Raw genomic sequence first — 72,089 nt, 5'->3', positions numbered from 1 at the left:
CTCTCCCGTTGCGGAGCACAGGCTCCCGACGTGCAGGCTCAGTGGCCATGGCTCACGGGCCCAGCCGCTCCGCGGCATGTGGGATCTTCCCGGACCGGGGTACGAACCCGGCATCGGCAGGCGTACTCTCAACCACTGCGCCGCCAGGGAAGCCCACAGGTGTGGTTTTTATTGAACATTTGCGTCACTGACCCCACGCCTACCTTCTATTAATCAGGTGAAAACTCTTGTCTACTATACCACAAATATCAATATTTGTTTACATAATCTCTTCTGAACTCAGCCTGTGAATTACTACTTTGAACTTTATATAATATTTTAAAGGGTATATAAAAATTGGCTGCACCTCTGGGTATTGTATAGGGGTATTTCTTTGAAAGAAAGTGTTTTTATCTTCCAAAACCTGAATTATATCTTGGGCAACTATAATTTACTTTTATGAGATTCCAATAACTAGACTCATGAAGTCCTATATCTGCTGAAGATTATTAATAGTATTAAAATAAAAATAGAGCATATTCATAGTTTATTAATAATTATTAAGATCTTCTGAAACAGTATATATTGTGTGAGAGACAGATATTTTTAAATCTGACATGTCAGCACCGTATTCCTAAATCCTCATGTTGTACCAGTTATATCATAGACAAAAGCGTTTATTAAGTGAATGAATAAAGCAATGGTTCCTCTCTCAAGAAGGTTCTATACCAGGTGGGAATATGAAAGAATGGAAGCACAAGATAGGTGTCATGTTAATAACACTAATGTGTTAGAGAAAGACAATTTTGAGGGAGGTGGTATTGCAGACAAAGACGAGTTTTAAGTCACATACACCTGATTTGAAAGCCCACCTCTGTTACTGACAGGTTTGGTGACTTTGGGCATGTCATTTTTCTTTTTGAGCCTTAGATTTCACATCTGAGAGATGGGTATAATCAAAGCCCATAGCTTGCCATCACATGGCTACTTTAAAAACTAAAATAAAACTTGAAGGCTAGTGGAAATCAGGGAAGAGTTGAAGAAGATGTGGACTATAAGCTGAGATTTTAAGAATGGATAAAATTTTAGATAAACGAAGAAAAAAATGAAGTTTGATTCCGGTTGCAGTTGCAAAAAAAGAGTAGAGAAGAAAAGTGCTTATGTGGTAAAAACAGTTAGGAAGCTATGGGGTAGTTTGGGGAAACACAATGGTACCTTTGAATAAATCACAGTGATGATTGGATTGCATTGCATGTGGGTGAGTCATGGTCTGTGAAATGAGATGGAGAGGGATACAATTCATTGAGACAAAGAACACCAGCAAAGGATCAGACTGGGAGGGTGGTAAATGAAGAGCTCTGTGTATAAGTTGAATTGCTAGAGCTTTTTGACTTTAACATGGAGCTATTAAGGAATCAGTTGAATACAATAAATGTATTGAGCTGGGGCCTAGAGGTTTTAGTTAGAGAGGTGATTGGTATTTAGGAGCATAATATGGAAGCAAATACACCAAGGAAGAGATATTCCCCAAGCCCTACATGATCAGAAAGGTCTGGATGCCAGAAATATTACATAGGATACATATGTGAAGTTTATGGATGGGGAGCTGAAATTAGAACTAGAACCATAAGAGAGGTCTGTTGCTAAAGAAATGCATTAAAAATTTTCAACTTAGTAAAATTTGAAGCCATAGGAGTATATAAAAAGTATGAGGGAGAAAGCATAGAAAGAGAATGGAAACCTGGCAGAAGTCCCCATTTACATAGCAGAAGGGGAAGCAGGAGCTGAAACAGGAAATGAAGAAGACATGAGTCAGTGGGAGAAAACTAAGTACAACTTCACAGGGATTGAAGGAAAAGAGTTTTTAGAAAAGTCTGTGAACAGTTAGTTACAAGAGAAACCAAAGAGAAGAGACATAGCCCACGAAATTGACAATTTTTCACGATTGAAGGCAGTGATGGAGGTTAGAGTCAACTTGGCAGGAATTTTTAAAGTCTTTAGATACTTTTCAAAATATTTACTCTTTTCTGAAGGATCCAAAATCTTTCTAATAATCAATATTTCTTTATCTTTGGGTTCAACATGAGAATATTAGAAAAACAAAATATTTTCTTTTTACTTTTACCATTATAATGTACACATGAAAATATGTTACACACATAAATGATATTAGTCATATATGTTAACAATTCTCTGATTTACATCAAAATTAGCATCTCCATTTCCAGCTATTCTACCACCAAGGAGATATCAAGTGACTTGACATATTTCTTCCAGTAAATAAGAGACAAAATGGGTCTATCACTTTATATGAATAACATTTGGAATGCCTTCCAATTTGCCTAAAATAGGATTTTCATTTTTATTGCATTATTTCATGATTTATTTTTAAATAAATTACAGCAAAGAACAACTGTGGCGTAAGTATAACCACATGCAAAAAATTGCTTCCAAACTTATTTAAAGCATTCTTTTCTCCTTTATTTTTATTTTTGGCCATGCTGTGTGGCTTGCAGGATCTTAGTTCCCCGACCAGGGATTGAACCTGCACCCTCGGCAGTGAAAGTGCAGAGTCCTAACCACTGGACTGCCAGGGAATTCCCCTCTTTTCTTCTTTAAATCAATGCTGACATATGATTCAGTAAAGGAGACAAAGTTCTTTCTTGTATTCTGGTACCATGTGACTCAGAATAAACACTTTGTCATTCAGCATCTCCTGTGTGAATCTTAGTTTATAGATGTATAAACATGTATATATATATGCATGGTTTGTTTATATATACATATATAAAACCTATATATACATATATAAACATATATACATCTTTATGAATATACGTATACATGGTTTTATATATGTGTGTATATATATATACACACAATATAAATATAATTATAAACAAGCAGGTTTTTATAATTTAAGCCATAGGGTAGAATTATGATAGGGAAAAACCTGTATTTCATTACCTAGGTCATTACATCTGAAGAAAAACGTAACCTAAATATGAATGTGAAAAGAAAATATGTCACATGAGTTGACCTAATTTCCTCATCCCCATGCTTATCTCTGAATGGATTGTTGTCTGATGAAAAAATAGTGGACTTCTACCTTGGGAATTTTTGCAGTATTTAAGAAGAGCAATGTTCAATTTAAAAAGAATTCTCTTTGAATTTAGAGAATGTTTTAAACAGTAAGCACGCCCATTCTTACATGCATCTGTAAGTAAATATCAAATTTTCAGGCGTCAGCATCCTTTGGCCTCTACCTTAGCCCAAGATGTCACTCTGCAAGCCTCAGGGACCTTGCAGAAGTGAGCCTACTGGGCAAGTAACTTGAAGTGAGGGCCTGTTCACCATGACAAGCCAAGTGTTTCACTCCTGGTTCTAGCAATAATATTTCCTTTGTTACCAACCACTTTGCAAATTTTAAGATTAGTCAATAAAATATAATACTGTTTGTTGCAAAAATGCAGTATTTTTTTTTTTTTTTTTTTTGCTGTACGTGGGCCTCTCACTGTTGTGGCCTCTCCCTTTGTGGAGCACAGGCTCTGGAAGCGCAGGCTCGGTGACCATGGCTCACGGGACCAGCCACTCCGCGGCATGTGGGATCTTCCCGGGCACGAACCCGTGTCCCCTGCATCGGCAGGCGGACTCTTAACCACTGCGCCACCAGGCAAGCCCTGCAGTAATTTTTATACTGGATTTTCTTGGATCACCTTCACCTTACTGCCATCTTATGTCTCCTATTTAGTTCATTTCTCTGAACTCAGCAATTCTTTGTTGTGCTATCCTTCTTGGGTACCCTTTTCTTCATCTTCCTTTCCTGTACAAATAAGTGCCATCCTGACTTCTCACCTCACCATCATACACATCCCCTAAAATTCGATTAGCTGTGCTTTACACATCATTCTCAGAAACTTCCCTCATCACGCCTCATCTAAGAGACAAAGTAGCAGGCCATAACACTAAAAAAAACCAAATCTTTTCAGATGTTCCACTTTTTTTGTAGTAAAATGTTCTAATACTGATTTCTAACATCTTCTTGAAGACACAAAAGAAATTCCTTTATCTCCATATCTCCATGGTACAAACTGCTTCCTTTCTACAGTACAATTTCCAGGCAATAAACAGGAACTAGAGGGCTCTTTGACTCCATCTCCTCACCCCCACCCTGACCTCAGAAGGCTAAGCTGATACTGCATGACCTGTTATGAGAACAGAAGTGAATTATTCAATATATTTCATCAAAGCCACTTAAAGAAAAATTTCTACCTTGGTGTCAGTGTAATGGGGTTGATATTTGTATGCTACTTTCCAATTTTCTCTCCATGGACTTTGTACTCTTTAAACTGCATGAGATGTAAAGTATAAGAAAAATAAGAAATTATACTTCATACAAATAGAAATAAGTGTAAAAATATCATCACCCATAAGGTGGTCCTAGCATAAATGAATCCTAAAAAGGTGTGGATGCCTCTGTAAATGATGGAACCATAACTGGTAGTGAAGAGAAGGTGTGAGTGTTGTACCATATCTTTAAGTGTGACCCACGCGAACAGGCATATTCTCTGTGGTAAGACCCTCAGAGACGCTCTTGGCAGCAGGACATGGAACAAGATGGCAGATGAAAATGGCCCTTCACTGGCTACCCACTTTCACTGCACTGCCTTGGTGAAAACAGACTTGCCAAATCACTTCGGGACAATCGTTTACTTCCATCCTGATCAAATTTTACAGGTCTGTGATTCAAATTATTCCACCTTGTCAGCTGCAAGACTTCATCGGGAATGAATTTGTTCTGCTTGGAATCCTTAGTTAGCATTCGAGGCAGACCTCTGTGGTTAGCCAAATCGAAACCTTTCAGCCGCAGCTACATTCAGACTAAATCTCTGCAGCTAACTTCTCTAACAAAACAGCATCCTCTCTCTAATCAAGGGCTAAAACACATACTTTTGTTTCTAACTTTCAGTAAATAATTGAACTGTGAGCTAACTGCAAAATCCGGAGGAGCTAAGAGTCACACCCCACCCTCCCCAGGTGAGCGAGGTGCCCCCGTTTAAAGCCACTCCTATAAAGCCTCTGGGTCCTCTCATCCTAGTTGAACACTCAGAACAACATCAGTGAGACCTTTCAGAATCCTTTTGCCAAGGGGAGCAGTTGAGGCCAAGCAACTGAAATTTGCATGAAAAATCCCAACAGGAGCACAAGAGGGAAGTCTTTGCCTGACCAAACAAATGCGCGTCTACCCCACTTAGCAGCTGAATCTGCTTTAGGTTAATTGCCCTGCTTATTTCAGGAAGCTCATTTCCCAGAGCCTCCAAGAGCCATAGCTTCCCTCCGTTATGTAAAGCACTGGGCACGTTTCCCTAGGTCTTGATGAAGATTGTAAATGCCATCTTGCAGTTGCCTCAGCCTTTTTTTTTTTTTAAAGCTCATTGACTGGCATCTCTCCTAGCTTAAGCATGCATACAAGTAGAAAATTCTGATTTCTTGTTTCATGCATGGTTAGCTGTTTATTGTTATCATTTGCTGGTCGGCTAAGCTCTTTGATAACTTTAAAAGGCAAGTAAGTACCTCTAGTTTACAGCTGAGTACCTTGGTTGGCATGGAGCTGTGCTGGATGCAGGCTTATTTGAGACTGGTGTTTGTTCACGGTTTTGTGACACTATTACTTCTGCTTCGAAACAGCAATTAATCAAGACATCGGACCAGTCCTCCAGGATTGCTATAGAACATCTTATGGCCCAGAATCACCTGTCCCCAGTCCCAAGGAGAGTACTATTCACTAATATTGAAGGAGATGAATTTTGAGGATGACCCTCATGGCAACTCTACTCGTAACTGATATTTTGTTCACTAAACCTTCATATTCTCTGCCTGATTCTTCTTGTAACAAACAGCCATCAGGTAACTAGATGTCAAAGGTGAAGTCTTTGACCATCAGAAAGTATAATAATGATACTAGTTAAGTGCTGTTTATTCATTCTTATTTAATCTTTATACTAACCATGACAGATAGGTACAACTATCCTTATTTTATTAATGAGAAACTAAAACACAAAGAGGCTAAATACAGCTGAGAAGAGTGCAACATTATTAGATTTTTTTTTCTTCCTGTTATTTCCACCTTGGTCTTTCAAACCAAGCAGTGTGCTCATCATCATAGGATGGGATCTGAGAAAAAGAAAGAAATAGCCAGGCTCTGGCCTTTGTATATCCTTAAACCCAAGTTTAGTGATGTATTGTTTGAGGAAAATATCGCATTAGAAATTGTACCTTTGAAGAGAAATAGCAAAATTAGGGAGTAGTAGGATGCCCTACCCTCCAGATTAGAGAAAAAAATTCTGCCAGTTTGGCTACCTGTGTTTGTGTGGTAGAGTGAGAAATGAAGAAAAAATAAAAGTGATCGTGAACTGAAGATCTTGCTTCCTGTAGAAAACCTAAGGAAACCTTAATTGGTAACAATCCTGTGTTGCACATGGGACCATGCACAGCCCAGCTGAGTGTATGGTCAGGCCACTCATGATGGCTGTTCTCTTGCTTTCTGTGCATCCCCTGCCCGACCAGTGCCTGCTTTATCTACACTCTACTCACATGACTGACCTTTCTACAGACTTGCCCCAGGCCCAGCTAGTGATTGTTCTTATCAAAGGGGCCGTAAGGGGCGTGCCCCTCTGCTGGTTTCCCTGGTAACCCGCGGGGAGCCCACCTGAAGTCAATTCCCCCTATAACTGGTAACCTCCCCCTGCTCCCAGGAGAAAAGCCTGCCGCCATGTCTTGTTCATCGGTCTGCAGCACACAGTGGGGTGTGACTCCAGGACCTTGCTTCAGACAGGTAAGCTCCCCGTTCATTAAACCATTGCTGGCTCTGTCGCTTTCAAGACTCTTTCTTCAGTCTTGAAGCTGGGCAAGCCCAGGCCTTGCAGACCTGCTGGGTACAGCCTAACAATGAGGTTCCCGCATCAGAGGGGACAGGCAAAAATGCCTCCGGAAGTTATATATTTGAAAGAGTAGATGGATGATTTTGCATGAACAAGATGTATGTTAGATGCTCGTTGCATGTTTGTTTGTAAAATTAGTGATGTAGAGTTGGAGGGAAAGTGAATTTTAATTTAGAAATATTGAGTTTGTGGTGGCAGCAGGGCATCCAGGATGAGACATGAAGAAAGCAAATTGGAAATGTGGTGTAACCAAGTCCAAGCTTGTGGTGCTCGCTGCATGACAAGCCAGTAAAGCGGGAGACAAGTTGTTAGGGCAGGGAATAATGACTTTATTTGGAAAACTGGGAGTCCAAGAAGGAGTCAGACTAATGTCCTAGAGAACCCAGCTTACCGGGGTCTGGGGTCTGCATGCTGGTTTCTTTTATAGAACAAAGAGCAGGGGAGGCGAGGAGGCAAAGTAAAAAGGCTCTAAGTTGTTGCAAAAATCTCCCGGTTTTGACTTGACTCCCGGAGGGAATGTGTGAATTTCTTTTTTCCTGTAGCCATTCATAGGTGGACCCCATCAGGATGTTTCTTATGAGCTGAAGAAAGGCATTTTAGTTTTACATTCAGGCACAGGGGACAGGGTCCTCAAAAATGGGCCATTATGTTTACTTTAAGCTGTAGGCAACATCTCTTTAGTGATTAACTTCTAGCCAAAGCAATAGAATACAAAGGTTAAAGTCAAAGAAAGAGATGGAGTCAGATTTGTTCTTCCCTGTTACAGGAGTACTGAGAATTAGGAGAGATCTGGTCTAGGGATGTAAGTCAGGAGTTAAGCATAAAGATGTGTGGTTGTAGGCATGAAATGTGATCATTGAACAGGCATTTCATACAAGCAGCAGTCATGTTCCAGTCATTTTTGAATTCCCAATTTCTTAACACCTGGCACGTTACTGATTGGACTGAGGCACGAAAAGAGTAGATGGAGAGACAGGGAAGGTAGTCAGATACCTGGGGAGAAGAACCACATGTGCCATCTGCCAAGAAATTGAAACCTTTCAAAAGGATTGAAATCTCATTGAATATCAAGATAATCTTTAAATGAAAGGATCCAGATTATTTTAGAGGTTTTAAACCTGGCTGTGTATTCATATCACCTGGGGAACTTTAAAAAATAATAAGAGTGTCTGGCCAGACCACTTAAATTCAAATCCCTTGCCATGGATGACAAATATCAAGATTTTTAAAATACTACTCTCATCTAATTCTAAGATTCAACCAGAGTCAAGAACTGCTGGATTAGATGATTCTTATGATCTCTTAAACTATGAACATTCCAACTTTTAGCAAAACTACATTTTTTATCTTGACTTTCCCAAACCTTCTCAGTCTACATCTTGTTTAAATGTATCATTATCCTTCCAGTCTCCAAAGTCATTTTGACACTTGTTTATCCCTCATCCTCTACATCCCACCAGATCAGATCCCACTGTTGCTTTCCCACAATTTATCCCTTGCATTACATTTTATTTGCCAGCTGTGGTTCACCTCGACACTTCCTCTTGCCTTAGTGTCAATTTGTGACATGATCTCTTACTAGAATTTCTTGACTCTGCATTCTATCACTTTCTTTGCCACCAAACACCTTCCCAAGCACAGGTCAGGTGGTGCCACTACCTGGCTTAGAATGCTTTTGTGAATTTCTATTACTTACAGGATAGAGTCCAGACTCCTTAAGCTTGCATCCAAAGTCCTCCATGGACTAACATCAGCTTCACATTGCAGCCTCATCTCCTGCTGCGTCCTCACTCTCTCCCAGTGTTCGAACCTCCAGAATACTCTGTGCTCAAGTCTCTCTGTACACCTTTATGTCTTCAAGTTTACTTCTTTCCCTTACCTATCAAACTCTGAATTTTTAAAAAGGAATTCACCCCCAAAGCACTTTGAGTAATCTTTTTCCTTCCCTAGCTAGAATTAATTCTTCCTTTGCTCTACTTTCCTATCACGTAGTAACTATATTACAGCACTTAATACATGGTGTCTTACTTTATGGTTAATTGCTTTAAACTGCTTTCTCCCACACTAGATTATGATCCCTCAGAGGCCAGCTGACAAGCCTTAGTCTCTTCATCTCCCACATTTCATCTAGCACTGCGTGTTATAAAGAGTTCTTAATACAGGCTTATTGCTCTGGCTTGAACTGAATCGACTAGAACTATGCTAAAAGCATAATATTTTTATCTAAAAGTTTTTAAAAAGGCCCTAGTAACCTAGTAAAAACACTTTACCATAAGAGGAATGCATTGAACTTTAATACAACTAATGTGATTCAGTTTTAAGCATTTATTATTGTTTTACAGTTATGAGAAGGTCTAATAAACAAATCCATCAGTTTTTTTTATTTTTAAATTTGACCCTGTTTATCTCTGTTAAAAGAGAAGCAATTAACAAAATAGATCTGAGAGAAAGAACAGTTCATCTGACAAAATTGCCTTTGTTCTTTCAGGACTTAAGGTAATTTGTGTTTGTGAAGTAATCAGTTTGGATTTAGCCCATCTCTTTGTTAGCTAATGGATTTCTTTTTCTATTTAATAATTATGGTAATTCTGCTACTTCTGAATAACTATGGGATTATATATTTTTTAAAAATGACAGCTCTTAAAGCCTTTCTTTTTCCCCCCATTTTTATAAAATGAAAGTCAAAATTGCTCCCATTGTGCTGCCTAGGCTGTACCATGCATTAAGGCAACATTCTACCAGAAAAAAATAGTAAATGACTTTCCTAGTCACATGCCTTCTGCTTAACTAATGACCCATTTAGAGGAGCCCTAATCAGTTCTACCTTCCCTAGACATATAGGTGACATAATGCATGTATGGAAACTATAGTTATAGCATTCATTTTTTATTTTTCCAATGACTTACAGAAAATCACCTTTCTAACTTGCCCACAAAAATACTTACTGAGGCTCTCTAAAGCCATATTATAATCTGTATTAAAGAAAAAAGTCAAGCAATGCCTTATTTTTCCTTCTGTATTAGAGTTCTTTACTGGTTTGCTCATTTCTCTGTTACTTTGTCCAAGGACATCCATGCTGTTTGAATACAATAACTAAAAAGTAACTTAGCATTACTGCCTGTGAATGAATATGTACCTCTTTTAGTAAATCAAACATTCAAACATATGCTGCCATTTTAGAAAATAGAAATGTATTTTTTAATATGAATTATAACTGATCATAGCAAATCATACAGTGTTTTGTTTTTGGTGGAGGTAGGAGAGAGGGATCTTGAAATATAATAATGTCTGCAAAAAGGGCATTATTTTTCTGTGGCTAAAAGCTGCAAACCAGAGATGAAAGGCTGTATGAACAGTCATACTTATTCATAGACTTATTCCTATAAAAGTCTAAAATTTTATATTAAACAAAATAATGTAACATTGGTCATATTTGTCTGTTTTTTGTGGGGAGGGGGATATTTGTAGTATGCTTGTCCATTACTGCCCTAAGTAGCTATAAAAATAAGACTTGTATCAAGGACATTTCTCTTAGTCTGTTTGAAGTGTGCTCACACATCTGTCTTTCCTATGTATTCACCTATTTCAGAACAACTTCATTAATAGCCTCTCTACCCCATCAAGGAACCATTTTCATGATCATCCTAATGTAAAACAGTGCCTTTTCTCTACTATATTACCTTGCTTTATTTTTCTTCCTGCCACTTATCATTATCTGACCTTATATTATATATTTTAAACTTTATTTGTTTATTCTCCACCCAAATTACATAAAAGTAAGACTTTTTTCAGTCATATTCACCACTGGATCCCCTGTACCTAGAACAGTGCCTGATACAGTGTAGGTGCTATTTAAATATATATGGGTTTTTGAATGAATTAATGCTATGTATTACTTTCAACTCTGGGGAAAAAAAACAGTCAGAAGTTCAACTAATTTGGTAAACTCTAAAAAGTTTCAACTTTCAAAAAGAAAATGGCTAATATTCCAAGAAAACATTGTTAACAAATAAGAAACATTAATGTTAGAGATGATAATAAGGATTAGGCAGCACCTCTGCATGTCTATTAAATTCAAAAGCATTATGGGTGCCTATTATGGTCATATTTTGCACTAGATTCTAGAGACATAAATGGTAAAAATGTATCTAATTTCTTGTGAAGAATATATCTCCTCAAGAAAATCATATTCTAATGAAGAAGTAAGATAAGTAAAAATTCTCAGTCCTGTGATTAAAGAAGTAAACAAAAATACGAACCAAAAGTTATGGTGGGTGGTACAGTGGGAGGCATGATAACCTGTTCTGGGGAGGTTATCAGAGAAGCATAACAGAGTAGGCAAGGCTAAGCTGGAACTTAGCATATAGTTTCCACTTTTATTTCTTCTGGAACTCTTTCTGATAGAATTTAAAAAAAAAAAAAGGATTTTTATTTTTCAATTTACTGTGAGTGAAACCACTGATGCTGAAAGTGAATCTTGCCTATGCTGACTGAGAGTTCATCCAGGGATTTAAAACCTGTACTTAAAATTAATGAGTCCACCTATAGAAAAACATTGTATCAATAATTCTGATCAATATCATAATATTGAGTAGATTCCTATATGACTACCACTTAGCCGTGGACAGTTTAAAAATTTTTCATCAGCTGAAACTGAGTATGTTAAAGTTATTGCTACAATATAATGAGCAAGGTTTCAGGCTGCCATCTGCTCAATAAATAACTGGTTATGTTTTCAGCCAATTAGATTCCATGTACCTTTATTTGGTCCAGACTGTGGCCATGGCTGCCACTGCAGGCAAATGGGTAGCCAGGCACTTCAGGGACTCTATTTTTTCCATTAATCTACTATGAATGCTTAGAAAAAAACAGTAATATCTATATATTCTATTCACCTGTGCAGGGGAAGGAGGCGAGCAGTCTTCTCCCCTGTAAGATTATTCTCCATGACAACCAGAACTCATATTCTTCCCATTCCCATGATGAAGGATATTACTACAACACCATCTTTGCCCTAGTACTGCATCTTGGCTAAACAACACCTATTTAATTTTAAAACATTTAAAATAATGCAAGTATATATTGGATTTTTTTGTTCTTTATGATGAAAATAACTATTCTCTCTGAAATTTTCTCTATTCAGATGATTTTTGGTATCTAATAGACAGTATATATTTTAATAATGAGGATAGATGATTAATTTCCAGGATCTTGTGACCACTATTTCGCATTGACAATGGGAAGTCACTTAAGGGTTTTTATCAGGGTAATGAAGTTAAGACTAAATCAGAGAGGGCCAAACTAAGGCAGGATGAGTCAAGTTTAGAGTGTGCAGAAATACAGCTGATAGCATCAATGGTTTGGACTGGGGGATTGGTAGAAGAAATTAAGAGGCATAATGGATTTGAGAAATAAATTACAGGTAGCTTTGACAGGAATCTGAAATTCATTAAGCAGGGTAAAGAGAGAAAGGAGAGGGAGAAATCAAGAATACCCTACTGGCTGACTTGAGGGCTAGAAACATTTTCCATAGGGAAACTTGAGGGAAAACTGGTTTGAAGCGAGAAACAATGATTTAAATTTTGAAGGTGTTAAACATTAGCTATCTAAGAGTCATTCAAGTGGGAGTAGTTAGTAGATAATGAATAGATGGCTCTAGAGCTCAGCTGTGTTAAAGATACAATTTAGGAAATCAATACATGTGATACTATGTGAAACCTTGGGAAATGATAAGTGATCTAGAATAGAAAGCATCCAATTGGAGGAGAGATCACCTGCAAAATAACCCTAAAGAACACTCTCACACAAGTATAAAAATGGAAAGAAAAATTGCTAAAGGTTATTGAGGAGTGGAGGGCAGGCAAAAAAAATTCAGGAGAAAGGAATGTTTTAAAAAACTGGGAGCATTCAACAGCATTGTAAGCTATTGGGAGGTCAAATAAATATGGATTTGAAAACGTGTTACATTCAGCAACAAGAAGACAGTAACCATGGAATTTCTGTGTCCATGGGGACCTGAGCAGTGAAGATAAAGGCAGACTGAGGAAGGTTCATGTAACAGTGAGAGTCCCAGCTCTTTTGTGGAATTTGACTGTATGTGGAAAGAGAGAAGATTGCTGAGAAAGGAAAAGTTGGCACATCATTTGTTACCTTGGATTAAAAAGACTAGGGCATGTCACTGTGTCAGTAGAAATGAGAAGCTAGAGAGGAGGGTTGGGGTGGTAATATTCTTATGATAATGTTCCTGGATTCATATTTTAAGTTTGAATAATGCTACATACTCTGTTCCCCTTTGAAACATTCATTATATATAATGGTATTTTAATAAAGCCTTTATGAGTTTTGTGGTAAAGCTATTTGAATTTATGTATCCCAGAATTTCCCCAAACTAATTTGATCAAACAGCATTTTTTTCTTATACAGTACCTGTTAAAAAAAACAGAATTCCTTAGGAGCTTTGTAGTAAGATTCCTAGGGGAAAGAAAGTAATGAGATTCTGTGCTCAGATGGAGGGATTCATCTTAGCAGTAGGAGGAACCCTCCTAGTGTGACAAGATGAAAAAAGTATGGATATGCCAGGTTTATAAGCTTGATGGCAATAAGTTGATAGCTTCTATTTCTCTCAAAAGTTTAGTATCAGAGCAACACACACAGAAATAAGCTCACAAACATACAAATTGAACTAAACACATGGAAACCCACACAAACATGTGCATAAATATCTGCAACATGATATGAATTCAAAAACACTGCACTTAAATATATACGAATTCAAATAAATGGAGATAGCATAATGCTCACATATAGTAAGATTGTAGTTAATGAAAAGGAGAGGGGTAGTGAAACAGTTGCTGAAACCAATGCCAGAGAAAGCTGAGTAGTTTCTCAGTATCACTGGGTGCCAGGTGATGTAGAAATAATCATTTATATTGACACTCATTTAATTAATATTATACTTCCTCCAGCTTTAAACAGTCTCTTTGCAGAGAAAGAGAATGCATAATTGGGACTGCTCCATGATTAGGGTTTCCCAGGTGGTATGATGGAGGAAATAGGGTAAAAGAATTAGACATGTTGGGAAAAGAGATTGACATATTAGACAGTAAATATAACTGTATAAACATACTAGTAATAATTATGATAGAAGATCATCAGATCTGGGACTCTAAGTCAGATAATCTGGCTCCAGATATTATGCTGTAGAAAGGGCTGGTCAGACAGTAGAGAGATAAAAGATCTGGCTGTCTTGAAGGAAGCAAAGATCAGGTGTAAGAATGAACTTTGAGTAAGAAAGAGATGGAGTTGAGGTGATAAGATCTTGGGCCCTAGAAATTTCGTGGAAGGGAGATGAATATCAACTAAGGATGAGGTTAAAAGTTTGTAAAGCTAGAATACTGATTGGATCTTTCATGTGGCTACTGAAGTTATCTACCATTAGAAACAGAGGCAGTAAAGAAGATGGGGATCCAGGTTCTAGAGTCCTCAAGGAATTGTGGTGGCTGGTGGCAAGGTAGTAAACATGTAGAACATGGTATAATGGAAAAGCATAAACTAGACATGAGCTGGAAACTCTTTCATGTAAAAATTCTTTTGAGAGTGATATCACCAAATGGAGACATAGGAGACCCAAACCTCAGTCTCCCAACAAAGATGGGAGACAGCTATCCATAAAGAACAACATCTCTGGGAGAGCTCCGGAGTCCACTTAAGAAATCTGAGCAACACAGTGAACAAAAAACTTGAGAATAACCACATAAGAAGAGGAGGAACATAGCTTCACTTTGCCTGCATCATCCCATCCCCAAACTGGCACTGCTCAGGGCCAAGAGGGCACTTCCCAGATGGAAAGAATTCCCCTCACCAGGAAAGGAAGAGCAGGTGTGCTACCAACTTTTCCATCCTTTTGGGGCACCAATAGGTCCCTCTTTGGTTTCACTGCATCCAGACCAGCAAAGCTGAGACTTATAAAGACAGCTAGGCCATTCTCTCAGTTTGTCACAGCTTACCCTTCCCCCTCCCCATATCCTCAAGTCCATGCTCTAGTAGGTCTGTGTCTTTATTTCCATCTTACCCCTAGGTTCTTCATGACATTTTTTCCCCTTAAATTCCATATATATGTGTTAGCATACAGTATTTGTTTTTCTCTTTCTGACTTACTTCACTCTGTATGACAGACTCTAGGTCTATCCACCTCACTACAAATAACTCAATTTCGTTTATTTTTATGGCTGAGTAATATTCCATTGTATATATGTGCCACATCTTCTTTATTTTATTTTAATGGCTGAGTAATATTCCATTGTATATATGTGCCACATCTTCTTTATTTTATTTTAATGGCTGAGTAATATTCCATTGTATATATGTGTCACATCTTCTTTATTTTATTTTAATGGCTGAGTAATATTCCATTGTATATATGTGCCACATCTTCTTTATCCATTCATCTGTTGATGGACACTTAGGTTGCTTCCATGTCCTGGCTATTGTAAATAGAGCTGCAATGAACATTTTGGTACATGACTCTTTTTGAATTATGGTTTTCTCAGGGTATATGCCCAGTAGTGGGAGTGGCATGGACATATATACACTATGTATATATACAAACATAAAATAGATAGCTAGTGGGAAGCAGCCGCATAGCACAGGGAGAGCATCTAAGTGGTTTGTGACCTCCTAGAGGGGTGGGATAGGGAGGGTGGGAGGGAGGGAGACGCAAGAGGGAAGAGGTATGGGAATGTATGTATATGTATAACTGATTCACTTTGTTATAAAGCAGAAACTAACACACAATTGTAAAGCAATTATACTCCAATAAAGATGTTAAAAAAAAAAAAAGACAGCTATGAACAAGGAAGAAAAGCAGGGACTACCATTTGCAAGCCGCACAATGGGAACAAGTGTGGTTCCCGGTGACCTATTCTCCAGACGAACCCAGCAGCTTCACCACTGAAGAAGGTACCAAGGGCCAACATGGCTGCCAAAAACACCCTGAAGATTTCACCAGCTTTCCCTCCACAGGTATCTGCATTTTCTGATGCCAGTTACCTGAGTCCCCCTCCACCCCCTCCTCCTCACCATAATGGGAGCCCCAGGAATTGCACTGGCAGCTCCCTCTGACCTCTGCGGTTGTGAGAGTGCAAGAAGCCAGCCTAGATGGCCCTGGCTGACTCCCACCACTATGGATGCCACTCAGGGTTAGCCCCTCCAGTGCAAAGCAATCTGCTCCCTAGTAGAGAACTATCAAGAAAGTTGTTCAGGGAAGCAGTAACCCAGGGAAGGAGTAATGTGCTCAGAACATAGTCTTCAAATAAAAGAATAAAAAAGTACAGTATCTCCAAACCAATTAAAAATTACCTGGGCCTGGGGCTTCCCTGGTGGCACAGTGGTTAAAAATCCGCCTGCTGATGCAGGAGGCATGGGTTCGAGCCCTGGTCTGGGAAGATCCCACATGCCACAGAACAACTAACCCTGTGCGCCACAACGACTAACCCTGTGCTCTGGAGCCCATGAGCCACAACTACTGAGCCTGAGTGCCACAATTACTGAAGCCTGTGTGCCTAGAGCCCATGATCCCAGCAAGAGAGGCCACCACAATGAGAAGCCTGCACGCCACAATGAAGAGTAGCCCCCACTTGCCACAACCAGAGAAAAGCCCATGTTCAGCAATGAAGACCAAACACAGACAAAAATAAAATAAATAAAATAAAATAAATTTATTAAAAAAAAAGTTGCCTGGGCTCATTGTTTATACTGACATTAGCATTTTTATAGCTTTTAGCATATTTTATCATTAGGGAACTATACACCCAGGGGTATAAATATCTTAAAATATATTGAGAAAGGGAACATACCAAGATATGAGACATTTATTAAACACATGAATGTGATTTACATGATTTTTAAATATTTAATATACAAGATTCCTTTAATGTCACCACATAATGTCAGATGTGAAAAAAAGACTCCCTGGGTTTTTTAATTATGGTACATTTCACCAAGACACAAAGCATGACTTGGAAAAACTATAGCAATCCATCATATTCTATACCACTGGCAATATAATGGTGTCTATATAGAGAAGTTGTTCTTATGCTTTTTCTTTAGCTTTTATTTTATTTATAACCATTTATTATTGAAATATAGTTAACTTACGATGTGTTAATTTCAGATGTAGAGCAAAGTGATATATATACATATATATATATACATATATATGTATATATATTCTTTTTTGGATTCTTTTCCGTTATAGGTTACTACAAGATATTGAGAGGGGAGACCTTCAAGATGGTGGAAGAGGAAGACGTGAAGATCACCTTCCTCCCCACAACTACATCACAAATACATCTACATGTGGAACAACTCCTACAGAACACCTATTGAGTGCTGGCAGAAAACCTCAGACCTCCCAAAAGGCAAGAAACTCCCCACGTACCTGGATGGGGCAAAAAAAAAAAGAAAAAACAGACAAAAGAATAGGGATAGGACCTGCACCAGTGGGAGGGAGCTGGGAAGGAAGAAAGGTTTCCACACACTAGGAGGCCCCTTCACTGGTGGAGACGGGGGTGGGGGGGGTGGGGGGATGGAGGGGGTGGGGGGCGGAAGCTTCAGAGCCAAGGAGGAGAGTGCAGCAACAGGGGTGCAAAGGGCAAAGCTGACAGATTCCCACGCAGAGGATCGATGCCGACCGGCACTCACAAGCCGGAGGGGCTTGTCTGCTCACCCGCCAGGGCAGGTGGGGGCTGGGAGCTGAGGCTCAGGCTTCAGAGGTCAGGCCTCAGGGAGAGGACTGGGGTTGGCGGCGTGAACACAGCCTGAAGGGGCTAGTGCGCCACAGCTAGCTGGGAGGGAGTCCGGGAAAAAGTCTGGACCTGCCTAAGAGGCAAGAGACCATTGTTTCAGGGTGCCGAGGAGAGGGGACCAGAGCACCGCCTAAACGAGCTCCAGGGATGGGTGCAAACCGCGGCTAGCAGCGCGGACCCCAGAGATGGGCATGAAATGCTAAGGCTGCTGCGGCCACCAAGAAGCCTGTGTGCAAGCACAGGTCACTATCCACACCTCCCCTCCCGGGAGCCTGTGCAGCCCACCACTGCCAGGGTCCCGTGATCCAGCTATAAATTTCCCTCTTAGAATTTCTTTTGCTGCATCCGTCCCATACGTTTTAGATTATTGTGCTTTTATTTTCATTTGTCTCTAGGTATTATTTGATTTTCTCTGAATTTCTTCAGTGATCCTTTAGTTGTTTAATAGCATATTGTTTAGCCTCCACGTGTTTGTGTTTTTTGCAGCTCTTTTCCTGTAGTTGGTTTCTAGCTTCATAGTGTTGTGGTTGGAAAAGATGCTTGATATGATTTTAATTTTCTTAAATTTTCCAAGGCTTGCTTTGTGGCCCAACATGTGATCTATCCTGGAGAATGTTCCATGTGCACTTGAATAGAATGTGTATTCTGCTGCTTTCAGATGGAATGCCCTATAAGTATCAATTGAGTCCATCTGGTCTAATGTGTCATTTAAGGACCTCATTTCCTTTATTTTCTGTCTGGATGATCTGCCCATCGATTTAAGTGAGGTGTTAAAATCCTCCACTATTATTGTGTTACTGTCAATTTCTCCATTTATGGCTGTGAACATTTGCCTTATATATTGAGGTGCTCCTATGTTGTGTGCATATATATTTACAATTGTTATAACCTGTTCTTAGAGTGATCCTTTGATCATTATGCAGTGTCCTTTGTCTCTTGTTACAGTCTTTATTTTAAAGCCTATTTTTTCTGATAACAGTATTACTACTCCAGATGTCTTTTGATTTCCATTTGGGTGGAATACCTTTTTCCATCCCCTCACTTTCAGTCTGTATGTATCCCAGATCTGAAGTGGGTCTCTTGTAGGCAGATATATATGGGTCCTATTTTGTATCCATTCAGCCAGTCTATGTCTTTTGGTTAGAGCATTTAATCTGTTTACATTTAAGGTAATTATCAATAAGTGTGTTCCTATTGCCATTTTGTTAGTTGTTTTTGTATGTCTTTTATCTTCCTTTTTCTTTGTTCTTATGATTTGATGACTGTCTTTAGTGTTATTTTTGGTTTCCTTTTTCTTTTTTGTGTCTTTATCTATTATAGACTTTTGATTTGTGGTTACCATGAGGTTTAAGTATAGCAGTGTATATATATGTATATGTTCTTAAGTTGCTGATCTCTTAATTTCGCATGCATTTTAGATACCCTGCCTTTGTACTCTCTTCCCCTCAGTTACTGTTTTTGATATTATATTTTACATTTACTTGTTTTGTGTATCCTTTAAGTACTTATTGCTGATACAGATGATTTTACTGCTTTTGTCTTTTACCCTTCCTGCTAGCTTTAAGTGTGGATAATTTCTTGCCTTTATTGTGTGTTTACCTTTACCAGTGAGTTTTTCTACTTCATACTTTTCTTGTTTCTGGTTGTGGCCTTCTCTTTTCTGCCTAGAGAACTTCCTTTAGCATTTGTTGTAAAGCTGGTTTGGTGGTGGTGGATTCTTTTACCTTTCACTTGTCTGTGACACTTTTGATTTCTCCATCAGATCTGAACAAGGTCCTTGCTAGGTAGAATATTCTTGATTGTAGTTTTTTCTCTTTCATCACTTTAAGTATATCATGCCACTCCCTTCTGGCCCGCAGTTTCTGCTGAAAAATCTTCTGATAGCCTTATGGGAATTCATTTGTATGTTATTTGTTGCTTTTCCCTTGTTGCTTTTAATATTCTGTCTTTATCTTTAATTTTGGTCACTTTGATAACAATGTGTCTTGGTGTGTTCCTCTCTGGGTTCATCCTGTATGGGACTCTCTGCACTTCCTGGACTTGGGTGATTGTTTCCTTTTCCAGGTTAGGGAAGTTTTCAGCTGTTATCTCCAAATATTTTCTCAGCCCATTTCTCTCTTTCTCATCTCCTTCTGGGACCCCTATAATGTGAATATTAGTCCACTTGATGTTGTCCCAGAGATGTCTTAAACTGTCCTCATTTCTTTTTATTCTTTGTTTTTTTTTCTGTTTGGTGGCAGTGATTTCCACTATTCGGTCTTCCAGCTCAGTTATCTGTTCTTCTGCCTCATTTAGTCTACTATTGATTACTTCCGGTGTATTTTTCACTTCAGTTATTGTATTCTTCAATTCTGTTTGGTTGTTCTTTATATTTTCTAACTCTGTTAAAAACTTCTTGCAGTTTCTTGCTCTGTGCATCTATTCTCCTCCTGAATCTTTGATCATCTTTACAATCATTACTCTGACCACTTTCTTGTAGATTGCCTACCTCCATGTCACTTAATTCTTTTTCTGGGGCTTTATCTTTTTCCTTCATCTGAAACATTCCTCTGTCACCTCATTTTATCTAAATTGCTATTTGTATTTTTATGTATGTGGCAGGTTAGTTAAATTTCTCAACCTTGGAGAAATGGCCTTCTGTAGGAGACGTCCTATGTGTCCCAGCAGTACTTTCCCCTCTCATTACCCAAGGACCATGGTCCAGCTGGTCCCACAGTAGTGTCTGGCCTGTGTTTGCAGACTTGGTCTGCAGGCTGCAGGACTGTATTTTTCTTTCTCTGGTGTCTGCCCCCTGGTGGGCAAGGCTGGTCTAGAGGCTTGTATAGTCTTCCTGGTGGGAGGGGCTGGTGCCTGCCCACTGGTGGTTGGAGCTGCATCTTGGCCCTCTGGTAGGCAGGGCCATTACTAGGGGCATGTCTAGAGGCAGCTGTGGACTCAAGAAGTCTGTCTGTGGATGGGTGGAGCTTGTCCCTGACCAGTTTGTTGTTTGGTCCAAGGCCTCCCAGCTCTGGAGCCTAAAGGCTGTTTTGTGGGGCCAGGTGTTGTTGCCAAGATGTCAGCCTCCGAAGAGTTCATGCAAATGAATTCTTTCTGATATGTTGGACACCAGTGTCTATGTCCCCAGGGTGAGCAACAGCCACTCCCCGCCTCCCCAGGAGACCCTCCAAGACCAGCAAGTAGGTCTGGCCTAGGCTCCTATCAAATTACTGCTTTTACCCTTGGTCCCAGTGCACATAAGATCCTGTGTATGTCCTTCAAGAGTGAAGTCTCTATTTCCTCCAATCTTGTGGAGTTCCTGAAATCGAGCCCTGCTGGCCTTCAAAGCCAAATGCTCTGGGGGTTCCTCTTCTTGGTGCTGGATGCCAGTCTGGGGGGGCGGTGGCCTGATGTGGGGCTCAGAACTTTCACTCCTGTGGGAAAATGTCTGTAATATAATTATTCTCCAGTTTGTGGGTCGCCCACTGAGGGGGTATGGAATTTGGTTGTGTCATGATTCCACACCTCCTGCCCATCTTGCTGCGGTTCCTTCTTTATGTCCCTTGTTGTAGAAGATCTTTTCTGGTAGATCTCAGTCTTTTTAATCCATGGCTGTTCTGCAGTTAGCTGTGATTTTGGTGTGCTTGTGAGGGGAGGTGAGTCTAGGGACTTTCTACTCCATCATCTTAGCTCTTCTTCCACTCGCTCATATCCTTCAGTACATGTGTTCCACACTAAAAACCCCTAAAAACCCTCCACAGAAAATTTCTCATTATCAGATACTGTCTTACTTCTGAAGGTTTTCTTTCTTTCAAAAATAAAATTATAATACTCTTTCAAAAAGAATGTTCAATAATTTAAACACTTATAGTTTCCTCTCAGTAACTTATTCTAAATATTTTTAAAATAGCCTTTGGACTGAAGACAGAGATTCTTAAAGTTTTACCAACATGATTCATAACATGGGCTAAATCCATAGGTAGTATTTCTTTTTTTCACTTTTAGGAGTTGATGGACTGTGGTTGAGGATAGTTTTTCCTAGACCGGGAAAATGTGATATGCTTGCCAGTGAGGAGTGTGAAAAGCTTTTCAGTTTATTCCAGGACAGCTCTATTACAAGCAGTTATGCTGCAAGCTTTAGTAACATTTCTCTGAGAACAGGCACCATGGGGAGACAAAGGGTTTGCAGATGGAGAATGGCAGTTACATTTTAGCATCAGAGAGTGAGGGCAGTTGTTCACCTTTGTGGGTAACTGCCCCTGTGGCGTAAACTTGCATGTGGTCCCCGTGAAGGGATATCACCTGACTCACCTTGGGCTGCATAAATTAGAAACACACTCTCGAGACAGATAAGGATGAGGGCAAAATTGTTATTCTGTTTAATCAAATTTCTGATTATCACTGTCTGAGAAGCTTGTCTTTAGATAATTTGTTTAGGGTTGAAAAGAAGATTTTTCTTTGAGTGGAACTAATTTGGATTAACCTACCTGGATAGGTGGCTGTTTTCACCTTGGGGTGGTTATGCATGCCGGGAAGAAGCTATAGTTTTGTGGCCCTTTGCTGGGCAAAGATGGTCATTCTCTAATCTACTTGCACATCCTTTAAGAAATATCTTCATTCAGAAAGTGAAAACGTGACTTTGGATATAATAATTCCCAGAAATTTTGGGAATAATTCTAGCCAAGGGGAAGATAGGGATCTTCCCTTTCAGTCCTTCTCCATAAGCATTTAATTCTCCAAATAATTATTTTATATGCTTTTCTCTTTAAAAATATATTTCTGTCATTCATGTAGTTAGGATATCAGTAGCTCCTCTGAATATTTTCTGAATCATTGTGCAGAAAATGATGGCATAAAGTAGCTTAATTACAGGATTATGTAAAAGAATGGTTTAGACCCTAGTTAAAAGTACTCAAATCATACATGAAAATTTCCCATTTTCTGGATTCAGAAAAATTCCCTTTCCCAGAAGATCTACTGATGATTAACTTCACTCCAGCCTTCAACAAGGAAGTAGATACCTACAATCCACTTAACATATCAAATTAATTAAAATTTTAAAAGCTTGCTAATTTCTGGAGTGTATGCTCACTGTGTATGGAACAAAAGGTGCAAACTCTACTTTGCTGAAATGGTTTTGTTTGTATTATGCATCTTCCTGGTTCATTAACTCCATTTTTCGTGTCAGCATCACACTTCATTTCTTGCTCATATATGCCCAACGTCTGAATCATCAGAGTAAAGATGATGCAGGGCAGTCAGCCAAACTTTAGAAAATGACTTCATCTTCTGTTGGCCAAATTCTTCTAAAGCCAGGGAAGCATCCAGATGGTCATCCATAACCAACACAGCACTACATCCCCTAACAGAGCCTAAAGCTGTATTAGGTGAATCAGAAGAAAATTTCCTGCACAGCCCAACTGGACATATTTCTTGGAACCTACCAGCTGTGGCATTTTTCTTTAAGAGTCCTTCTGAGGGCTTCTCTGGTGGCGCAGTGGTTGAGAGTCTGCCTGCCGATGCAGGGGACACGGGTTCGTGCCCCGGTCTGGGAAGATCCCACATGCCGTGGAGCGGCTGGACCCGTGAGCCATGGCCGCTGAGCCTGCACGTCTGGAGCCTGTGCTCCACAACGGGAGAGGCTACAACAGTGAGAGGCCTGTGTACTGCAAAAAAAAAAAAAAAAAAAAAAAAAAAAGAGTCCTTCTTGTTGGCTGGTCACAGAACACTGAAATAATAAAAATCTGAAGCTATCTAATATTAAAAGAATATTGACTGCTTAAGAAAATCTATGTTTAAAATGTTGCTCCCAGAAGGCCATATTAGTAACATCCCAATTGCTTTCTATTCTCAGAAAATGACATTATTTTACCTCTTGGATGTCATTAAAAACAAACAAACAAACAAAAACCAAACTAATAATTTTATCAATACTCAGACATAAATCGGGGGAAAATGTGGTAAAAATAAATTTTTCTTCCTTTCTTAAATATATTAGCCATTTTTAGGCAAATGTCTGTCCCTGTACACATCAGACTTACTACATAAATGATAATGATGCTAATATGTATGAAACACCCATTATGTATCAAGAATAGGGTTAAATGCTTTTGTGGATTGTATCATTAAATTGTTCTACTCAGCCAATGAGTCAGGCACTGTTATATGTAAGGAAAATGAGACTCAGAGAACTTAAGTGACTTATCCAAGGTCACATGGCTAGCAAGTGACAGACAGAATTCAAACTCACAAAAGTCTGATGTCAGACTGCACTCAACCAGTATACCATACCATAACCCTTCTCAGTGTCTTAATAGAGAAAACCCTTCTATTGGAAAAAAACAAACTAGAAAACAGCAATTCTCTCTCTCTCTGAGAGATATTTTTGGGTATGAAAATTTCTAGTTCTGCATGCAGAAACAGCTGATAATCATCTTTATTTTTCATGTAAGAAAGAAGTTTGTGTTCATCGAGGGTTAGTTTTTTTACCTGAGAAATTTAATTGTATCTGCCATTTAAACTGTAGACAGTATATTAAGGAGAAATTTTTACTATGATTTTGAAGACAACTACTTTCAAGGAAAAGGAAAGAGATAAGTATATATCCAGGTACAATTTCCAACTGTATAGCTGTATGTTGTTTTTGAAGTAATGAAAATCAAATACCATCAGCAATAGTCATTCCACTGAGGAAAACTCACCTTTAGAATGGAGGAATTTGTGTATTGCTAATGCTAATTTAAGAGTTACAAACATGAAAAGGAATCTCCATAGTGTCTGATCTAATCTTGACATGGACAGTATCCACAAGATCTACTGTCAGTCACAGCTCAAATCTGCTGCCTTGGGAATAAAAAAAATGCTTTGATAACTCATTGTGTCAAAGAAAAGGATTTCACTGTGTGAAATATTGATTAAAACTTTAAAATAAAATTGGTACTTTCTGAAAGAACCTTGTAAAGGTAACAGAGAAAATAATAAAGAAAATCCGAAGGGTGCTTTTAAGATTGTTTTCAAAAAGGTTGATCTTTAAAGAAAATCTTGTGAAAAAATGTGCATTACCTTTTAATACCTACATCAATGTAATTTTTCCACCGACAATGACAATATGCTTTCTTCACATTGCTGTTATTACTTGTTATTTTAAGATCAAAGGGCATTTGCTGTGCATTTTACTTAATAAAATAAATGTATTCCAGCCATAGCCGTCAGACTATTATTCCTCATGGTACAAACAAGTCAATGAAAAGTCAATAGTGCAAATATATATTTTACTGTCAAAGAAGAACTGTGAGTCTCTCTAGGCTTTTCAATTGTTTAATGTATTTATAAAATACTATAATGCTAGCACAACAATTTTGGGGGGAGTTTCTATTCTATTAGGGGATGTAGGAAACTATATAATATGATGTCAGTAAAGACAATAATCACAAACTAATTGGTACAATAGGAACCCCACAATGATTATATTATTAAGGGGATTTTGAGAAGGGTTTAAGCCATGAGAAGTCACCCTGGATACATTTTATTGTTTCAGGGAAAATGAGGGTGGAGTGGGAAGAAGGCAAGAAAGTGAATGGAAATGAGGAGGATCAAGTGGAATCTCAGCTATATGAGAGCTTCAGAGCAAGGTAAGAGCAAAGATGTGTGTCAGGCTGCCTTGTGTGTCTCCTTCCAATGACTTTTTCACTCAGTCCACCCACATTTACAGGCACCCACTCTGACGACTGCTCTAAAAAAGGTAGGTCTAAAAAGGGGGCTCCTATCCTTTGACAAAGAGAAGGTTTCCAGTGAAGCATTAAAGTGCGTAAAGTTTGTCTAAAGATATACATGGTGTTTGGAGAGGAAATGTGATGAGATGAAGCAAGTTATATTGACACAGTGCCTGGAAAATAGTAAACCATCAAGAAATATCGGTTGATGTAGTGTCGGGACCACTGGGGGTCCTGAAACGGGTTGGGGCCCGGATTCTACTTCCTTCTCAGATATTTACCTAAGTGTGTGAATGTGGGTGTGTGTCTGCTTCTCCTTTGGGAAACAAAAAGTGAGCAGCTGACTTCACTCTTCACTTGAGAAGTACTTCTAAAGATGGAGTCTAGCTCTTGCAATATTAATTCTATGATTTTGAGAAGGGAGGTGTTTCTCAAGTGTTCTCAGATGCAGCACAGGGAAAATGATTAAGTGCCAGACATATAGGGGCCAGAAACCCAGTGTGGAAGACACCTGGGCTGAGGCTCTGAATTCAAATCCTGAGTTCAAATCCTGTGCCTACCACTAGCTGTGTGATCTTGGGCAAGTTATCTAGACTCTGGATTTCAGTTTCTCCTCTATGAAATAGGGATATAATTATACCTTCCTCACTGGGTTATTGAACAGAGGAAGAGAGCACATTTAAGGCGCTTAGAATTGTGCTTGGAGCATAGTATATATTCAAAAATTTTTAGAAGCTGGTAAAATGGCTTAAGCATGTAATATCCTGAAAGATCAAATGGTTCTCTGATTTTAACATGGTATGTTTGCAACCACAACCCTATTTTTTCCATACTTGACTTTATCCTGATAGGCTGGTCCTTCTTTTATCCTTTTGACAGGGCCGTGGATGGAGCAGTAGTTATACTACTTGCAAAATAAAATGAAGAAATGATACACTAAGCCCACTCATTTAAAGATAGTCACTCCGTTATCCCTTTCTCTTTCCCACCCTTCTTGAAATGAATTTACCTAAAAGCTCCAGAAAAATAAGATAAAATTGTAAAGATTTTCCTTTGCTTGGCTTAAGATCTTTGCCTAGGTATTTCACATATCATTCTGTAGTCATGGCATACTCTGGGGGGAAAACAAATATTCTCAAAATACTCATCTCTTTTTGACTTGGCCTTTCAGACTATTAGTCCTCTTTGTCCTTCAAATCATTTTATATTGCATAGCCAGACAAATTCAGTTATTTCCCTAATGCTGAGTTCTGTGACTAACACTTATTCCTTTGGGGTTTGGTCAGAAACATTAGACCTGCATGATGTATAATGTGAAGTCGGGCATATGTACTAGCTGTGACCTTTATCATACATGATATCAATAAACAATTTAAACACAAACCCTCAGGGAGGAGGTCAGGTTAAAGATAAAGAAGCTGGTCTCAAAAGAAAGGCCTTTGAGTGGTATTTAATTGAATTGACTGCTTTACCTTAAAAATTATGGAAACGTTACCCTTTTCCCACAGGCCAGTTCATGTCCTGCCCCTTCCAGTCCATGATTCTAGCTATAGTACAACTTTCTTTAGCTGTCCCTTGAAAATCAATGTTTGATCATATTGCTAGATGACAATGTTACTTTCTAATGTATTATAAAAAATATCTTTTAGGTTAAGATAATTAACAGTGGGCAATATATATAAATGTATAATATCATTAATATTTCAACCTCTAACTTTTCTTATTTTCAACACTTCATAGAACACATTATTGGTACAACTAAATTACCCATAAATTTACCTATCCATTGCACTTTATTCCTTCAACCTGGAGCTGTCCACGCTGGGAGTACTAAATGTTCACCCCCAGCTACTTGTATTTCACATCAGTTTGACTTCTTGCCTCATTGACCTTGCTTTGACCTAGTTGTTACAAACTTAAATGCTTATAGGAGCCAGGCAAATAAAATGAATACAGGTATTAGATGCATATTGGTGTGTGTTAAAATATATTTTCAGGGAGCCACGTAATACAACATAGAATTAATATTATTCTGCAAATTGTAGCCTATAATTTTTTGACAGTTAAGGTCTATTTTTCTTAGAGCAGTTGGTTTGCTTAGATTTGCATGAGAAACACTTAAGCCTGGATGTGTTTCAGCTATGTCAAAATTCCCTCAAACCACTCTCCATGTTGTACTGTGGCCTGGACCAAGCAAAACTTATTTGCATGGGTCATATCGAGGATATATGGTTATGTGGCTAAATATCGACCTCGTCTGATTCTTGGAATGTTACTTAGCAGAAATCAGCTCGGTGTGCTCTCTAGGCTGAAAAGTTCTGTGATTCTGGTGGATCTGCATTAATGCTTCAAAACTCCATGTCTTTGTCTAGTCTAACAGAACATATTGTGGTCTCCACATTAGGGCCACATGAAAAAGGTTAAAGTGCAGAATCCATGGAAAGTTCTTCAGATGCACATCCTCACATAGGGCCAGGGGCAGTCTTGGTGACCCACCTTTAAGGGTCTTGATACTACTTATTGCTCACTAGATCACCCTTGATTTCATGGATTTTTTTTTCCTGCTTCAATATTCTACTCAAGCCTATTTTCCCAGAAGAAAAAAGAAATCAAAGTACTATAAATCTTTTTATCACCTATTCTGGACACCTGTAATAAATGTATAAATAAAAAAAGAATAAATACATAATATAAGCAGTCATAATAATCTTGGAACATATTTCAGGGTAATACCAAGCATGTATTTTATTCAGTTCAAATTTCAATTATAAACGTAGTGTCACAAACCATCTCTTTGTGGGGAGAAAGCTTTCGAGACATTCTAGTAGGTGCTTAACTTACTGTAGTACCACCAGGCTTAACTTCTACTCAGTTACAATGTGTTAAAGGGAAGTTACTGTGCCCCAAAAATGTCCCTAGTCCCAACTTCTGAGAGTCCCGCAGCGGCACTCACAGCACCAGCATTTCATTATGGTGCCCAGCAGAGTCTCCCCCAAGTAAATAGTTTTTGCAGGGCCTAGGAATTTACTAACAATTTGATTTTAAAGTGCATTACAGAATTTACAGACCCTTGGGAAATATAACGATATATTGATAAAGCTTTAGAACAGTGGACAGAGAAATGGTAGTTAGATATTTAATTTTTGCTCAGTGCATGTGAAATATCTTTATCTTTTATGGTGAATGGAACTCACCCTAAATCAGTGTGTCAGCACCATTCTTGTGCCCTGATCTCAAGCCATTCAATAAATGAAATATTGCCCTAGAAAGGGGGAGCGATCTGCTTTCCAGGGTCCCTCTTGGAACCCCAGGCTGGTCAAGGAGCAATATGACCTCATATGCACACATCCTGGAACTCCGTGGGGCATGTGTTTAACCCCACTGACTTGCTATGAGCGTAGAGGGCCAGAAAGCACCTGGAAAGGGAGAAATAAGTTCAGAGTCCACCTACTTCCCAGTTGAGGTTCTGGATACTTGCCTCAATAGCAGAATAGCACCACTGCCCACCTCCTCCCCCAGCTTCCTTCCACCTACTCCACCATGTATCAGCACTGGGAGACAGAACATTTCCAGAAATGCAATCTAAAAGCCATAGTTGGGGGCTTCCATGGAGGTGCAGTGGTTGGGAGTCCGCCTGCCGATGCAGGGGACATGGGTTCGTGCCCCGGTCCGGGAGGATCCCACATGCCATGGAGCGGCTGGGCCCGTGGGCCATGGCCGCTGAGCCTGCGTGTCCGGAGCCTGTGCTCTGCAACGAGAGAGGCCACAACAGTGAGAGGCCCGCATACCGCAAAAAAAAAATAAAAATAAAAAAAAATAATAATAAAAGCCATAGTTGGGGCTCTGTTAGTCACGGTTTAAATGTTATGTGGGTCCCCAAAGATGAAAATCTAACTCGAATTATTCCTGTCCTATGTTGTGTTTTCTTTTGTTGTTTGTTTGTTTTATTGAAGTATAGTTGATTTACAAGTTGTGTTAGTTTCTGGTGTACAGTTCCTTGTGCTATAGTTCCCTATGCTGTACAGTAGGTCCTTGCTGTTTATCTATTTTATACATGGTAGGGTGTATCTGCTAATCCCAAAATCCTAATTTATCTTTCCCTCCCCCACCTTTCCCCTTTGGTAACCATAAGCTTGTTAATTTGGTCATGGTCACTGGTCACCCAGTACTACTTGAAAGCAAATCTGCTTGGGTAAACCTAATATGGTCAAAAGAACCAGGCCTTAGCTGTGTATGAACCAACTGCCTCATCCTAACTTATTTCTGTACCCATGTCTCTCCATGCAGTGTTAGGGGCTGCCCTCCTCTATCTAGGTCCATCTGCAGCCTCGACCTGAGCAGTTGTTGATCACTGCAACACCTCACCTTTACAACAGCACGTTCATCATCCCAAACTTCTTCTCCATACACTGGTACTGGCAAGAGCCTCACATTCTTTTTTTTTTTTTTTGCTGTACGCGGGCCTCTCACTGTTGGGGCCTCTCCCGTTGCGGAGCACAGGCTCCGGATGCACAGGCTCAGCGGCCATGGCTCACGGGCCCAGCCACTCCGCGGCATGTGGGATCCTTCTGGACCAGGGCACGAACCCATGTCCCCTGCATCGGCAGGCGGACTCCCAACCACTGCGCCACCAGGGAAGCCCAAGCCTCACATTCTTAAATGTTGGCTTTCTTCCTCCTCCTTCCAAATATTATGAAAACGGTGCTTTTCCTATGTCCCATGACTGCTAAGAATCTATTTAATGTATACTACATCTTTATAACATGAATTAAATTAGGGAGGTGGGTGATTTAATGAGATGAGCTAAGATTTCAGGCTTAGGTAGACTTAGTTTCAAGTGCCTGTTTCCTGTGTGATGTGATCAGCTCCCTGAACTTCAGTTTGCTTATCTGTACTACCAGGAGAACACACACGTTAGGAGTTCCCTAATTGGTAAATGAGATGATTAAATTGACTAGCGTCTGGCATATGGCTGTTATTTTCAAGGTTAATAATCATTAGAGTGATATGAGAGTCAGTATGAAAGCAACTTTTTTTGAAATCTAATAACAAAAGACCAAACCCTTAGGAGAAGGCGTGGTTATGTTAGAGGGTGCTTGGAGAGGAAGTAGAGAGAACAAAGCTGTTTTCGGGTTTGAGTCACATTTTCCATTACACCCCTCCCTCCTCTTTCCTTGAACACCAGAAATAAAGCTGCTGTAATCAATGAATGTGGTTGGACTAGGCTTTAAAAGAATTTCAGGGCTTCCCTGGTGGCACAATGGTTGAGAGTCTGCCTGCCGATGCAGGGGACAGGGGTTCGTGCCCTGGTCCGGGAAGATCCCACATGCCGTGGAGCGGCTAGGCCCATGAGCCATGGCCTCTGAGCCTGCGCGTCCGGAGCCTGTGCTCCGCAATGGGAGAGGCCACAACAGTGGGAGGCCCGCATACTGCAACCATACGGATCCCACTGAACTGCCATGATGTCTGAAAAATCCCACCTGAGGCCACTATTTTGAGTAAATTATGGTAGATGCCTGCTTTCAACCCAGATGTGTTGTGTAGGTGGAATAACATGTTAAACCATGAGCATGACACAAGTCTTTTAGATGGATTAGCTGTTACAGGACACAAGGCAAAGCCTCTAAGCAAAATAAAGGGCAGGCTGTGATGAAGGATAAAGAATGTTTGCATGTTCAATTCTTGCTGCCCAGGAAAGCAAAGTCCAGTGGAAAAGTTTGCATGAACTCTGTGTAATTTGGAGTCCTTCTCAGGACCCATGATCAGGGAAGACAGGGCCAGACTAGTGGAAAAAGGGCCTTACTCTAGGTCTTGATCCTAAATTATGGGAGCCTCCTACAGCATATTTCTTCTCCTTTCTTATATTTTAGTGAGTTTTTTTAAACTATGTGTCTTAATCTAGGTGAATAACTAGGAAGAAAATTTTATTGAAGGATTAGGTATTCGATAGAGTTAAAGTAGACATAGTCCCTGGCACAAAAATACACACATGTATCTAATATTTTTGAGCACTAGCTATATGTCTATTTCCCTGCCATGTGGTGGTAATTCAGAGATTAAAGAACTCATATGTTTTTCAGCCCAAGGAGCACAGTACTCTAGTGGAGGGAGCCAACACACGCAAAACAAACTAGATTGCAGGTGAACATCTGTCTCTTCAAGACCCCAGTCAAATGTCTCATCTATCAAGTCTTAACTGACTCAAATCCAAGGCAGTTTAATTACTGTCCTGTAGAAACTCCATCTCTTGCACATGCCTTCATCCTTGTACTTATGACACTATGTTTCAATCAATATGTTTATGTGAGTATCTCTACAACTAGGTTGCAAGCTTCTTTAAAGCAAAGGGTTAACTTTGTTCAACTCTGTACCCTTAGTACCAAACACAGTGTTTGATTTTTAATGGGCACTGAAATGTTTTCTAAAAGAATGAATGAATATTGTAATCATGTTGTGAACTGTCTTTGAAGAGAGCATAAAAAGGCAAAGCATTTATTCTAGCAGAGACGGAGGCATCACTAAGGAAATGACCTTCAACTTGGGTTTTGAAGGATGAGATAAATTATGCTAGTATACACTCAGACAAAGCTCAACAGATTTCTAAGCTGATTCTAAATGTATTCAGCTAAATTGCTTAGAGTGTCCAAATACAACCTAAAGACAGTTTGTTAGAGTAGGCTGGAAATTGCTTAGGGAAATATGTTGAAGCTCAAAGCAGCAAAAGTGTTTATTTTTCAAGCAGTGTAAGCAAGAGTTTATGGAGAAAAAAAACTAAGAATTCTTTGCAATGAACTTCTTTTTTTGTTTGTTTTTGGTACGCGGGCCTCTCACTGTTGTGGCCTCTCCCGTTGCGGAGCACAGGCTCAGGACATGCAGGCTCCGCAGCATGTGGGATCTTCCCGGACCAGGGCACGAACCCGTGTCCCCTGCATTGGCAGGTGGACTCTCAACCACTGCACCACCAGGGAAGCCTTACAATGAACTTCTTTAATGAATAGCACACCACACATGGTTGCCAGGCCTTTTCCCTGAATTTCAGGGCACACAGCTGGAATTTGCATGAGGATATGATGTGACTAACCCTTTAATAACACACTAAAGGTGAGCTGACAGGCCGGCAGCAGTGTTTCACATGGTTGACAGGATTTGTCATACTTTGGGTCCTCCTCCTGTGGAACTTGTCACTGGTTCTTAACTTTCTCTCCCTTCTTGCCTGGAGGTGGCAAATCATCCTTCTAATATTTTCCCAAATGTTTCCATGAGAGCCAAAAGATGTGTGAGGAGATCTTGCTAAAAATAGTTAAGAGACATGTTAGGGTATTATTATGGCCAATCTGACTTGGATTGGTCCAAGGAAACTAGATCTCACGTGAAATAAGTCAAAATAGCAGATTTACTGTACTTAACAGTAGTTTTGTGATGTGTGACCATAGAAATGACCAATCTTGATGTATGTTTTGAAAAGTAGTAAGTCAAATGTCTCTGAGAGTTAGCTCATGGAAGGAAAATTTTGAAAATCATAAATTTAACTGCACTAAAAGTACTATTTCACTTTGTTCTGTTTAAAGAAATTAAGATTCATTCCAGTGGTGATAGTAGACGAGTATATTTTAACTTGTTTTTCAAGATGTGCTACATTTTTAAGGGCTGCATTATGTACTCCATGAAAAGCGCACCCATCAATAGTTTTAGTGTCCATATGAGGAGAGACTATAATTTCACTGTACTGTATGTACAGACCACATCTGAATTATTTGTTTTCCAGTTACACATATAATGTTTTAAAAGGATCAAAGATCAAACAGATTACACACTGAGGAGGATGGCTGGGATTGAGACGTGTTTGAATATCCAAAGCACATGAGGACAGATAAAATAGTTGAGGATATTAAAACTAACAACAAGATGGAATACCTGGAAAAATATCAACAGAGTTGTTTAAACAGAGGCTGAGGATGATTCATCAGGAATGTTGAAAGAGATTTGGGCATTAGGTGGAAATTTGGACCAAATGACCTTATGATTCCTTCATATCTATAAAATTAACCAAGCAGAGAATTAGATGGATCACAAGGCCAGTATAATTTACATATGGTATGGCATCAGGCAGAAATAGACAATAGTCAAGTGAAATCTAAAAGAGGACTCGGAGATAGAAACACACACATATAGAACCTTAATTTATAATAAAGGGCCCCAGCAGATCAATTAATAAAAGATGAATTGCTTTAGCATATAGTGTTAAATAATGTCTCATTATATGGATAAAAACAAGATTGGATCACTAAATATCAACACATTACAAAAGACGGTTCCAGGGAATTCCCTGGCAGTCCAGTGGTTAGGACTTGGCACTTTCATTGCAAGGGCCTGGGTTCAATCCCTGGTCCGGGAACTAAGTTCCCACAGCTGATGTGGCACAGACAAAAAAATAAAATAAAATAAAATAAAATAAAGATTCCAAAAGAATTAAATACTAAATGTTAAAGGTAACACTATACAAATATTAGTAAGATAAGTTAGGGCCTCCCTGGTGGCGCAGTGGTTGAGAGTCCGCCTGCCGATGCAGGGGATACGGGTTCGTGCCCCGGTCTGGGAGGATCCCATATGCCGCGGAGCGGCTGGGCCCGTGAGCCATGGCCGCTGGGCCTGCGCATCCGGAGCCTGTGCTCCGCAACGGGAGAGGCCACAACAGTGAGAGGCCCACATACCGCAAAAAGAAAAAAAAAAAAAAAAGATAAGTTAAAAAAATCTTCATGATAGGAAAGGACTTTTTAAATTTCAAAAGCACAAAGCATAGGTGGAAAAGGTTGTTTAATTACATTACATAAAATTAAGAATTTATGTCCAAAATGGCCTCTGAACAAAATTAGTACATATAAAACAGAATGGGAAAAGATATTTGAAGTCTACAAATGGCAGAACAACAAAAGCTAGAATTCCCAGATATCAACAGGTCAGTGACAATAGAAGAAGTGACAAAGAGGTTGAAACTGACAGAGTGAGTAATAATTTTACAGAGGAGAAAATCAAAAAAGCTAAGAAAAAGAAAGTGCTCACAATCACTAGTAAACAGAAAATTATAAATGTAGAGGCAAAAAGATACACCTATTAATGGCCAAAAAATTGAAACCCTGGATAATACGAGTGTCGATTACTGAGAATAATAAAACTCATGCTGGAGAGATTCTGTTATTTCCTCATAAAATAAAGTTATGCCTGCCTTATTGTTGGGAATTCCACTTTTTTTTTTTTTTTTTTTTTTTTGCGGTACGCGGGCCTCTCACTGTTGTGGCCTCTCCCGTTGCGGAGCACAGGCTCTGGACGCCCAGGCTCAGCAGCCATGGCTCACGGGCCTAGCCGCTCTGCGGCATGTGGGATCTTCCCGGACCGGGGCATGAACCTGCGTACCCTGCATCGGCAAGTGGACTCTCAACCAGTGCGCCACCAGGGAAGCCCGGGAATTCCACTTTTGATGTATGGTTCTAAGAAATTCTCACACAAATCTTCAGACAGATATGTACATCAGTGTTCATTGCAGCAATATTTATAGTAATAGGGATTTTGAGGCAACCTGAGAATGCATTGCTAGAAGGGTAGAAAAGAAAATGAAGTCAGTGTACACTACGAAATATTGTGTATGAAATACTGAGCATTGAAGTAATGGAGGTACACAAAGAAATATGAATGTTCTTAAAATATAGTATTTAATGATAAAAGTGAAGAAAGATGATAGACATTGTCATATATAGCACAATACCATTTAAGTGCATTAAAAACACATGCACACATTTGCCAAACCATACACGCCAAATACACATTAAATATATAAGTATAGTGACTACTGGATAAATAGTAATAGAAGGGCGGTAGGGGGAATAAGAGGGAATAAATAGATAAGAAAAACAAAAGAGAGACTTTGTATGGATCATTGGTGATAATGTGCCATGAACTGAGCATAATTAACACTATGCATCTGAGTATCAGAAAATAAAATAATAAGACAATAAAATCGTATTTTGTGTTCAGGGGACGTAGAGACTGGTAACAACTCACACCCTTTATTCAGATGTCCTAGGCAGGTATAGGACTTCATCTTCCCTTTCTCCCATTGCAGGTCTCAAGTTTTTGCTTTATAATATGCACATTTTAAGGAGTTTCTTCCAGCTTATGGTATACATACATATCTGAAAGAACAGCAAAGGAGAGTTGTCTCTGACTTTTTCACTTTGAAACCGTTTTCAACTATGCAGTAGAATATTTCAATCATTTTTAAAGGTTTCACTTTTTAATGGAAGAAAAGTTTAATTTGAAGATAATATGAAACTGTTACAATAGCTTATTAAACATAAAGGATAAAAGAACTAGTGAAGCTTTAGAATGGTTAAAGAGCTGATGTGTGTCTAATGTGTTTATTCAGTGTCTTCTAGCAGTAAGTCATGATAATGTTAAAAATTTTGCCATATATTTGAGTTGTTATTATTGCTGAAATTTCTGTCTCTACCAACTGTCAAGTCCTGTGCTATCACTGCATCTGAGCCATGGAAAGTAGTAAAATGCATTCAGAACACAGACACATGCACACACTGCCTGCTGCAGCCCAGTCCGCCTCCTTACAGGGCGTGCATGCCACTGTCACAGAACTGTGGTGGAGGGTGGTGAGATGTGACTTCCACAGCAAAGTGAAATTAGGACTATCAAATTACTTAATAGTCCTCTGTATATAGAAGATGTATTCTGTTGCAGGGTGCTTTCAAGTTTACAGAGGAATGTATAGGTATTTGCTAATCACTGACTCACAAGTAACTGCCTATGGGATACGTAGAGTAGTATTATCTTGATTTTACAGAGGAAGAAACTGGATCTACAAAGACATTCTCATGCACATGCTAAAGGTCACATAAGTTCTTATGCTAAAAGTTTCCTAGTTCCAAATCAGAATCATTTTCTTGAACATGATTTAAAATTTCTATCAGACCGTAAACAGCTTCCTCAAATTATTTCCCAGTTTGAATCAGAAGTTACATTTCCCTAATGCCTGCCATTAGGGAAAGATGAAACATACCAGAAAGGGGGTGGGGAGGCTGGATGGAATTATAGAACATTGTGGTACACGTATGGTCTGACATAATAGTTTCAAGCTGGATTTATGTTGATTTGGTTGTGTTTTATGAGCTTGCTCAGTAATCCATGTAGAAGGATAAAAATGTATGCTTTGGGGCTTCCCTGGTGGCGCAGTGGTTGAGAGTCCACCTGCCGATGCAGGGGATATGGGTTCGTGCCCAGGTCCGGGAGGATCCCACATGCCGCAGAGCGGCTGGGCCCGTGAGCCATGGCCGCTGAGCCTGCGCATCAGGAGCCTGTGCTCCACAGCGGGAGAGGCCATGGCAGTGAGAGGCCCGCGTACCACAAAAAAAAAAAAAAAAAAAAAAGTATCCTTTAAATAAAATATAGAATAATAGGATGATGTTGGTAGACTGATTAAACCACATACTTACTGCCTTATTTATAACTTTAAGTACATGATTCTATTAGACAAGAGTGTAGAAACAAAAAAAAAAGAAAATCACAGAAGCCTAAAAAATATAAAGTATATGTAAATGTATAAACATTGTGCTAGATTCCTCTATAAATTAGGATAATGCTTTGCATGGCATAGTGGTATTGACCAAAAAAGTGTCATTATAATACGTGTCCATAGATGCAGATTTATTGCTAGAGAGAGAATTCTAGGTCACTGAAAGGAGAAAGAAGAGACTCATCAATTCCTTGAGTAGGAATAGAGTGTCAGAAATCCCTGCTCAGAAAAACCTCTCATACACTTTCCATAATTTATGATTAATTTGGCCTTTTAGCAACTGCAGATAGCACAGGGAGTGTGTGTGTACTGGGCTGGGGTTGGGGGAGGGGAAGCTAGTTTATAGAGTATTCACAATTTGCTGTCAATCATTTAAATTAAATTGGGGTTTTACAAACTGTAGTTGTTGACCCAGTAATGAGTCTCCATAAGCAATGTTTTAAAAATAAAAGACTGTGGTCCTTTGATACAATTAAAATAAAATAAAATGCCATCAGCAGAGGAGTGTACACAAATGTGTGTAACTTTTTGAATTTCTTACTAAGTTCCGAATGAATGTCTCATATGACACTGTCCACCTTAGAATTCCAATTATGTCTAGAAACCATTAGCTTCATTGGATGATTTATATTCTTCAAATCTCTAAACAGAGTACTCTTTTCCACTGCCAAAATTAAAACATTATTTTCTACTCTGGAATATTTTAAATATAGAAATAGTTGTGCTTTTATTATGTAATAGGACATGGTGGAAGACAGAGTTTGGAGTTATACAAAAATGAAAATCCTGAGAAATTAAGTTTCTCAATTTCTTCACCTCTGAAATGGGACCTGTAGAATCAGCAAGGGAAGAAATTGTATTTCCATGCCAGTTCCTATGTCTCCCAATGTTCTGAGTTGGGCAGAGGTCTGCATGGCCTGGGATAGAACCTCTTATCTGTCACCTAATAGTTGAGTTTATTTGGGAAAATCTTTTCTCTTTCTGAACTTCCATTTCTACATGGGTAAAATGAGGACAACAATGGTACATACTTTCAAGTATTCTTATTAAAACTGTATAAGATTATACAAGTAATACACATGCTAAATGTTTAGTAAATATGAACCATTGCTATTTTCAACTGTGATTCAGGTCATTTCTGTACATTCTCATCATATGTAACTCTCTTGGTTCTTACACTTTTGTTATTCATTAGACCTTAAATATTATTTTTGAGAATTTTACTTTCGTCTTCTTTCAGATTCAAAATATAATGTTAAACCACAAACTATCCAATATGTCTTGATTACCAGAGTCTCCTCTTTTTTAAAAGAAGTTTTATTCATGCCTCCACTGTTTGATTTTTCCAGTTAATCAACATCTCCTTTGGGAGGTAAAAAATAAAAGACAAGAGGAAACTTTTAATCAATGTATTTTGATAAAGTGAGATTTTGGAGCTCTAGATTTCACCTATGAATGGCTATTTAGAAATCTCTCTACATTAGAATTGATTAAGTAATTACATAGAATACTTTGAATTTAAAAAAGAATGAGAAAAATAACTGTAAAATGGCCAACAGTTACTGAAGAATTTCCCCTCAGTTCTAGTCAAGTGATTTCTCTCAGAATTCAGAATTTTGTTCAAAAGATAAGACGATAAAAAATAGTCACTTTCCAGTCCACACATATGTTAAAAGGGTTTTGTATGCACCAGGCACCATAAAGAAAGATAAGTCAAAGCAACATCTTATTTAGGAGGAGGATAACACAGAAGCTCCAACAGAGAACTTTCTTCAGGCAGGTCTGAAAGTCAGGTCAACTCCCTGAATAACTGGCTCTGGAAGACTTTTATAGCTGAGTATCAACTCAACTATATCAAGCACTATATTCAGAGGAGGGCGTTCTCTAATGTATCCCAAAGCATGTTGTCCTGTATGGATCTATAGGGACTGGAAAAAGTACCATTCAAGCTTGCCTTATGAGATGCATTCCCTAGTGATGCTGTCAAATCAAGACATCTGTAAAAGTAGATTAGAATCATCATGGAATTTTAAGTTCAATGATAATAGTGAAGTAGCTGAAGTATATAATTTCAAGATTTGAGGTTGTTACTTGAATACTAAAACTGGCGTTTAGAGTTCCTCACGTATTACTAAATAATTATTTAGAAGCAGATTTTAACATTGTCTAACCTGCTTAAATATTTCAGCTCTATCTCTGTAACTTAGTAACTTTATCATCATTTCTGGAGAAAAACTGACTAAAGAGCTAGATATTATCTCTTTTATTTATTTGTTTTACATCTTTATTGGAGTATAATTGCTTTGCAATGGTGTGTTAGTTTCTGCTTTATAACAAAGTGAATCAGTTATACATACACATATATCCCCATATCTCCTCCCTCTTGCATCTCCCTCCCTCCCACCCTCCCTATCCCACCCCTCTAGGTGGTCACAAAGCACCGAGCAGATCTCCCTGTGTTATGCGGCTGCTTCCCACTAGCTATGTACCTTACGTTTAGTAGTGTATATATGTCCATGCCTCTCTCTTGCTTTGTCAATTTGGGTGATTTGTCATAAATTATTATGTAAATGCAGAATTTGTAACTTGGTTTATTATAAACCTATGGCACAAATAAAACCTGTGTACACAATTTAACTAATATAATGAAATGGTAAGACTATTCAATATCCTCTCAGTTTTAATGCCCTCAAAATCACCAATTGATAGTCCAAATCATAAATTTGTTGGCAATTTTTCTATTTTCTATTGGCTATTAAATGTAAAGTATATATTATTATCATCTAAAATCTCAAAATATAGATCCTAATTAAATTTATAAAGTTTTTAAATAAAAAAGTGGAATGTACTTGAAGAACTGAGATCAATAGAAAATTAAATATGATATCCATACATCAAAACCTAGGAACATTTTTTAAGATGATATTTATTTCATATACTGAGTTTCACTTGAAAACCAAAGTAAAACTAACCCTCACAGTCACATCAAAATTTTGCTTTTATTGTGATTCTCTCTACCCTACCATAAAATATTTTCACAGAAAATAGGTCTATCATGATTATGATGGCCCTAATTATGGGGCGGAGGTGCATCTGACTTAAGTTTGATATCCTAGTATAATTATTAATAGTATCCTGTTTACTTTCAAACTTATCTTGGGTTGGAAGATAAAATTGTATTGCTACCCTAATCATAGCTCAATATAAGACAGTGACCATATTTCACTTATGGATATACTGTGTGTGAGAAAAATGGGGGAAAGTTTATAATTGCTCAAATGATCAAAAGCTAAATTACAGTGAAATTTAATCTTCAACGATATGTGAGATTAGTTCGTTAGCCATATTCAAAGATACACCTGACTATTTATTAGATAAAATGTTTACTCAGTTTTGGGTCAACTCTACAATTAGAAAGGGAAGTAGTGAATTCTGGGCCAAATTTGGTTGGCCAAAATAAACTTGCTAATTATCTCCTTTTCTGAACTGTAAATCTAATCTGTTGTTCAACAAAAGTACAACTAGTGCAACTGCATACATGACCTTCTTTTATAGGGACATCAGCTTCACCTTCTTGCTGAATCACCTTTAATTCAAGGTTATCTTTATAATTTGATCTCTCCATTATGGCAAAATTACTCTTATCAAGAACATCAGCCCTTTCCCTTGATACCAAAAGAATACTTTTGATATATATCAATGACTGGAACCTTGCTACTAAGAATTATAAATTGCTATGGCTGACAAATTAAAGTAAAAATCTAATTACCTCAATTTGTTTTAAGTACAATAAATTATTATGAAAGGAGTTACACTGAAATCTCTAAGTACCAAGTCTTCTCTATATAGCTAAAGAATAAGTTGCTGCTTTTCCTATCATGCCTTAGGGATATATTTTATTGTGTAGAAATCTATCAAAATAGATTAGAAAATAAAAATTTACTTTCTAATTTTCAGTCTTTCACCTTTAACAAGTATTTGGCTACAATTTTGCCAGCTTGGATGGTGGTAGTTCAATGATTTCATTTGTTGAACCTTAAGAACTATCTTCATTTTTTTCCTGATCTGAATTTGAAGAAAGAGAGTCCATACAGGAGTCCATTTTTATCCTCAGTCTAGTGACAGTGAGACAGACATTTACTTCAAACATATTCAGATACAGAAAATTCTCTCTGTATTATAAATAAGAAGAAAAAAACTTGAAATAATAAAGTAATGATGTAAACTTTTCCTTACTTCATACCCTACTTCCATATAATTAAAAGTAGAATATTTTGCCTGATTATCATTATTTCCTCAATCTTCAAGTTCAAGGTTATAATCCATGTAGAAAGAATAGCTTTTCAATATTATTAAATGACATGAACACACCATAATTTTAATAACAAATTAACATAATAACACATTGTAGTCTTTTTACAATTGAGCAAAATTGTAAACTAAAATAGCTTTAGTTTGCTACTCCTCCATCCAAACAAAACCACAAAAGCTCTGTTTCCCTTGACTTACTATGTAGGGACAGTTGGACCACATGGCATTAGATCAATTAGAATCTCTACTCTTTCTTTCTCCTGTCCCTCTCTTCTCTCATCACAGCACAGATTCTAGACCCTGAGATTACTTGACTGTCCCTTCCTCTGTGATGGCTGTGCTAGGACTCCATGTCCCTATATTGGAAATGTCCATACACTTAAAGCATTGAACCCCATTTCTGACTTCCTTTAGAGAGAATTTCTGAAAATATTTTCAATAGTGAATCATCTGGGATATTATCCCAATACAGCCTTCTAATGCCTATTTTTTTTTTTTTTTTTTTTTTTTTCGGTATGCGGGCCCCTCACTGTTGTGGCCTCCCCCGCTGCGGAGCACAGGCTCCGGACGCGCAGGCTCCGGACGCGCAGGCTCAGCGGCCATGGCTCACGGGCCCAGCCGCTCCGCGGCATATGGGATCCTCCCAGACCGGGGCACGAACCCGTATCCCCTGCATCGGCAGGCGGACTCTCAACCACTTGCGCCACCAGGGAGGCCCTAATGCCTATTTTTATTACCTGCTTTTCTGATCTGTTTCCTCAACACTACATACTGTCTTCCACATGTGGGAAGGTTATTTGAAGTTGTGCATATTTTAGGTAAATAATGTGTGTTTTGTTTTGATAAATGGTAATATGCCTATATTTATCTTTCCTTCTCCTTTGCATTTTTATTCAGGTTACCATTAGCTGTGAATTTTGCCAAATGATACAAATGAGATGAGAGTATTAAAACAGTGATTTATATGAGTATTTCTACTTTGTATTTTTTTCTTAAGATTTTTATTTATTTATTTATTTATTTGGGCTGCTCCGGGTCTTAGTTGAGGCACACAGGATCTTTTTTTTAGTTGTGGCATACAGACTCTTAGTTGCAGCATGCCAGAGGGATCTAGATCCCTGACCAGGGATGGAACCTGGTTGCCCTGCATTGGGAGCGCAGAGTCTTACCCACTGGACCACCAGGGAAGTCCCTCTACTTTGTATTTAATATACTATTTCTAGCTAAGGTGTTAACTCATTCTCTCTAAGTTGAGCTATTATAATTTAGCGTCTCATTTAAATTACAAGCACATAAAAATCAGAACTTGTAAACTTCACAAATCCCAAGAAAATCCCCTCCTGAAAAGTCCTACTGTGATGAAACAATTTATTAAAAGAAAAATATAATTTAGGACATAATATGATTTTCTAAAATGTGATGTGTGAGTTTGTGTGTGTGTCTGTGACATATTTGGTTTCCTGAAAATAAATTTGTTTTTCTTGAAAAATCATTTCTATATTTGGAGCAAACTAAATTATTTCTTTTTCAAGTTTTCATGTAAACCATATCTTTTTTGCCTCTGAAGTTCCCCAAAATAATTTGGTTTTCAAAAACAATTTATGATTGTATTTATTAAGTTATGACCCTTTTCCATCTTTGGCATGCTTTCTTCTTCCTTTTTCTGCATTTAAATTCTCAGATAATTGAGAATATGCAATAACAAGAAAATGAGATACTGAAGACCAATTTGAACTAATATAAACAAATTTTCAGTACTCCCCCTAAGTATAAAAATACTTAGAGATCTTGTTGGACTCAGTTCCCAATGGAATCTTGAAGCTTATTTTCTTAACTATATTCCAACAACTTTTTTTTTTTTTTTTTTTTTTTGTGGTACACGGGCCTCTCATTGTTGTGGCCTCTCCCGTTGTGAAGCACAGGCTCTGGACGTGCAGGCACAGTGGCCATGGCTCACAGGCCTAGCCGCTCTGCGGCATGTGGGATCTTCCCGGACCAGGGCACGAACCCATCTCCCCTGCATCGGCAGGCAGACTCAACCACTGCGCCACCAGGGAAGCCCCCAACAACTTTTAAAGGACATTTTTAGGTGCCCCATTGCCTTGGTGTTTTACATTAATTAACATTGCTGTTTTAAAACTTTACTTTCTTTATGAATTTGTGAGTCTAGTGACTTCGCGTATATTATATCCTCACATTACCAAATGAATTTTGAATAAGTTTTTTAATGATGTTCATTCTTTAATTAAATGGTCTCTACTGAAAACAGCATAAACTTGCATAAATTCCATATGCGTGCAAAACTTAATATGCATGTTTCTTAAAGCAATAGTCAAGGTAATTACTCAATACTCAAACTTTTTGGCAATTTCTTTATCACTTTTTGCTGAGAACTAATGTCCTATAGGCAAAAATAAATTGCAGATATTAACTAGAAGATTTATAAATTCATATGCTTTTATAAAATTATACCTAAAAATGAGTCATTAAACTTTGAATAAGTATTGAAGCTGTAATAAATTATATTGTCAGAGGTTAGAATCAAACGTATATTGATTTGAGCCCCCTAATAGGGACAAAAATTAAAAATGAATAAAAGAAAAGCAGAGCAAAGTAAAAAAATTAAAAAATAGAGAATCTAAGATTAGCAGTGGAGATATGGGAAATATATTGATATTTCTGGAAATCCATGCTGTTTTTTTAATTGTGTAATTTACAAGCACATATATCAAATTGTGTTTTACCAATATACTGTTAATTTATACATCTCTGCATTAATTAATCAAACATTTGTTAAAACACCACCTGTATGCCTGCCACTTTGGTGGGTACTGGACATGCAAAGAGGAGCCAATAATCTAATGAGGTAGAAACTTAGATAAACAACTGCTTCCATTCTTGTAGAGGAGAAATACAACCTGTCTAACGTTTAATGATTCTTTAGATCTCAGCCTAACTGCCACTTTGTCTAGAAACTCTACCCTGAGCAATTTTCCTTGCCCACAACTAGCTGCATCTAGGAATTTTCTTAACCTTCTATTCTTTCTTTATTGTATCACTTGCCACACATTATTGTAAATACTTGTTTTAAGATTCAACTCTGATTCCTGATTCTGGCTTAGCATCAACTAAGCTTTGGGAGGGCAGATACGAAGCTATTGCTTACATTTATATCCCTTGTGCCTAGCACAGTGCTTGACACATGGTACATGTCTAATACATACTGGTTGAATGCATGCTAAAAGAAAGAGGGAAAGGGGAGAGAGAGAGAGGAAAGAGAAATGAGGAAGGAAAAGGAAGGGAGGGAGGAAGGGGGACCAATTTTCCATTGGAAACCTCTCTTTTTTCCTTCAATGTATTCTTTTATTTATTTATTTATTTATTTATTTAACATCTTTATTGGCGTATAATTGCTTTACAGTGTTGTGTTAGTTTCTGTTGTGTAACAAAGTGAATCAGCTATACGTATACCTATATCCCCATATCCCCTCCCTCTTGCGTCTCCCTCCCACCCTCCCTATTCCACCCCTCTAGGTGGTCACAAAGCACAAGCTGATCTCCCTGTGCTATGAGGCTGCTTCCCACTAGCTATCTATTTTACATTTGGTAGTGTATATATGTCCATGCCACTCTCTCACTTCATCCCAGCTTACCCTTCCCCCTCCCCATGTCCTTAAGTCCATTCTCTACATCTGCATCTTTATTCCTGTCCTGCCTCTAGGTTCTTCAGAACCATTTTTTTTAAAGATTCCATATATATGTGTTAGCATACAGTATTTGTTTTTCTCTTTCTGACTTACTTCACTCTGTATGACAGTCTCTGTCCATCCACCTCACTACAAATAACTCAATTTCATTTCTTTTTATGGCTGAGTAATATTCCATTGTAAATATGTGCTACATCTTCTTCCTCCATTCATCTGTCAATGGACACTTAGGTTGTTTCCATGTCCTGGCTCTTTTAAGGTCAGTTGTGGATAAAATTCTCAATTTCTCTTCATATCAGTCTAATAATAACAATAGTTGGAAGATCAGAAGAAAGTAAAATTCAGAAAAAATTATCACTCACTTCAAATTTAATATACTGGGATGAGGGTAATGGAGACATATGGAAACACAGGATCTGATTCTATTTTCAGTCTATCACCAAATACTAGCCAGAGCTATAATCCTTTGAAAAGTTTGAAAAAGACTCTCACTAGATCATAACTAAAGATGTCTATATTTATTCATCAGTCAAATATTTGCTTGAGCAGTCAAGAAGCAGGAAGATTTCAAAATGTTTTCTACCTGAAATGACTCTATGAGGTACTAGGTAAAAACATCTAGGAGTCATTTTTTTGATGTAATCTATCCAATGTTAGAATTTTTTAAAAAATTCTGAAATCAGTAGAAAAATATTTATGAATTTCAAAGGGCAGTGGTTACTTAAAATTAAAAGAGCAAGCTTTCTTTTTTCTGTTTTACTTTTTGTCTTTGGACCTGTATTTTCAAAGTGTTCTACAGTGAATATGTATTATATTTGTACTTAGAAAAGATAAAGATGAATGTTAATAGAAGTGGAAATTGTGTAACTGTACTGAGCATAAAATCATATAGCAAAGTGTCACATGAGTATTTGTATTTGAATATGCACATACCCATGTATTGCCCACTAATTATCTTTATCAAGAATGACATAGTATGTATTGAATTATGTCCTATTTAAAATAGATTATCCTACTTTAATTTTTTTTAGTTGATTGAATATAGAATTGTCACATTCCTGTCTTTTTTGCTTCTAGGATTTTTTAACTTTACTGCATTGTCTTCTGAAAATCATGATTACACTTAAAAAATTGGAATAATTGGGTCCAAAGTATATACATTTTCCAGGTTTTTGAGTTATATTGATTCACACTTTCTAGATAGGTTGCCCATTTCATTACTTCCATGACAAAATTTATTATTATAATCCTTGGAAATATTTGGTAATTTGATAATAAATGACCAATAGCTTAAAGTTATTCTCACTTGGGCTTTTGTTCATTTGTTAATAGCATTTCTAAATATTATTTTACATATTGATTAGGGGATTTTTTTGTACTATTAGTCTATTTGCATTATTTTTATTCATATAATGTATGCATTTGTGTTTCATCACTTTGTGTACTACCTGTTTAAAATATATTTGCAAATCAAAACTAATTTATCATCTTTATTCAGCATTACTTAAACCCATTATATAAAAAGTATATTGAAATATTAATTTCATCCAGGAGAAAGATTTTGATACCAACTTGACAAATTAATATATCTGAGTTATAAACCATTTGGATCATGTTAACAGGCTGAATTTTTAATCATCAGTCTATGTTCAAACTATATCATTCTGCATTCAACTACCAGAGTTTGGGAAATTAAAACATGAAATTAACAAATTATTACCTTTGCCAATAAATCTTTTATTTTTACTGCAAGATAGAGTGACCATTTATGGTGCTAAGAAAATTTGCTTTCAAGCTCTAAGATGCTTCTTTAGCAATAGTATAATTGTAATTATGGTAGTAAATGGTTCAAAGCGCACCTAATACATTCAGAGTTCACCAAATTCTTTGCATTTCCAGTCTGACCTGCATCATATTTATTGGGCCTTAATGACTGTGGATCACAACAAATTCAGGATGCTTCTGGAAAAGCAAAATCTCTCCTATTAATAATGCAGTAGTTGAACATTAAAGTACCTTCACTATGTTATTTTATGATGTGATAAAAATGTTAAAAGTACATAACTATACAACTGCAAGGGTACATTTGGCCATAAGTGTGTTTTAAGTACTAAAGAGAAACATGAATAAAATAAAGACCAACATGGCTTTCATGCAGGTAAAAAAGGCACGATCCATGTTATCAGGCACAATGACAGTATGTGTATGTATGTGTGGTGTGTGTGCATAGGTAAGTGTAATATATTGATTTCATATCTCTGTGTGTGCTTGGCTATGAATGTGTGCTCATACATGTGCTCTGTGTGTTTCTGTGTATTTGTGTGTGTGTACGTGTGTATGTAAAGGTGGTGTCCAGATTTCATGGCTTGAAGTTGAAGGTTTCTAATGACATGTTCAGAAAGTGAAAGGATGGCTGGTGAGAGTATGAAGTAAGGGGATGAATACTTTCTGAGAGCAAAGCTGGGAGCATCAAACCTAAGTATTCAACACTATCAGTAAATCCTGCAAGGCCTGGACTAGTTTGTAAAACAGTGCTGATCTCTTTCATAGAAACTGTATATTTAAACAAAACAATTGATTTTTGAGAGGTGTCTGTATTAGTTTTCTATTGTTGTGATACAAATTACCACACACGTACTGTCTTAGAACAGTACACATGTATTATCTCACAGTTGCTGTGCCTCAGGTGTCCAGGCACAGCTTAGCCGAGTCCTCTGCTCAGAGTCTCGCAAGGCTACATTCTAAGCATTGGCCAGGCTACTGTCACATCAGTAAGCTTGATTAGAAAAGAATTTTCTTCCAAGTTTAAGGTTGTTGGCAAAATTTATCTCCTTACCATGGTGGACTCAAGGTACCTGTTTTATAGCTGATGGTTGACCAGGGTGACTTTCAACTCATAGAGGCCACCTGCAATCCCGTGCCACATGGCCTCCTCCAAAGACAATTTACTGCATGGCTGTTTGCTTCTTCAAGGGCAGCAGGGGAATCTTGTCTAATCTCAGGAAGGGCCCAATTGCTCATTCAAGGGCTTTTATCTGATTAATTAGGTCCACCAAGGATAATCTTTCTTTTGATTAAAAATCAACTGATTTGGGACTTTAATAATATCTGCAAAGTCCACTTACCTTTGCCATACAAGGTAGCCTAATTAGGACTGACGCCCATCATATTCACACTTCCCACCAACTACTCCACAGTGGGATTATACAAGTGTACACCAGGGGGCAGGAATCTTGAGGGCCATCTTAGATTTCTGCCTGCCACAGCGTCAAAACTATTTTAACATCCTATACAATTTACCTCCACCCAATTCCTGGCTCCAATTACCAAGACTATAATTTAAGAACTGTTTGCAAACTTCACGAGGTCTGTTTCTAATACTCTCACTTTTGTCTACATTCACCATTACCCATTACATTGCTTCATTCCTTGATTTATGCATAGTCCCCAAACCCTTAAGATTGACAAACTATTGCACAGATTGCTGGTTTCAACTTAGTTTCCCCCCCCAAAAAACCCACTCACTACTCCTGCATACTGTATCTTACAGAAACAGCATGGAAAAAAGAGAGTAAATGCTTTTCCCACAGGCAGACATGAATTTGATTCTCCTACTTTTTTTTTTTTTTTTTTTTTTGCGGTACGCGGACCTCTCACTGTTGTGGCCTTTCCTGTTGTGGAGAATAGGCTCCAGACGCGTAGGCTCAGTGGCCATGGCTCACGGGCCTAGCCGCTCCGCGGCATGTGGGATCCTCCCGGACCGGGGCACAAACCCGTGTCCCCCTCATCAGCAGGTGGACTCTCAACCACTGTGCCACCAGGGAAGCCCTCTCCTACTTTTTATTAGAACTTGGGTAAATCATTTCACTTTTCTGAGTCTCAGTCTCCTCATCCATCAAAAGAACTCATAATATTTACTTTCACTATAGCTAGATGGAGAAAGTATATAATGCATACATAACACCTAGGAGAATACATGGAACACAAGAAGTGCTCAATAAGAGGAAAGCTCTTCTCTAAGTATACATAGCCTTTGATAGTGGCTCTAGGCTCTGTACTGCTCAGCTATCATAATAATAGCTTCTATTTACCAATAACATTTTATGTTCTAGGTCATATGCTAAGTACATTCTTCACAATGATATCATTTAATGTTGTATCAGTTCCCTGTGGCTGCTGGGACAAATTACCATAAATGAGTTGGCTTAAAACAGAAATTTATTCTCTCAGTTCTGGAGGCCAGAAGTCCAACATGAACGGGTCAGCAGGGTCACACTCCCTTGAAAGGCTCTAAGGGGGAATCCATTCCCTGCCTCTTCCAGCTTTGGTAGCTCCAGGTGTTCCTTGGCTTGTGGCCACATCACTCCAATCACTCTGCATTGTCACATGGTCTGCTCCTCTTCTGTGCCTTTTTTCTGTATGTCTCCTATAAGGACACTTGTCATTAGATATAGAGCCCCCCCCCCCAGATAAATCCAGGGTGATGTTCTCCTCTTAAACTCTGTCAGTTGATTACATCTGCAAAGATCCTTTTTTCTAAATAAGGTATTCATAGGTGCTTGGGATTAGAGTAAGGACATATCTTTTGTGGGAGCAACTGTTTAGCTTACTACCAACATCATAACATCCCTGAATTTTAAGTACTAGTATTATTTCAATTCATAGAAGAAAGAACTACATTTAAGAGATATTTAAGTACTTCTCCCATGATCAGATGGACAATTAGTAGTAGGAATGGGGGTGGCTACATACATACTTCTGACTCCCAGCCTGTGCCCTGAACCCCTTGCTGCACATTGTTATGGCACATCTTAGCAAGTCCTAGAGCTCTTGGGAAATCTTACCTTGGAGGACACATTTATTAGTAACAGAAGAAACTTTTACTCTTTTTTTTCCTTATAGGATCTTAACGTGACTTTTTGAAACTGTCAGAATCAGTTCTTCTAGTGAAAATTAAACCTGAGTGTGGGAGTGAGAGTTGAATTGCTTTAAATTTGAAGATGTCAAAGTGAAGGTCGTGTAGATGCCTATCTTGTTCTTTAATTAGATCTCAGAGTTCTGTACTAAGATTTTAAAAGCCGGGTGAATCACTTCACCTTTGTGCTGTAATCTTTGATGCTTTGTTGCTGACCCTTGTCACCACAAATTACAGTGATCAGAGACAATTTGGAAAAGAAAGTAAGTTCGGGAGTTTTGAAGAATCCCATTGTCTCTCCCATTTCTGATCATTCCATTTTTGTCTCACCTTTCCAACTTACCTGGACTTCTTCTGCTTACATATGTTAATATGTCTCAGTTTCTACATATATGGTTTTTAAATGAGAACAAATTTCTTTCCCCACAGGACTCTTATCAGTTCATCTAAAAAGAGTCTCTCCAGTCTCAGCAACTAGAAATCACTTTTACATATTGACACTTTATATGTATATTTTAAAATGACAATATAATTAAATGTATAAGAAGTCACACACTCTAATGGAAAAGTCTTAGGCTAGGATCTATGAAAATCTGTGTTCTAGTTTCAGTTCTGCACTAATTAATTGTGTGACCTCAACTGAAAGCCAAGATGAGCTTTGTGCATTTTCCTTATTTGCAAAACAGATAACTTCTTGATTCAGAGTATTGCGGTAAGTAAAAGAACTTATAAAATAAATGTTGAAAAGCTCAGGAAACAAAAAAATTGTGTTCTAATCTTAAACATAGAGGATAAAAGAATAAGAAGCAATTAAAATACAAATTTAAAATCTATAAAAATATTTGGAGGTTTTTACTAGTCGTTTTTCTACAGTTATCACGGTTTATTTTAAACCTTGACATTCTCTGCTAATGACATTGGGGTAGATGATCAAGATTTCAGGAGGCCTGTAATGTTAATGACATATAAATTAGATTCCACTAAAACACTTCATTCTATAATGGCAATTCTGCAAATTCCAAGAAGTGTCTTTGCAAATCTATTCTAGCCTCTGTTTACCTTTAGCCCTTAATTTCCAGATGTGTTACAAAACTTACTCTAAGTGAAAGCTCATCAGTCAGCTCTAGGGATCTTTAATTCTCAGGCATTTACTTCAGTGGTTAAATAGTAAACAAGTGTGTAGGCCTTTCCAAGAGATGGTAAAGAGGTTTGTAGGAGAATGCAATGTGATTGAAATGTATTTAAGCTCAAAAGATTAGTAGAGTTGTCCAGGGACCAAAGGGACTTCTGTCGAGTGGAGGGGAAAAAGATTGGCCTGCTGTTTTCCACAGATAGTTTGCATTTAAAACATAAAGTAATTAAGTGTTTTAATTTTGATCCCCATGGTGCCTCTCCTTTCAGAGCTCAGTAGGGAGGGTGAACATAATTGGTATCATTTGGAGGGTTGAGTGCCTAAGGTTGTAGCAAGCCTTTGTTAGTAGTTGAAAATTGACATTTTGGTTTAATATGTTGCTATACTTATCCATTCCGTTCCTATTCAAATTTACTAAGCAGAAAGACTGTGCCTACACCCACGTTCAAAACGTAGCCTGAAGTCTTCAAAAGTTAGGGTAAAATGTGTCTGTCATCTGAAAGGTTAACAGTGTGTTCACCTGGGCAGATGCCAAAGCTGAACATGTTTTGTGTGTGTGTGTTTGTGTGTGTTTTCTGTTTCTGATGTGATTTTGTACTCAGACAATATTATACATTATTTGTACAGTTTTACTTTACCCTAGAACATATTAATGTGTACATCCTATATGGTCCCTTTGATTTCCTAGTTAACTAAACCTTTGAGTTAGGCTTATATACCAGGAATAGTTGAACAATAGAATAGATTGTTTTTCAGTTGATATAATAAAGGTAGAGAAATATAAAAGAACATTATCTTTAAAAACAAAGTCAAACTTGTTTACCACTAAGACATCATCCCAAAACAGTGCCTGATATGCCATAATATGCTCCTATAGTTGACTATTCAGTAACTGAATGAATCTGTGCATTTTAATTTCCTGTCATGTAATACAGTATGGCAGCTCTGATCCTGTCCTTGGCTGTATACCTTGAAGATACGAAGATGTCCATGGAATGGGTTAGATTTATTGTTTAGGTGAGGATATTTATATCTGATCTACCAATGCCTAACTATTTTTCTATTTGTGTTGCAGTTAGAGGTGTGTTGGACTAGGCAACTAAAGATCTAGATTTGAATATATGACTCATTTGTCTCAGATGCAAAATGGAGGTCTCAGTGTCTTTCCCCTCTATTTTACAGAATAGTCATATAAACCAAAAGAAAGAATGTACACAGTCTAGTTGAAACTCCAAAGCTCCTATGTTATCCAAACGTGAGAGATTATTTTTCAGGGTAGATGAGAAGCACATCACCTGCATGAACATTTCTGGTTACTAGGGAAAAAAATATGTGTGAATTGATAAACAAAGAAGTGTTGAAATCTTTTTCTTTCATGTGGGATTGAATAGGAGAAACAAGCCTTTAAGCAGTATGTTGAAATGTTGACACAGAGTGTTTGTTAATACAAAACTGAATATACAATCAATTCACCTGTTATATTGTTTTCTAAACAATAAGATCAGGACTACATTATTTAAAGCAAAGTGTTAAATGCTGAATAAATAGGGGGTTTTACCACATTCATTAATATTTTAGCCAGGGACTATTCTTCCATCAGTTCATTGTCCTGCAAAATTATTCTTATATCATTTATTTATTTATGAAATACTGTGCATTGCTGTGACCCAGGTATGAATGAATATTAAATAGTTAAACACAATAAAATTTTCTGCTAGTTTTCTTGTTCCAAAAGTAAACAATCTTTAGAGATATTTTAAAACTGGGAAGTAAAAAAATGGTGACAGAACAATTAACATGCTAAAGTGAGAAAGAAATTAAATGCAAAATATATAATTTTATAAGTAAAAGAAACTCCTAGTTTCTTTTATAAGTAAAAGACACTCCTAGTTTCTTTTATAAGTAAAAGAAACTAGGAGTGCATAAAATCTGAAGATTGTTGCAGGTAGCAATGTTCAAAATCAAAGTGGCTTAAGGAAAACCATAAAGTGTGGAGGGGGCATTATTGCATGACAAAACTAAAATGTCTAGGGCTATTTCTAAGTTAAAGCATAGCACAGCTGGATCAAGAGGCTCAATCAATATTGCCAGAAAATTTTCACTCTCTATATCTTGGCCCTGCTTTAATATGTGTAGGCTTCATTCTCAGGGAGACAATTTCCTCAGTGCCAAAATGGTCACGGCAGGCCGAGGCTTACTTCCAAAATCCAGCAAACTGAGCCACAGTTTGGCTTTTCTACAAATAGTTCAAGCAAAAGCCTCCAGGTCAATGCCCATTAACTTTGATTGATCAAGCCTGGTTTACATGTCTACTTGTGAATCAATCACTGTGGGGAGGGCAGTGTGGGAATCTCATGGGCAAGCTGTGGACGATGGGCCCGAATCTAAACAGGGAGAGCAGAGTAAGGCTCATCCAAACTACATGATCAGAGAGTCAAGGAAATGAGCAGTTACACAAAGAAGAAGTAATCAATGCTGGGGACACAAAATCAATAAATGTCCACTGCAGAAAGCAGTACAGCAGTGATTATAAAATAATAATGATAATAACCGCAATATTAATACAGAAAACAATCCTCCATAAAAGCCCACATTGTCTCTGCTTAATACTTTTTCTTAATGCTTTTTTCTTAAAATCATGGGGAATTACTTTACACAGTTAAATTACAAAGTTATAGAAAGAAAAATTGAGAAATGTAAACAACAGGGAAAAGCTGAAAAATATCTTGGGAAGAAATGGAGGTGTAAAACTGAAGAAGAAAAATTGGAGAAGAGCAAAAACACTCAATGATAAGATAAAGGAGGGTATACAAATGGAATAAAATAACTCATTAGCTAGCTATAAAATATGATTCATTAGGTTTTTTTTTCACTAGTCAAACTAATCTTTAAAAATCCAATATGTGTAGTCAACATAGAAAATACCTGGAAAGAAGAACATACACCACAGTGTTATGGTGGTTAAGAGTGCAAGTAAACTCAAACAACCCATCAACAAGCTCACCAAGGGATAATCCTGTAGCTGCCAGCAAAATGGTTTGAATTTTCTGCCAGAAGACCAGATGCTGCTCTGTTAAAATCAAGTCAAAATTAAAATTAAATAAAGTCCTGTGAAAGAATCTGTGGCCTGTAGTGTCTACTTTCACAGGTAGAATAAAGGAATACCCAAGTGAGAAACAGAGACCTGTTTGTAGAAGAAGAAAGTTTACCAGAAAAATGTGTTTAAAGATAATTAAGGTTGTGTACTGTGTGTGTGTGTGTGTAAAACCTATTGCCAAATAACAATACCTCATAATTGTACAGTTCTTTATCATTTTCACTAGAATTTTCAATTTAATACTCTAAAACAAGTTAGCATTATTATTATTATTCTGCTCTCATTTTTTTAAAAGCTGAAGGTCAGAAAAGATAAGTAATCAGTGACCCCTAACCCTAACAGTCTTAGAATCAATGAGGTGGCAAACTGAAAGTTAGAAGATTCTAATTTATTTTGGAGCTTCAGGGTTATGATCCCCACTGGAAGCTTTCTTGAACTCTGTTCAGAATTTGGTAAAAGGCAAAATTTTGTTAGAAATTGGCTCTTTCTTGCCTCATATCTTACACCCAAGTCTAGGCATTACTCAAGTAGTTAAAAGATCTTATTGCTGACCACTTTTATTTCATGGATATGAGATATTATGATTTATTTTAAAGAGCAATATTTTTAGATTTTGGTAATAATTCCATGATACCATTTTACCATGGCTACATAGATTAAAATAGCAATAAGAAAATACTTATAACCAAGTTTATAAATTTCCAAATATATTTCTATAGGAAAAGGTATTTACAATTTCTTTTAATCCCTTTAAATAACTAAAAGCAATCCACAATTAATAAACTTATATCATTTTTTTATTTTCTTGGGGAATGTAACAGAAAAAAATGAAAGTTGGATTGGAGAGCATTTTAAATACCATAGAAGTGGCAATCTCTCTCAAAGCAAATTTTAAAACATGTCAGGAATTATGGTGGTTGAATCTTCCCAATTCAACTTTTTTGTCCAAGAAAATAGATGAAGAAAGCAGATGAATTTTAGAAACCAGTTTCATGGCTGCGAACAGAAGCCAAAAGTCACAAAACTGATTGAGCAGAAGCAGATTTAGAGAATGGCTGTGGTTACAGGTGTGAGGCCTTTAAGAGTTAGACCCCAGTAGGAGTGAACCAATTTGTGTGCAGGATCTGGATGACGGGCCAGGGATGCCTAATTGGACCACATTTGCTGAATCAGTTGCTGACAGTGAGATATCACAGATGAGGAAAAGGCAGAATCAATCCCCGCATTTCACCAAATAATGCATCTTCCATCATTCCCAACAGAATCTACAAAACGTAACCCTAAAGTCAACATAAGTGTAAGAAATTTGGTGTCCCTGGTACTTAGCAATGTTGTAGAGTCAGAAAATTCACTTCCAGTAGCTGCCCAAAATTTTCATCGAATAAAGAAGTAATTAAGTTGAGGTGTAATTCTTCCTTACTATCTGTTCCCCATGTGGATACTGGGCCCTCGTACTGCTACCAGTAATCACGTTTGTTTATTCATTCATCCATCTATCCATTAATTAATGAATACAAAAAATAATTACAGAATGCATATTAAATGTCATTGTGGGCTCATTGATGGTCAAAGTAGAAGTCCTTCCATCATGGAGATTATAGTCTGAAAACATAATGATTAGTCCTCCTTATAAAGTGCTCTTACTTGTCATTCCATTTCCCTTTTGCTCTCCTTAATCGCATATACATTGCCCTCTCTTCTGTAGGTTAAGATCTGTGCTCACACAACAACAGTTGATTATTGCTTTATGTCTAAACTTATCCTGGGGATAATATAGTTGCATGTTAACTAGGACCTTATAGAGATAATTAAATTAACCAGGGATCTGAGATATAGTAGTATCCTGGTGCAGGACAGTTACATCTCTCGTAAACCAGGTTGCTATATGTTTGCCTCCCTCACTTGACTCTTGACCCTATTGAGGCTGAAATTTCATATTTTTGCTTGTACATTGTAGAACAGTGCCTGGCAATGTTCATTAAAACAAGTTGAACTGAAATTAAATGCTAAAACAACTACTTTCCTAGTACAGGTTCTACCCAAACCATAAACCACTTAGAAATATATTAAGAATTAGTTTTTTTTAAAATTTATTTTCTGGTTTGGGTACTTTATAAACAAAATCTTAGAATAAGAACTGTGGTTTACATATATATAATAATAGGCATTTCTTTTGGTTTGATTTCCTGAATCATTTTAAGTGTCTTTAATGATAGATAATTTTGACTCTGGAATGTTAGATATTTTGTAGAACATCATTCTCTCAGGCAAAATGAACAGACACACTAAAAAATCAGTTTTTGAATTATTTGATTGCAGTAAATTATAATTTTCCTTCATCAACAATTCTTTGTTGGAACAGGTTTTATATGGTACAAATATTTGAATGCAGAAATTACTTTTTTACAAACTAGAAAAGAATAAACATATAATAAATATATAGAATTATATATAACATATAATACATTATAAAAAACAATTTATTACATATAATTACCCTAAATTCTGATACCAAAACATGATAAGAAAAGCCCTAAAAGGGACAGAGACTTGTTACTATAAGAATACAGATTTTAAAGTTCTTAAAGCAAATACTACAAACTTAGTCTAAAAATATGCTAACTTATAATTCTCAAAAAACATGTAAAGTGTATTTCTGGAATGTAATAATGATAATATTAAAAAGCAATTGTTAAGGACTTCCCTGGTGGCACAGTGGTTAAGAATCCGCCTGCCAATGCAGGGGACATGGGTTCAAGCCCTGGTCCGGAAAGATCCCACATGCCGCGGAGCAACTAAGCCCATGAGCCACAACTACTGAGCCTGTGCTCTAGAGCCTGTGAGCCACAACTATTGAGCCCATGTGCTGCAACTACTGAAGCCTGCATGCTTAGAAACTGTGCTCCACAACAAGAGAAGCCACCGCAATGAGAAGCCCGTGCACTGCAACGAAGAATAGCCCCCCACTCGCCTCAACTAGAGAAAGCCTGCATGCAGTAATGAAGACCTAACACAGCCAAAAATAAAAAATTTTTTAAAAACCCCAAAACAAAACAAACAATTGTTAATATATTTAATTACACTGGTAGGACAAAAAGAAATACCATATTTTTTCAATATTAAAGAATTGATATAATGCAAATTAATTCCAGATTAAAAACAAAAACACACAGAAACACTCACATACATTCCCTTCACTTACAACCCCTAAAACTAGAAGGCCTACTACATAAACACAAGAATTTTAAAAAGTTATATAAATTATCCCAATTGTCATAAAAAATGACATCAGGAATTGAGTGCTTAAGTGTGTAAGGCACAAGGCAAGTGCTTTACATTCATAATTTAATTTTAAAACTAGATGTAAAAAATTTCAAAGTCCACTGTTTTGCTATTTCCAATTTTTAATAACAAAATCAGAATGGTAGAGACAGCACTTAAACTTGGTTCTAATAGTCTTCAAAGCAAGAATTCATTATCAATATACGATATTGAGTTAAATCTATAAGAAATTGGAATTAGATAATGAAGGTGAATACTTATGTAACTAAAATATGACAGCGAAAAGATGATTGATAAAACATGGCATAAAAAGTAAGAACATAAACAATTCTTTAAAAGGCAGATAAAACACATTGAGGAAAATATTTTTGTTTACTTATTAAAGTCATTGTCTTTAACGTTTAAAAGTTCTCACATATTAATATATGAGAGATACATATTACATTAGAAGCATTTTAAAAATTAGGAGATAAACTGGGCAATATTGCTGAAGACATGTTTAGCTTCACTAGAAGTTATATGACATGCAAATTAAAACAAAAGGAAATATTATTTTTGCCTGTATAATAGTCTGTGGAAGAGTGAGGTGAAATGAGTGAAATATCACTTCATACATCACTCTTAAAAGTATAAATTGGTTGTCTTTCTGGGGGTAAGTTAGGTAACACATATCAAATGTCTGAAATCATTTCGCCATTGTTTACCTAGGGATTCCACTTTAACTAATTTGTCCTAATGAAATAATCTGAAATGTACCCAGACTGTATACAACTACAATGACTCCAGTGGTATTTATGACGATATAAAAATAAAGATAATCAAAGTGCCCCCCCAATGCAGAAAGTTAAAGCTTTGTTGCATACCTATAGGCTAGAATTCTCTGTAATCTTTATAAACCTGCAAGCAAGGTTATGTAATAGCTTAGGAACACACTTTTTTTTATTAGGTGAAAACAGAAATAGTTCAAAAGTTGTACAAAATTGTTATTTCAGGAAAAATTACAAAATGGTTTGTACGGGGCAGCCATAATTTTGAGGAGGAAAAAAACCAATACACTCACATTTACTGACTCAATAGTGGAAGTAACTGTAACAATTCTAATAGTGGTTGTTTCTAATAGTACGTTTATGAGTAATTTTACATTCCTCTTTATACTTTTCTGTATTTCTCATATGTTATACTGAACATGAAGTAATTTTATAATCAGACAAGTTCTGAAATAGTCTTAATAGAATGTCATATCTGTAAAATGATTAATCTAGTAAGAACACCATGTCTGTGTCATTTAGCTACACAAACTTTTTATTTCAATAATATATGCAGACATAAGTGACACGGAAGTACTCATTGGACTGGTTTTTAAGTTACTTGAAGAATTTTACATCATATTTATATGTGACTGTTACCACTTGTTTGTCATCAGATAAAAAGAGGCACCAATGATTTGGCTGTCAAAAATCTCTGTATTTCTTTTCCAGAAACACTTCAAAAAGAGCGTTGTTCACTAAGATTAGAAACACCATCAAATTCATTACTTCTTGTCAGTGAGATGTACATAGCAAAATAATTGTTTTCCTCTTGTCCTACAACTTGGCTGAATTTAAAGAAAAATGAAAATTGCCATAAGCAGAGATAAACACTGTGTATGAGAATCTTACAAAAACATATATCCTTCCAGAATTCAGCTCTCAATAAAGTTCTAGTGCCGCTCTCTCAATTGAGTGCAGGATGTGTTTTATTAAATGGCCACATGAGGTGTAAGAACACTTGAGAGCAAACCTTTACAATGTTTCCACAGCTAGCTGATTTACAGACCGCTGAAGGAGGAAGGAAATTGGGTAGCAGTTTGTGTTCTTAAAAGCCATCAGCTCTGAATAGATATTATCCTCAAGAAAAGGAAATAGCATCTGAGTAACTTACACTGAACCCAATTTTGTTTTTCATTGTGTAGTTGGCCTTTCTTAAACGGAGAGAACAGAGAAATCTTCTCCATGCTCCTTGGGTTGTCTACAAAAAAACAAAACAAAACAAAACATAACGTATGTTTAATACGGTAAGAGAAAAACTGGCACAGAACTAATTTTCTAAATGACAAATCTGCATTCTCAGTGTAGTCACATTTAGTCAACAATTTATGTGAAAGCACATCCCAAAAGCATATTAGAAATGTGTCAGTACATTAGAACGTTTATAAGTATGCAGAGAAAGGCTTACTGTTTGCCATACTATGATAAACCCTATGGAGACTACAAAAGACATATAAGGCATGCCTCCTGCCTTCTGTGAGATTACAGTTCATCTGAGATGATACAAATTTATTGAATGCTTTCTCTCTTCTTGGAGCTGAACTAAGCACTTTGCAAGATTACCTCACTTAATCCTCAATAATATCTTGAAATGCATATTATTATCCCTAATTTACAAATGAAACTGTCAAATTCCAAGAGGTTAAGTATTTTGCCTAAGATGGTATACTCATTAAGTGGCAGATCTGGGATTTGGAACTCTGTCAGATTTCAAAATCAGTGATTTTAACGCTATGCTAACCTACCTCAGCCAGACGATTTGAACAGGATTCCACCGTGTCTTACTGCTGGTCTTTACCAGTACTACTGCTTTGCTAAAATATAAGACATTTTTAAGAATGTATATTTTATTAAATGTTCTTTGAGGTAGTTCTTTTCCTTCTGGTTAGTGATATGGGCTTATTAAATCTCAAATCATTTATATTTATATATATTACATATCAAAATTTATATGAAATTAGTGAGCTCCATATATGTGTACATTGAGTTTTTGTTGTATACTCTGACCTGGCATCCAACTATTTTTTAAGTTGTGTAGGCTATTCTTTGCTATAAATCAAGGCTTCAACCAAAATTGTTTCAACATCCATCTTTCCCCTCATATGTCACTGCCACCACTAAGGTCATCTAATGCGTTACCTGTTGAGTCTCAAATTTATCCACAAAACCCCCATAATCTGTGTATTTTAAGTGAATTATTATGTATGGAATTATTAATATGCCCCTAGTCAAATTTCTATTGTGAGTTTTAAATGACTGAATTTCTTTTTTTTCCTAATGCTTTTTTTCCTGATGAGCTACATAGTTAGGATTTAATGGCATTTCACTGCTATTTAATATGTTATCATTTGCAACCCTTTGTTAAAGTAACTCCTGGAAAGGACTTCTTTTTAAATTATGGAAATGTAGACTCTACAGAAGTTTGGGTAAGTCACAATAGAAAATTTCATTGCACCCATTTCAATATTCTAGCAGTACTTATGGGTATCTTGACTATGTTTGGTATTTATTCACCAAGGATAATGTTTAGTACTTGAAACAGCATAGTCTGTAGGGCAAAACAATTACTTTATGGTAAAATACCAAACTTTTACTAAACCCTTCAAAACTCAGTGTGGTAATCCAATTAAGAGGACTACACTGGTTTCAGATCTTTAGAATTTACATTCCTCATTCCTCTCCAAAATGTGTAATGTAAATAGTTCTCAATTGTACTCAAAAGGAGAGCCATAAGTATCAATGCCAGCTTATGTCGAACTAAAAATCAAACTTCCAGGTTAACTGAGAGAGAAACGTGACTTCCTTGACTGATTTGACTGAGTCAACAGATTATAAGCTACAATATGGTCTGGAAGTGATTTAAAAGTTTCCCAATATGGTTGTTTGGGAGGAGTCAGAGAGTCCAATGCTATCAGTCATTTTACACTAATATCCCAATCAACCAAAATGTATTTGATGCATTCAACAATGATGGAAAGTCTGTCATGAAAATATAACCACACCTCTTTTTAAGAAAACAAACAAAAAACACCTCTGTATGGAAACATGAGATAGTATTCATTTTGGTAATGGGGAGGGCTCTTTTCATTTACTTAAATAGGCTTTGAAACAATTTTATTTAAAATTCATATCTGGCAAGTATAGTAATTTCCAGCCAGCATAGTCAGTTGTTCAATACAGGCGCTACGGGCTTCCCTGGTGGCGCAGTGTTTGAGAGTCCGCCTGCCGATGCAGGGGACACGGGTTCGTGCCCCGGTCCGGAAAGATCCCACATGCTGCGGAGCGGCTATGCCCGTGAGCCATGGCCGCTGAGCCTGCGCGTCCTGAGCCTGTGCTTCGCAATGGGAGAGGCCACAACAGTGAGAGGCCCGCGTACCGCAAAAAAAAAAAAAAAAAAAAATTACAGGCGCTACATAAGTCTGCTCAACAACGTAAACACGTGGCCTCAGAGCGATCTCACGAATTAAATAGCTTGTTTCCCGGAGAGAGGAAAGTATAGAACAAAATTAATAGTACAGCTACTGTATCTCAGTGGGGAACTACCCTCAAGACTGAATCATTGCAGAAGAAGAGATGTTAACAGAGCTGATCTTAGTGAGTATGAGAGTGAAAACGCCTGTGAACTCAAGAGAGAAGAGTAGGAGGGTTGATTTGGAAGCATGCTGTTAATTAGCTAACTTAAATGAAAGTCGTGTAAAAGGCTAATTAAGTGAAATTGATGTGCATGGTCTTGGTCTTTATTTTGAATACAGCTGAATCAATCTCTGAGCCAGAGAATCCAGTTCCAGAAACATGTTTCCGTGGGATGGATGCTGATAGAAGAGGTTGATTTCAGCTGTTCTTAAAAGTGTGTTTTTCATGCTCTGGTAGTTCGCCAAGCCCAGCCATCCATATCAATTCTGTCTTAGGAGACACCTGATTTATGTAAGATTGTCAGGCACATTAAAAGTGTGAAAAATTTAATACTGACCTCATTTTATTATCTGTCTAATTATAAATCCCCACGGCCTTAGCTGCATTGCTGACTAGGAAAGTGCTATGAGCTACCATTCCACCCAGAGCTGAAAAATCCAGAGTAAGGTATAGGACTTTTGTTGTACACTTTTAAAAATTATGTCTTCTTCATATTTATTCTCATTGATTTGAGGCTGCACTTTGCTTCATTTTGCACATATGAAAGGCATATTTGAGAATCTACAATGTAAAACATCTTTCTAAGAAAAACTTGAAAATATTCCATATTGTTTTGCTGTGACCAAATCAACTTCCAGCAAGTTTAATTCCATGTAAATCAGAGAAATGAAGAAAAGAAGAATGGATAATGCTTAATATCTTTAGGGATGTATACATCTCAATTTTTACAAGTAATAGAGTAAAACCCAATGGAAGCTCCAAGGAAGTTGGGAAGAACTATTTGAACAAATTTAAAAAATAAAAACAGTGATCATTAATTGAGTACTTTCTGTATGCTAGTGACTATGCTAAGCACACAAAGACATTATCCTACTAAATCTTGTTTTTAAAAAAGCCTCTGTGAAATTATAACTCCCATTTTAGAGCAAATTCAGCTGAGAGTAGGATAATTTAAGAAATTATGTATGATCACAGAGTCAGTAAGAAAAATAAAAAATAAAAAGGCTACAAACTCAAGCCTTTCTCTGAAGCCCATGCTTTCAACCCTAAACACCTAGACTGTAAAATATAAGGGCATTTTCCTAAAAGACTCATTTGGGGAATTTCTTAATCCCATCCCTTTAGCAAAGTCCAAGCTACTGACATATTTGTACCCTGGTAGAAAGTATTTGATATTTCAGCCCCTGCTCTTTCTTTTTTATGAAATTTAACTAGTAGGTATTATTATTACTATTATTATTATTACTATTACTATTACATATTTACATCCTAAAGATAGGTGACTAGAAGTACTAGAAAGGCCAAAAACTCTTTTGTACCTTTTTCATTATTAAGAGCTTGAAAATTTAGTCCATATTTTATTAGTTTTAACTGTTTATACACTTTATTGTCAAGATGAATAATTGACAAAAGGATTTCTTGTAAGATCAGAATTTGTACATTTTTTTCAATGGAGTCTAAGGTATGTTTAACCACGGCATAACTGGGCATGTCTGGCAGACTGATTGAGAGTCATCAGCCAGAAGTATTTTTTGCATGAGGTACAAAGAACCCTTCAGAGAGAATTTACCTTAAGAGAGACAACCCATAATTCTGCACAATAAGAAAGCCTCTTCTAAGCTGTGAGAGGGAAGGGCAATTCAAAGCACAGCGTGATATCTGTCACTCAAATTTGTCTTCCGACCCATCTGTTATAGGGCTAGGACTGAATCTCAGAAATAGTAGGGCTGAAGTATAAAGCCTGGAAAAAAATTCTCCTAAAAGCTCCATAAGATATTGAGGATACAAGACATTATACACAATGAAAAGAGTGTACTGTGCTCACAAACATAGTTCCAGTGCGCTGACTGCTCTGAATTATGTCCAGGTTTGGTGCTGCTTTGACGTACTGAGGGGACACACGTGTGGAGGCAGTAACAGGACACAGGCCCAGGTGGGAGGACAGACACCTCACTCGATGAAAGGAACCTCAAGAGTAGTGGTGTCTGGTGCCTGTAATTTGGTAGCAGCTGGAAATAATGTCAGTGGTGACAGGTGGTACTAAATATGGAATCTCATAGGACCCCTTGGCACAGAAAGCAAATCCCTGACAAAGGACACTCAACTGTGGCACCGGTGAGAAAGCTTCTCAAATATATATAGTGAGTTTTATTAAATGGGGTCAGAGCAGAAGAGCAGGGAGAGGAAAAGGGTATGCACTGATATGGATGATAAAGAAAGCTCTTCTTTTAAAAAAAAATTTACTGAAGTATAGTTGATTTACAATGTTGTGTTAACAGCAAGGTGATTCAGTTATACATATATATATACATTCTTTTTTATATTCTTTTCCATTATGGTTTATTACAGGATATTGATATAGTTTCCTGTGCTATGCAGTAGGACCTGTTGCTTATCCATTCTTTATATAATAGTTTGCATCTACTAACCCTAAACTCCGACTCCATCCCTCTCCCAACCCCCCTTCCCCTTGGCAACCACAAGTCTGTCCTCTGTGTCTGTGAGTCTGTCTCTGTTTCATAGATGAGTTCATTTGCGTCATACTTTAGATTCCACATATCAGTGATATCATCCAGTATTTGTCTTTCTGTAAGAGAGCTGTTCTTAAATCATGCGGTAACCCTACCCCTGACCAGAGGCTTCCTCCAGACAAGAGATGTTGGGCTAAAGTTCTGATAAAATTTGGTAGTTGTAAGAACAGAAAATACTGTTTGCTTTTGTTATTCAGATCATGAAAATTATAAGATCCTTCTTATGAAAGTTACAAGAGCCTTGCTAGGATACCAAAAATATCTATTGATTTTCACTTTTGCAAGTGAAAGATGATGAGTCTGGAGTTCGGCTGATATCCATTTGATATTTATGGAATGAACATGGCATAGTTTGTAAGTAGAAACAGTGTTGTCCCTTTTTATATTCATGTGCCTTATTTATAGTCATCTTATTAATTATATGTCTTCAATTGTGTTGTCTAGAATATCTCCATGAGGCCTAGGCTGTGAATTTTAAAGGGTCATTCACTCAGAGGATTGTGCAAATGTTAACCTTGTCTTTACTGGCCTCACCCGACTCTGGGCCATGGAAGACCCCCTTGTCATGCTCCTGACTTGATTGGAATGCTTTCAAAATCTTACCATTAAATATGATGTTTGCATAATTTTACCATTAAGTACGATATAGATTTTTGAAAGGCACTCATTATTCAATTAAGAAGGGCATCTTGCATTTTTAGTTTGCTATTAGTTTTTTAAATTAATATTGAATTTGGACAGTTGCTTTTTCTTTATTATTTGATATTCTTGATTTTTAATCCATTATTCAGTCAGTATAGTATGTTACATTAATAAATGTCTATGATATTCATTCATTGTTACATTCCTGAGCTAACCTCCTTTTCTGTAAAGCCCAATTCAAATACCACTCTTGATCTGTCAGACAAAAGTAATGTCTTCCTCCCTCCCCTAAATTGCTACCACTCTGTGTTTACTTTTTCTATATATTTTAGTATGTTCTACTTTGTACTGTATTTAGATATGATCATGTTGTTTCTCCTACTCCTTTCTTCCTCATAATGCAAAGAATAATGCATTAGAAGCCAGGGAAGTTGAAATGAACTCAAGGTCTTCCACTTAAAAAAAAATTCCTAAGGCTCAATTTCCTTTTATATAAAACAAAGACCATGATGCATGCCTTCCCTGCCTTATAGACATTTTAAAGTATCTAAATGAGATATGTTGAACATGGTATTCTGTAAATGTAGAAAGCTTCATACACATCACTTTTATTATTGATCATTAAGCTTCAAGACTTGCTAAAATTTAACTCAGTATTGGCTATTCTTGGAGACAAAAATTACCTTGAAAACTTCTTCAGATTTCTATTTTAATACCATCCTGGAATGAACAGTAACAGCAATAGTCATACTGAAGGATTATCAGTTATCCTTTCATATGTTATAAATCAAATTGCCTTGAGGTTCACCACACAATCTTTGAATGTCATATACCCCCTGCAAGAGATGGCAGATACAACTAGCGCAAGGGGATCATGGTTCTGCTTTAATCTCAAAGATTATTTTTTGAGGTCCTACTGAGAAAATGATCTTGAAAGGGAGAATTTGTGAAAAGGGTGAAAGGAGTTTCCAAATTCTAAAAATTTCCCACTACATATACAAAACAAACTTTGGATATCAGCACATCAAATATTACAATAAGTCCTACTGTAGTAAACTCAGGATATTCTGAAATTTGCACAGCATCACTTCTGTTCGCCACAGGGTACTGGTAAAGGTAGATCACAGGACCAGCTCAAATTCAGAGTGGAGAAATAGACTCCACCTCCTGATGGGCAGAACTGCATATTTACACTGCAAAGGACATGAATATATGGAGGAATAGAGAGTTGGGGACATTTTTGCAAACTACTGCACCTATCCATAGCGAAACCCTATAATGGAGGTATTAGATATGGTGACAGAATAGTCAAAAGCCAAGAGGGCTTGGCCTCATTCTCATTTGGTTATATGGAAAGTGACAGCCACAGGGTTCCAATGCCCAGTAGGAAGACATAAGAGGAACCTACATTAGAATAGTCAGCTGTCCCTTTCCTCCCATGTGTCATGAGGTGAGTGTGATTAGATATTCTGCCTGCCCTGTGGGAGACAAGGAAATGATAAGCTGAGAATCAAGATCTGCTATGCAGTCACGTGCCAAGGGGCAAACTCCAGGAGCTGGGGCTAAAAATTCCAAATAAAGATCATATTGATAATGTTGCTTACACACACAATTTCTGCATCATTAATAAGAAATATAAAAGCTATCAGTCCCTGACTGGATGAAGAAATAATTTATATGATCTCTAGCTCTAGACTAGCTAAAATACCAAAGTGGAGACCAACAAAGAATGAAAAGGCACACAGATTTTATTGTTCTCCTTCCCCCAACCCTACCCCCACCATAAGGTCAAGCACACTACCCCATATATGCTGGGGAGGAGAAAGATTTCCATCTTGGGGTGGAGAAGTGTTGGAGTGGGACCAGGACACTGAAAACTGAACATTTACTCAAAAGAGACAAGAGTGACAAAGTTATCTGAAAAGGAGATGCACATATCAGAAGGGATCGAGATACCACAGTTTGGCAACTTAAAAAAAAAAAAATCTATTCCCCGATGACTGGGAAGTTAAGATTACATCAGATACACAAAATATAAAATGTCAGGTTTCTTTGCATATCAGAGAAGCAGTAAGGGACAATTCTAGATTTTGTGTAGGCTCTGTTCAAGAGAAATGAAACAAAATATATAATGTTTACAAATATGACACAGACATGTGATCCTGTGAACTCTTCCTGAAGGCTCCAAGTCTCAGAAAGGACTCATCCAATTCCCATAGGAAAGGGACCTGGAACTGCTGCATCATTAGCATCACAATAAATTTGCCTCTGATAGCAGCATATCGAATACAAGAGGTTTTTATAAGTGTACCATGATCGGACTTCTCTTTTTTCTACAGAAATATTTGTATAGTGAGTTAAGGAGTGCTTGTACCAAGTAGGTGACAAAGCAAAGGTATTAAGGTATTTAGACCGAACATGTTCCTGTAGGTAAAAAGGCTATTTACTTCCTTTTCTTCTAAGTTCAAATAGACATGACCACTTTATAGGTCTTGATTGGAAATTGTCTTACATATGTCTTCAAAAGCCTTGAAGATTGAAGTATTATATGCTGTCAGCAAAGCCATATGAATGGGGTAGCCGAAGGCCCAGGATAGAGAGGCCTGAGAGTTTCCTGCAGCTGATAGAGAAGCACCACTCCCTATTCTCCACAGAGCTACCTTTCTCCCATCTTCTCAGGTCTAAACATCATGTCAGCTCCAAACGAAGTCTCTGGTTTGCATTGCAGATTTCTCCTCACCTCTCCACAGCATTTCCCTTTGATTCTCAGGACCTATTAGAATGTGCAAGTTCCCTGTTCTACTTTGGTGAGCCCATATCTGGCCCTCTTCCTCAAATCCTGTTCAGGCTTTCATGGTCCTAGTGACCAAATTGTGATCGCAACAAACTTTGTGATTTGAGTTTAACCTGCTGAATGTTCATGTCTAGTCTTAATCATGGAATAGGGTCATGTCGTTAGGCTGCCTTCATCACTCCCAAGGAAGGATTACATTGTTTCAGTCAAACCAATACTGAAAAAACTTTTATGACACTAGTCTGTTGTAATCTAATAATTAATAAGCCATTATCTGTTTACCTAAGTCACTTGATTTTCCTATTTATATGTAAAAAGAATTTATCCAGTCAAACTTCATTCCATGTGTTTCTCAATACTTTATAACATGTCAAGATTTTAATATAGTTTGGCATTGTTATTTTATATTCACACAATTACATGAAATACTCCAGTTTAAAATTCAGTAAATTTAAATTTAAAACTGTAATTGTCCTTATTTAGTTGCCACTTAGTTTTTTAGAAATGCAGTTTATAATTATGCATGCTAAAAATGACAGGTTTTCATATTCTCCTGTTGACTGACAAAACAACTCTTCCTATACATTCCATCTTTTTTGCCTCACTGAACTGTGAAAACTACTCAACTATTTGAAATTTATTTTGCAATATTTACTAAACTATAATCTGAGATTCCAATCTCCCAGCACACCATGAGCTCACTCTAAAAGTTTCAGAGAAGTGAGAAGATAGCTGTACAGCATTAATGGAGTGTTTTATACTACTTCTTCTTAAAGCTGTTATACAAGGCAATCTACTCATATAAATTCAACATTCTTCTTCTATAGTCAAAGACTACATTTAGAAAAACATATAAAAGTTGAATCTATCTTATGTAAGAAACCAATTTTCATGCCTTGTTACTTCCTTCTTAACAATGGCTAAGATAATATGAATGCAGGTACTTTCATTTCAGTGAGAAATCCTATAAAACAGATATCTTCACCACCCCTGTTGATACAGTATTCAGTCTATTTAATGAAGATGTTATGCTTTCACAAAGTATTTATAACTGCTGGGTTAGAAGTCCCTCTGACATAAATAGGTCATATCATTAGAAGGACCAAGTATCCATTGACTTGAGCCCATTTTTAGAAACTTGAAGCTTGTCTGCCCAGTCGACAGTTATTAACTCCTCCATTTACAAAATCACCAGGCAACATGACTGAGAGAGAATATTTCTTAAAATAAATGAAAACCAGTGCATGTTAGATGTTATAGCAAAAGGAAACTATCATGGGGTAGAGAGAAAGTAGAGCTTGAGGGTACAGATCTGAATTTTAAGTGTCACTAACTCATACTTTGGTGTGAGCTGGTTGAGCAGAGTTCTCTCTCCAGGCCTCAGTCTGCTCATCTGTAACATTCTGTAGTTAAACTGAAGTAACATTTTCTAAGATATATTCCACGAGTTCTACAGCCATGAACTGTTTTCAGAAAAATGAAAAAAGGAGAGGGGTCTAAAGGTATGGAGAGAGTGCATACTAAATCAGTAGATTCACAGTGCATATTCATGAAACCCTATCTTGGCAGTAAAGAAATGTCTTACATCATAATTCTTTTATGAATATATTTAACCAGAAATTCCCTTCCAAACTCTCCTTTTTATGTAACATCTCTTCATACACCAAAGAAATACTATTCCAAGAGAGAAACATTATAAGAGGTTGATTTTTTAAGGTTCTTCTAGCTTTAACGTATGGCATACATCTCTGAAAGCCCTACTTTCTCCAAAAGTAGATTTCCTAGTCTTGAAGCTCCTGGGTGAAGAGTTTCACCCAGTCTGGCATTCTCCTCTCCAGTTTTGCCTGCACAGAAGCAGCCACTGCTCTGGAATTGCTCCAGTCTTCCGGGGGGATGAGACAATCATCTGGGGGGGCGGTGAGCCACCCATACACTCATCTTCTTGGCCTCTGGTCAGGTCATCTCCTTGAAACAGGCTCCCTGTGCTCTGCTCAGGGCTCACACCCATGTCCCAGGCCAGCACATTCTCCAACTGTCCACAGCAATCTTCAGTTCTACTCAGGCTCTGGTTAGGATCACAGAGCCTGGGAACCTTCGCCCACCACCACCACCCCTGCCTAGCAAGAGCTGAATTTGAACTCTGCAAGAGAAAGAGCATTCCGCTTTAAGAAGATAAAAAAGTCAGCTCTCTGGTAACCTTCCACAGGTCCATAGATGGTTAAGCTGCAGACAAGCAGAACAGCTTCAAAAGGAACAACTGTAACTGAAAATGTAACTCATAATCAATCCATTTATTCGGTGCAATAGCTGCTAAAGGATCCATTATCAGAGGCTGGAAAAAGAATTTCTCTCTCCTCTGGATCTTACATTCTATCCCAGGCTGCACAGAACTCGTGGTAACTGACTATTCTCTCACATTGTCCTGCTATTTTCCCAACTTCCTGGGAATCCCCTCACACTCAGCTTTACTCAAGGAGACACAGTTTACTGGATATTACCTACATTAAACATACTATTTTGTTTAGAGGTAATACATAATAAAAGCTTGACCCCCTTATTCAATAAAATTTAAGAAAAATATACAAGACTCTATGAGTTGAGAATCTTCCATTTTTAAGTAACTTAGTGAAAACTAGGTTAAATAATAAAGGAAATATATCAGCTCAAATAAATGAAATGTTTTAATAAATATGCTCTAAGTGAGGCTTAATTCAGAAGCTCAACAATGTTATGAAATACCAGTTTCTCTTCCTTCTTTTTTTTTAATGTGTTTGACATTTTTTTAACTGATGTTTACTTGATTTACAATGTTGTGTTAGTTTCAGGTGTACAGCAAAGTGATTCAGTTATGCATACATATATATCTATTTTTTTCAGATTTTTTTCCTTATAGATTATTACACAATACTGAGTAGAGTTCCCTGTGCTATATGGTAGGTCCTTGTTGGTTATCTATTTTATATATATTAGTGTGTATATGTTAATCCCAAACTCCTAATTTATCCCTCCCTCTGCCTTTTCCCTTTGGTAACCATAAGTTTGTATAAGTGCATTTGTATCATTTTTTTTTAAGATTCCACATATAAACAAAATCCTATGATATTTGTCTTTCTCTGTCTGGCTTATTCACTTAGTGTGATAGTCTCCAGGTCCATCTTAATACAAATGGCATTATTTCATTCTTTTTTATGGCTGAGTAATATTCAATTGTAAACATATACCACATCTTCTTTATCCATTCATCTGTCAGTGGACACTTAAGTTACTTCCATGTCTTGGCTATGGTAAATAGTGTTGCAGTGAACATTGGGGTGCATGTGTCTTTTTGAATTATGTCTTTCTTTGGATATATGCCCAAGAGTGGGATTGCAGGATCATATGGTAGTTCTGTTTTTAGTTTTTTAAGGAACCTCCTTACTGCTCTCCACAGTGGCTCTACTATTTATATTCCTACCAACAGTGTAGGAGGACTCCTTTTTCTTCACACCCTCTTCAGCGTTTATTATTTGTAGACTTTTTGATGGTGGCCATTCTGACTGGCGTGAGGTGATACCTCATTGTAGTTCTGATTTGCATTTCTCTAGTAATTAGCAAAATCTTTTCATCTGCCTTTTGGCCATCTGTGTGTCTTCTTTGGAGAAATGTCTGTGTAGATCTTCTGCCCATTTTTTGATTGGGTTTTTTGGTTTTTTTTGATATTGAGCTGTATGAGCTATTTGTGTATTTTGGAAATTAATCCCTTTTTGGTCACATAATTTGCAAATAGCTTCTCCCATTCTGTGAGTTGTGTTTTCATTTTGTTTATGGTTTCCTTTGCTATGCAAAACCTTTTAAGTTTAATTAGGTCTCATTTGTTTATTTTTGTTTTTATTTCCATTACTCTAGGAGATGGATCGAAAAAGATACTGCTGTGATTTATGTCAAAGATTGTTCTGCTTATGTTTTCCTCTAGGAGTTTCATACTATCCGGTCTTACATTTAGGTCTTTAATCCATTTTAAGTTTATTTTTTTGTATGGTGTTAGAGATGGTTCTAATCTCATTCTTTTACATTTAGCTGTCCAGTTTTCCCAGCACCTCTTATTGAAGAGATGTCTTTTCTCCATTGTGTATTCTTGCCTCCTTTGTCATAGATTAGTTGACTATAAGTGTGTGGGTTTATTTCTGGGCTTTCTATCCTGTTCCATTGATCTATATATCTGTTTTTGTGCCAGTACCATACTGATTTGATTAGTGTAGCTTTGTAATA

This window comes from Mesoplodon densirostris, chromosome 3 (assembly GCF_025265405.1).
Source record: "Mesoplodon densirostris isolate mMesDen1 chromosome 3, mMesDen1 primary haplotype, whole genome shotgun sequence".
Lineage (NCBI taxonomy): Eukaryota > Metazoa > Chordata > Mammalia > Artiodactyla > Ziphiidae > Mesoplodon > Mesoplodon densirostris.
Note: the sequence above shows the minus strand (reverse complement) of the source record.